We start from the raw sequence: 72,089 nt of genomic DNA, 5'->3' as shown, positions 1-72,089 counted from the left end.
CTTCCAACTCCTGAAGAGACCCCTACATTCCCGGGGAGCAAAGACCCAAATTCTGTGCTATATCCCTAATCAAACTCTGGCTTTCCCTTGGTGCACTTGTGGATGTAACAACTGACCACCAGATGGCAGAACCACATGGAAATAAAGTCCCTCGTCCCCCTCCGCCTACCCCCCTCCCAGTCCTTTGAGCCCCCTTTGCTGCAGTTATGGAGTGAATTTTCCTAGGGTCACAGATCAATCCCAAGGTCAGGATGCTCCCTGGTATGCCCAGGGTCTGGGCCGGGGACCCTGACGTCTGTAATGATGGTTAAGGCAGTGATATCTATGGGCAGGAGTCACAGGCTGGGGCACTCAATCCACCTGTGCATGGTGATGTGGTAGTAGGCTGCACGAGGGGCCAGGCATATCAGTCGGTTTCTCAAGGCAGCCACCTTGGAACACCGAAGGGACATTTGGATAGCAGGGACGCAGGGCACTAGAAAGGCAAAGTCAGCAACAAAAACTTTTGTCGACTGCTGTGGACTGGATTCTGTCCCCCCACAATTTACAGTGTGGCCACAGGAGGTATTTCAAATGCTGGAGGAAAACATGGAATTAATTTTAGTGCAGACAACCCTGAAATCCATGCTGAGGTTTTTTCATAACGGAGGCATTCCATGAAGGTTATGAAGACCCCTCGTATTTAGAGCTGGGGCTTTTGGGAGGCAGTGAAGAGTAAATGAGATCCTAAGGGTGGAGCTCTGATCTGATGGGATTTGTGTCTTTATTAAAGGATACACCAAACAGGTTGGTCTCTTTCTCTCAGCTCACAAGCAACAGGGAAAGGCCAAATGACGATCTAGGGAGAAAGCAGCAAGCCGCTGAGGCGGCCCTCACCACAAACTGTAGCCACCAGCTTCCTGATCTCGGACTTCCCGGCCTTCAGAACCCAAAGGAATTAGATTTCTGTCGCTGATGTCACCCAGTCTGTGTATGTTGTCATGGCAGCCTGAGCAGACTAAGTCACAGATGTTGAGATTTTCCAAGAGACGAGTCCCAAGCTGGTTTGGGTGGCCAGACTGCTCCTGCCCTGGAGCCTCAGGCAGGGTGAAGCTGACGGCCTTGCTCAGCCTGCTGCAACTTTTTCTTCTGAGTCTCCCTCGAGAAAATGAGTGGCCTCTGTGGAACTGCCGTGACAGGACCCCGAGTTGTACAGGGTCAAGGGCGGGCTGTAAGCGAAGGTAACAAGACCCCTCACACTGTGGATGAGAGTCACATCGAGAAGCACTCCCCATGTCAACCCCAGCTGCACAAGGAGCTGACCTGCACAAGAGTGTAGGGCTTCAAGAACCAGTTGAATTTTGCATTTGGAATGAATGCTGCAGGGAGGAGGCCCCTGGACCCTGTCTCTCCTGGGATTCGATGGCATGCATTACAGGTAACTGCATGTGTGAATGCACTTGGTCCATCGGAGGAGCTCAATAAAATTTTGTTTCTCAGAGGCTGCTATGAGAGGGGAAGTGAGTCTTATTTTTGCAAGTAACAGCATTACTTTTTTATTAAAGCCTACCAAATAGGAGTATGTCGCTTACTTTTCTAATGTCTTATTTGCATATGGAATCTTTGTGTACATTCTCACTGCACACCACTCAAAGAACACAGGTGAAACAGTGCTCTTTCTCATTCACCCACTCCATTACCAGCCTCCTTATGATCAGTTTCCTCAATCACCACAGTTATGTTCACATCCATGCCCTCATAGAAACACCTGCTTCTGTTTACTGGGATCCTGAGGAAACATATTGACCAGCTACACCTGTTGTGTGGTACTGGGTTGTTGCATTGTATACTAAGTCTGGGTGAACATTTCCCAAGAGATGGTGGAGAACCGTCTCATCATCTCTAAGTTCTGCATAGTGTTCTATGCGGTGTGCCCCGATTCTTTAACTATTTCCACACACAGTGAACTTCATTTTCTTCCAGTCTTTAAAGGTTTCAAATGTTTCTCCAATATCCTTGCTCACAGAGGTTGTGTCTCCCCAGGGATGAGACACAGAAATGGAATTGGGAGAAAAGACTATATATGAGGGTACTTCAACAAGACCCTGGAAAACCGTGTTGAGAGACATGCTTGTTTTGCTGCAAAATTTTGGAAATCTGCTCATAGCTTTTCATTAATACACATATTCCATTAACTTGTGAATAAACCCTCATGCATTTGAACACTAAATAGCCCTTGATAAGTGGATTTCAAAGAGGAAGCACCAATTGATATCCTCAGGACGAGAGTATTCACTGTTTTCCCAATTGTACCGTTTTCTTAAGATTCATTTTTACTGATTTATTGGCTAGGCTAGCGATGGGGAGGTGGGTAGGAAGAAAGAGGGGGAGAGAAAGAGAGAGCAAGAGAGAGTCATTGAGAGATACAGAGAAAAAGATCTTCCTTCCACTACTTCACTCTCCAAAATGCCTGCAATAGCCAGTACTGGGCCAGTTTAAAGCCAGGTGCTAAAAACTCTATCCAGGTTTCCCACGTGAGTGGCATGGGCCTGCATATTTGGGCCTTTTCCCACTTCCTTCCCAGGTACATTGGCAGCACGCTGGATCAGAGGTGGAACAGCTGGGGTGCACTGGCATTCTGACATGGGATGCCGACATCTCAAACTTCACCACAAGTCTGCCACTGCTCTCAGTCCCTTTTGATGTTACCGTCTCTTAAGGATTTGCCAATTCAATGGCTGATACATAAGAGATGTTGAGAAAAGACCTCCTTTATGTTATTGAACCTAAATCCGGTACTCGTCACAAGAGAATCCAGTAACTCAGAGGACAAGGACTTAGAGACAGAAAAGGAAACAATGAACTCAGTCTTCTGCCAACCTGGGAAGTGGTGGACCAAGGCTGTGGGGAGCAACCCGGACTAGACTGAGTTACTGGAATTAAGACTTATTCTATGCATCTGCTCTCCCACAATATGGCGCTGGGAGAGGAGAAAACAGCTTCTACGCAGCTGCCTCCAGTTCAACCAATAAACTGTAGGACCTACTCCTGATTAGAGGAGAGCAGCGTACTCGGCGTGTGGGCAGCCGAGTTAGGATTGGCGGAGGAGGACTATAAAGGAGGAGAGAGACGGCATTCACCAGGAACATCTACGGGGAACATCTACGGGGAACACCTGTGCAGCCCCCGAGAGAGCCGGCCGGCGGTGTGCTGCTCCCCTGCGGAAGTGGGGAATGTGGCAGGGGGAACCGCCCTTCCACGGAGGTGGAAGGGATAGTAGCCAACCCGGGAAGAACCAGCAGCAAACCCGGGGAGGGCCGAGCAGACGAAAGAACAGTGCAGGGTCCTGTGTCGTTCCTCCACGAAGAGGGGGAGCGACATAATGGTGCCGTGACTCGGATATGAAGCCTAGGCAGGGTCCTGTGCTGCTCCTCCACGAAGAGGGGGAGCGACACAAGGCCTTAACATCCAAGCTGTGGGAAGTGGCAGGCTAACTTTTTGTTAACATCCAAGCTGTCCAGTAAAGGAAAGGGGACCAAAATGTACATGAGCAAATACAGAATGAGCTGCGTGACCAGGGTCAGGTACTGGTATGAAAGGGGAAGAAAGTCCTCCAGTCATTCTGCTGCCCACTGGAGGTCTAATGGTCCCTCTCTCATGGTCATGCTGCTCTAGTTTTGGCTACCAACTGATTTTTAAAAAGATTTATTTATTTGAATGGCAGAGATACAAAGAGGCAGAGGCAAAGAAAAAGAGAGAGAAAGGCCTTTCATCTGCTGGTTTATTCCCTAGATGACTGCAAGGCCTGAAGCTGTTCTGACCCAAAGCTGGGAGCCAGGAGCTTCTTTTGGGTCCTCCAAGTGGGTGCAGGGGCCCAAGCACTTGTACTGCTTTCCCAGGCCATAGCAGAGAGCTGGATCAGAAGTGGAGCAGCCGGGACTTGAACCAGCGCCCATATACACCATCAGAATTTTAAGAGATTCAGAAGGAAACAGAATTATTAATCAATAGCAAGCAGGCACAGCTTCTGGTACACTTACACAAACCCCGAGAGTCCAGGGCAAGGCGTCCCTGGGAGCCTCTGCTCCTCGGGTGTGGCCTCCAGGGACTGTGTGGGGGTGGCCAGCAGAGGGACACGCACAGCAGATGTGAGAGCAGACAGTTTAGGGGTGCACGTGGCAGCTCTGACAAGGTATCCAGCAGTCCTGGGGGGTCGTAGCGGCGTCGGTGAAGGGTTCCAGAACAGATGCCTGAAAGGCGTGCTGACGCACGGTAGATGGGAAAGGGGGAAGGAACAGCAGGCAGCAGAGCTCATGCTGTGGAACAGGAAACAAGCAGGCCCAGGGAACAGCGCCTGTGCGGGAGTCAGGATTGGCCTCAAGGGGGCCACGCAGACGGTACTAATTGTGCCCCATGGAGACCCTGAGTTCCTTTCCTGAAGGCCTCCGGAGTGAGGGTGCTGTCTGGAATGCCCAGGCCCAGCCCCCGCGGAACTTGGTGAGCACCTGCAGACCCTGACCTAGAGGTTCTGAGGTCTGTCCTGGGGTGTCAGGCAGACATGCGTGTCCTCTAAGGACTTGGCCTGGGGGACTGCAGCCAGCTCACCCGTTTTGGAGCACTGGGCTGTGAAAGAGGCCACTTTGGGCAGGATGAGAGGCCAAGGCGCTCACAGCACATATTAGGGGATGGAGTCAGGGGAATGTCTTTGTGGGTGGTGATACAACACGTGCACAGCACAGCCCTGTGACCAGGCAGCTAAGTGGCTGGAGCTATCCAGCTGCACCAAACCCCATCTTGACCATTTGGTTTTCTACTGTTTGGTGCCAGGCTATGCCTGCTGATTACCCACGGGTAGGGTGGAGGGTGACCCCACCTCAGGCAAGGATCCTCCCTGCAAGCCCTGTGCTAATGGTAAGCAGAGAGCAAGTAGCCCACAAAGACTCATCTCTCAGGTTTGGGCCTCAGCAGACGCAGTGGGAGCCCTAGCTGTTGCTGAGCCCCACACAGTCTCACACCCCTTGCTCTCCCTCCTCAGGCAGCCCAGTTTCCATTCTGGAATGCAGAGGGGCCTTGGCATCTACAGGATGATGGCACAATGTCCATATCTGGGAACAAGCAGCTCCCACTGTCAGGGGTGGGGTGGGCGGAGGATGCTCAGGGCTCCAAGCTGCAGGAGATAAAAGGGATACTGCATGCCCTTGTCCCACATCAGAGGAGAGCACAATAGGCCTTAGTGTCCATGACCGTTAAATCATTTTTAAAGTATCAATTTACTGGGACCATGCTGTGTGTTAAGCCACAGGTCAGGCACTGTTGTTCCAGCACAAACCAGAGTTGGGAGAGTTGTGCAAAGGGACCCTCACAGTTGTCACTTTAGTGTGCTCAAGGCTATGATGGAGAAAGTAGATGGTACGTTTCTGTGCACAGCAGAGGGAGTCAGTGACCGAGACTACAGTGATCTGGGAAGAAGGAAGTCAGTGGGAAAATTAGGGGACAAAAGGACAAGTGGAAGGCTGAGTATGGAAATGGTGATTCCAGAGGAGACCCATAAGTTCAAAGGCCCCGTGGCAGGGCAGAATTGAAAGCCTTTCTTTTAGACTGTGGACAAATGGCAGCCATGCTGTGCAGAAAGGAGATGCTGTATGAGAGAAGTAGAGTTGTGATGCCCAGCTGAGGTGTCTGAGGGATGAGAGGCAAGGCCAGAGAGAAAGGGGGGGTTTGTACAGAATCATGCCGTTTGGATCTGTCTGCATGGCTGGCGTGGCTTGTGTCCCGTGATCCTGTCCCCGTGCAGTGTTCTACAGTGCATCCTGGGTCGTCCAAGTGCACCTCCTCCAGAGCATAATGGAGAGCTCAGAGTGAGACCCAGCTGTGGTCTTTCTTAGAAGGCAGTGGCCAGATCCTGTGCTCTGTGTCCTGGGGGATCTGCAGACCAGTGCATTATGAAGACAAGGGTAGAGGATTCTCTAGAATAAAGGCAGGAAAACACAGGGAAGGGCTGTTTCCAGGAGGGTATGAAGGAAGTGAGTGAAAAGAGGCATCATCGGGGGTAGGGTCCTGGAATCAAGCACCAGGGACAGAAGAAGGTGATGGGAACTATGGAGGAAGCAAGGCTGGAGGTGACAGTGAGGAAGGGAAGGAGTGTGAGAGGAAGGGAGGGAGGGACCAGGGCGTGTTATCCTTTGCACGAGGGATATGGGCTCTGAGCTGGCCCACTCTGGGAATGCCTGTGTCCACCAGAAAGTTTAGGACAGTATCTACTCAGATAGGCCTCCCTTCCAGGAGAACACAGGTTTTATTCTCCTTGCAGGGAAAATATTTTGGTGGCAATGGATTTTATTTTTGAGCACTGGAATTGTGGGTCACAGGGATCTTCCCTAGATGAGATTGCAGGGCCCATGTCAAGTAGTATATAGTATATTTTAATAGTATATTAAAATGAGCTGCTTTCACTGAGGGCCTGCTATGTACCACCCACTCTGCCATTGGAATTGTATAAATCAATTTGTCCTATCTGATAGCCCTGTCAGGTGCAGCTCAGTCAGATCTTACAGAAAGGCCTGCTGAGGTCAGAGACTGAAGTGACTTGCTGAAGTCACACAGCTGATTAGTGACTAAGTGGGGACTTGCCCCTGGGTCTGCCTCAAATGTGGACACACCCCACATCACCTGTCTTCTTAGAAGCCCTCCCAGCCAGAGCTGGCCCTCCAGTCCCTTTTACCCGGGCCCAGCCTCTGTGTATTAGTCCTGTTGTATTAAGTATCGCCAATTGCTGAACAAGAAGTCACCTCAAACATTGTGGCTTCCAACTACAAACAATGACTTTTATAGGGTGCTGTGGATCAGGGTCCTGGACATGGTTTAATTGGGTCCTCTATTTCCCAGGCCCTCAAAAGTCTATCAACAAATTGTCAGCCCACGGTCTGTGGTCTCCTCTGTAGACTTGACTGGGGGAGGCTCATCTTCCAAGTCCTCTCTTGTGGCTGCTGGCAGGACCAGTTCCTCAACAGTTGTGGGCTCGAGGGCTTCAGTTTCTGTCTGGTCATAGCCAGAGATGGCCAACTGTTCCTCACCAACTGGTTTGCTCCATCAGGCAAATGGGCTAGATGAGCCTGAGAGTGAGACCATGAACGTGAGCAAGATGTAAGGAAGTCAGGCTCGCTATAGCCCAGCCTCAGAAACAACGTGCACCACATTTGTCCCAGCTCTTGGTTAGCCACAGGTCTGATGGCTGGCATTGTGGCACATCAGGTTAAGCTGATGCTTGCAAGCCAGATAACATATGAGCTTCAGTTCATGTCCTGGCTGCCCCACTTCCAAACTAACTCCCTTCAGTGCACTGGGAAAGCAGTGGAAGATGGTCAAAGTACTTGCCACTGCATGGAGTTCCAGAATCCTGGCTTCTGTCTCAGCCAGCCCTGAGCATTGCAGCCATTTGAGGAGTGAACCAGCATATGGAAAATGCCTCTTTCTCTGCCTCTACTTCTCTATTAATACTCTCCCTCTCTCTGTAACTATGCTCTTCAAATAAGTAAACAAATCTTAAAAAAAAAAAAAACAAGAAGCAAGTCAGTAGGTGCAACCCCCCCAAAGGGGAAGGAATTCCATAGGAACCCTGAGTGCCAGGAGGTACGTATATCTGGGAGGTGTTTTAGAAGGCTGCCTACAGTACATGTTCCTATACCTGACTCAGTACCCCAGCCCCTTAGGGTGTCACACTCTCTGATGGAGCAAAATGTTGATGGACAAGCTTGGATGATGCTGCATGACCTACTGAACCTGCTGATCTTCCAACAGGCTCATAGGATGGGTATGCCAAAGGTTCATATCTTCTGGGTCCTTCCTACCCTATTTCCATCAGCAGTGTAGGGTCACTGGGTCCATGACTGTGAGAGCAGCTGCCAAGAGACCAGCCCCCTTTGTAAATTAGATGCTTGTGACTCTTGGGAAGGGCTGGGACCCAGGGTGGGGCTGCCGGCCTCCCCTGGTGAATTGGAGCTGCAGAATTAAGATTCTCCATGGATACAGGGCACACCCAGTGAGAGCAGGTTATAGGTGGGTGAGGCCTGGTTCCCAGGTCATCTGTAGAGGCAGCTGGGAGGCTCTTGTTTTTGCCCTCTGGGTTGGATTCTGTGTGGAAGTCCCCAGGTCCTCTCGGATGCCTTGTGGGAACATTTCTAAGGCAACATAGGAGCGCTCATGCCAGAGAGGCAGCTACTCTGACACTGCATGGAGACCCAGCAGTGGTCACACACTCAGGGTGGAGGAGCTGCTCTAGGGAGCAGAGAAGGAGTGCAGCTTGGGGGTGTTTTATGTGGATTCACAACAGTTTGCTCAGAAGCATGGGGGGCTCTGAAGCACTTAAAGCAGAGCGTTATGACCTGTGGGTGGTGGCTGCCCTACTATTCTCCCTGATTTTCTGATCCCTTCAAATATTGCAGCAGAAAAACTCTGAAAGTGGGACACAGAACAGAAGGAGGGACTCCCAGGGTCACTGCACCCCTGTTTTTCCAGGTGCCTCTCAGAGCCACGTGCATTCATTTGAGGGTCCTGGTGCAGTCTGGAGTCTCCCAGGAACTGGAAGTTTCCATGAGGTTGTAAGTTCAGGAATGCTCGGGCTGGAGATGCCTGGCAGAACTTTACCAGCAGCAAATCAGTTGCAGAAAAGCCTGGACTTCTCCCAATTCCAGGAAGCCCCCACCTGACTCAGATCTTCCCCTGGGGCTCCTTTGTTGCAAGGTACAGCAAGAGCAGCTTCCGTAGGGACCTAGGATCCTAAGAGAAGGCAAACAGCCCGAGATAATGGATCAGGCCATGTACTGGGGACGTGCCTCGAAGGTGTGGTGCTGGTTAATGTGATCAGATAACTCAACTTCTCCAAAGCCTATTCTGTTGATTCTGCCAAGTCGACCCTCTACCTGGCCCCACCTCACTGCCCCTCAACCCACAACCCACCTTCTGCCCCAGGCCCTCAACTGTCACCCAGTAGCTGCCCATCAAGCTCCCGACATGACGTGTTTTCAGACAGCACAACATCTGCCCTCTGTGAGGGCACAGTGCTATCTCAGCAATGCTGAGAACAAGCAGTTCTGTTCCCAGGCACAGAAGAACCAACCCATGTGGCTACTACTGTTACACTGTGTGTCCCCCAAGCGGCCCTCCCTGCCTCCTCCACCAAAAGGGCTGAAATACAAACCAGAGGAGGGACATGTCAGTTTGGAAAGGGACAACTAAAAGCACTGAACCAACAGAGTTAAGTGTGAATGTATTTATTTCAAGGCCAGCAACAACAGTGGGGAAAGCAGGGCAGCAGGGTAGCAGATCGGGCTTGGTCCCCATTTATGGCTTGGTCTGCGGCTTGACTGTCTGAATTTCATTGTGCCTGGAGCTTGGGAGCCTTGGGGAATTCAATGCAGGCCAGAGGTTCTCAGAGTAGGGCAGAAATGGAGGTATGTGGGCTTAGCTGTAAGCAGTGACAGAGGCAAGGGCTAGCTCTCATCACTCTCATGAAGCATATGGTGAAACCTCTTAGGGCTCTCTGCAGCCAGCTCCTCCAAGACCCTTCTAGAAGAGAAGTGTTCCGGGGCCAGCCTGTGCTAGGCCAAATCAGGAACCAGGAATGCCATCTGCGTCTACAACATGGGTGGCAGGGATCCATGTACTTGGTACATTTTCTGCCCCCTCCCGAGTTTGTGATAATAGAAGATGAATCATAAGCATTCCAGGTAATCTAATAGGAAATGAGGGTGTCCCAAGGGATCACATATCCACATATCATAACATCTGACTTTAGCGGTAGTTCTTGAGACAGGCTACTCAGTCAGTCTCAGCGCAGGCCTGGGAACTCTCCAAAGTCCTGACCTTGAGGCTGCCAAAAGGTGTGTCTTGGACTTCAAATAGGTTCTCAAACCCTGGGGTGGGCCTTGACACTAGGTGCAATGTAGTCTCAGACCCAAGAGCTTTGGACTCCTTCTCGTTTCTTCCCTTGTGGACAACTCTCTTTGGGAGTTTACGCATTGCTTTCATTGTCCAGTCCACTTCACAATGGCATGAGGTTAGTGAAATGCATCCCAGTTTTCAAATGTGGAAGCCACGGCCCAGAGGAGATGTAGGCCCTGGGACCCAGATTCTTTTTTTTTTTTTTTTTTTTTTGACAGGCAGAGTGGACAGTGAGAGAGACAGAGAGAAAGGTCTTCCTTTTGCCATTGGTTCACCCTCCAATGGCCGCCGCGTCCGGCGCATCGTGCTGATCTGAAGCCAGGAGCCAGGTGCTTCTCCTGGTTTCCCATGCGGGTGCAGGGCCCAAGCACTTGGGCCATCCTCCACTGTACTCCCGGGCCATAGCAGAGAGCTGGCCTGGAAGAGTGGCAACCGGGACAGAATCCGGCGCCCCAACCGGGACTAGAACCCGGTGTGCCGGCGCTGCAAGGTGGAGGATTAGCCTATTGAGCCACAGCGCTGGTCAGGACCCAGATTCTAAGGTGAAATCCTAACCCATGTGAGCAAGACTCCAAAGCCATGACCATGCTGGGGCCATAGAATGTTGTAGGTGAAACGTGAGGCCCCTTCACTTCTCCCCAATCCTAGTCATAGAAAGAATAATGTACACAGCAAAAATGAGCCTCCATTTGGCTCCAAGAAGAAGCCCTGTCTCAAATTCCACAAGACATGGTTTTGCAGAAGTAAGGGCAGGATAATGGGCCTGCTGTCCAAACTTGGAAGAACACCAGTATATCTGGTGTCCAGTACCTGAGAGAAGACTAACCGTGACTTTGACTCTCCTTCCCTAGGGGAAAAAATGCTTCTGAGCTCACATTCCAAATACCTTTGTGTTAGGTTGGTTAACCCCAGCTGAGATAAAATGGAAGGAGATGCGATAGACCACCAGTGATCTTTTCAGCCCCTCATAGCCCTCCTCTGTGTAAACTCTCAGCAGCTATTGCCAAAGCCATCATAATTTGCAAGCAATTGGCTGCTGGTGCATGGCCTGAGAGCTAATGGCACCCAGTGCCAACACCAAAGGCCTTTCCTCCGGGCAGCTGCTGAATGTGAGCTGTGGGTTCCCCAAGCATCAGCTACTCTGTGGAGGGTCATGCTACTGGATCTCCACAGCCCTTCTGGGAAGCAGAGGACTCACGCTACACACTGGACTCATGCTCTCAAGTAGGTAGCAAGATATAAGAGCTTCTCAACTGATCAGGGAATCGGTGAACAGTAATAAGCCCCTGGAACAAAGTGAGGACATGGATGGAATTCCAATCTTTTACTCATTCATCCTGTCAATGTCAGAAAGCACAGAGCTGTGAGTGTAATGGACACTGTTACTACTATAATCATCTGCTGCCCACTAGTGATCATTCGCCCAGTTGTTTAAATAAGTTGTGGGATTGAGGGGCGAATGTCTTCAGGTTGCCCAGGATTCACTGGAATATAGCACCTGAGAGCTGAGGGTGGCGGGGGCAGAAAAGCAAACTTACTCTCTTGCACCCTTGCTCACTCTAATGCTCTTTTGTTCTCCACAAGTGCTGAGAGATCCTGGTGGGGGGGGGGACATGACCTCATCCTTGTCCTGAGACACTGTGCGTTCAACTCACCCACATTAGCAATCCTGCAGGTACAGGAATGTTCAAATGATGTGCATAGGTGTGGGGACAGATGTGCAAGCCAAAGAGCAAAGCCTAGAATTTAGGTTCCATCGTGTTTCTGAAACAAACATGCAAAACTGATAACCCATACCATTCGCCACTGCCGACCTATCTTGTCTCCTTCTGGCACAAGTTGCTCTGCATGCTTAGGAAGCCCACAATGCAATACAGAATGGAAGCTGTTCTTGAGATGCCTGAGTTCACACGTTTCCAGCCAGGGATAACAGTAAGAGGAGGCATGTTTGACTCCTTTGGGCTGAATCTCAGACCTCCACAGCCAGAGATGAATTGAACATAAGGTGCTGACAGTCTATTTTTGAATGTGGCGTCAAAAGGAGAGACAACAAAAGAGAAATAAGCAAATAGTGCTACATCAAACTCAAAAGCTTCTGCACACAAAAGGGAGCAATCAGCAAAATGAAAAAGCCACCGATGGAATCAGAGAAAACATTTGTCAACCACATATATAATGAGCAACTAATATCAAAACAACCTCAAATGCTCAATAGCATAAAGACACACAACACAATTTAAAGTGGGCAAAGTACCCTGCATAGAAATTTTATCAAAAAGACACCTGCAAGGTCATGAATTGCGTGCAAATGTGCTTCCCAATGAATCATCAGGGAAATGTAAGTCAATCCCAATAGATTTTAACCCAAACCTGTATAGCTTGGTATTATAAAGGTGATAGATAAGTATTATCAAGAATGTAGGTAACACTTCTCCCACTGCAGATAACACTTGTCCAGCTTTTGGAGTGTGTAAATGGCTACAGCCATTATACAACACAGTATCCAGTTTCCTCCAAAAAACTAAAAACAGAGGTACCATACAAGGGTTCTTCAAGAAGTTGATGGAAAATATGCATTGTGAGAAACGTGGGTGTGGATTTCACACCAAGCCCTAATCAGGATGAGACATCAGTTTGAAAAGAACCCCTGTCAGAGAAACATGAATTCTAAAATTGAAGCAAGAACAAACATCAAATTTTTGGTGTAGTTGCCTGGAAGCATGGTAAGATTTCTGATGCTTCAGGGAATGTTTATCGGGATAATACTTGAAGAAATCAGGAGCACAGACATGGATAACTCACTTTTAGGAGTGATGAGATCATGTTGAAGATGATGCTTGCAGCAGCAGACTGTCTCGACAATTTATGAGGAAAAATTAATTTCATATCACTCATATTGATAAGAACTGGTGATTAATGGCAGAAACAATAGACATTTCAAATGGCTCAGCTTATGGCTGGCAAAACTCTTGTGCCCAGAGCAGCTGGAGACATGACCAGAGTATTCAATGGAAATTTTAAACTAATGGCATCAAGATCCTGAAGACTTGTCAAAGAATTGTAACAGGAAATAAAGCATGGCCTTTCCAATATGATCCTGAAGACAGAGCAGAACCAGTACACTGGCTACCAAGAGTTGAAATGGATCCAGTGAAAGCAAAAGCAGATTCATCAAGAGCAAAGGTCACAGCAACAGTTGTTTTGCAATGCCTTCAGCATTTTGCTTGTTGACCTTCTTGATAGCAAAGTGTTATAGCATCTGCTTAATCTGCTTATTATCAGAACATTTTGAAACAGTCATCCAATGCTGGAGCATAACAATACCTGGGGAATCTTCACCAGAAAGTCACTCTCCACAACAGCACTCCTGCTCAGTCTCCCCATCAAACTAGAGCAAATTTGCAAGAGTTGCAAGGAATAATCGTTAATCATCCACCATCCAGTTGGGATTTCATTCTTTCCGCCTTGTATTTTACTTTTTGTTTCCTAATATTAAAACATCTTATAGAGCACTCATTTTTCTTCAGTAACTTATGTAAAAATGACTGCATGGACGTGGTTAAATTCCTAGGACTCTCAGTTCTTTACAGGTGGACTAAATGTAGCTGTATCATCAACACAAATGCCGTGAACTTGAGAAACAAACTTTATTTTTTATTTTTATCTTTTAATCTCAGTTTTCTAAGATTGTTTGCAGTTTCCTCTAATAATATAGTTATCTCTCTTCTTAGGTACAGATCAGAAGGAGATGAAATCAGTGCCTTCGGTAAGAACACCCAATTTCACTGAAACAATGTTTACAGTAGCCCAAGTTCACTGATACAATGTTCAGAGTAGCCCAAGTTCACTGAAAACAATGTTCACAGTAGCCAGTATATGAAACAACCTTTTATGTGTTTATGGGTAAATTGATAAAGCAGTGTGTGTGTGTGTGTGTGTGTGTGTACATATATAGGTATGTGTGTATGCCTATCCATGTGAATATGTGTACACATGTAAACATACACATGCAGAGGAATATCATTCAGCTATGAAAAATACGAAAATCTTGCAATATTTAATTTGAATGAATCTGGAGGACAGTTTACTTTCTGAAATAAGCCACGCACACAAAAGGCAAACACTATATGATGTCACCTACGTGTTAACTCTAAGAAAGCCCAACCCAAAGAAACAAAGAGTAACCCCTCGGGGTGGGGGAAATGGAGAGATGTTGCTCCAAGGGTCCACCTCTCATTTACAAGATGAATAAGCTCTTGGAAATGAATATACCACACGGTGACTATGATGGACATTGTGTATACATGTATATTTATTTATGCTCAAGTAAATGTGTTATGGATTATCCTATTTGTACCTTTTTTTTACTTTTTTTTTTTTTTGACAGGCAGAGTGGACAGTGAGAGAGAGAGAGAGAGAAAGGTCTTCCTTTGCTGTTGGTTCACCCTCCAATGGCCGCTGCGGCTGGCGCACCACGCTGATCCGATGGCAGGAGCCAGGTACTTCTCCTGGTCTCCCATGGGGTGCAGGGCCCAAGCACTTGGGCCATCCTGCACTGCACTCCCTGGCCACAGCAGAGAGCTGGCCTGGAAGAGGGGCAACCGGGACAGAATCCAGTGCCCCAACCGGGACTAGAACCCGGTGTGCCGGCGCCGCAAGGCGGAGGATTAGCCTAGTGAGCCACGGCGCCGGCCTGTACCTTTATTTTAAAAAAATATTTATTTATTTATTTAAATGAAAGTCAGAGTAACACAGAAAGAGGAAAGGCAGAGAGAGAGAGAGAGAGGTCTTCTGTCTGCTGTTTCACTCTCCAATTGGCCCCAGTGGCTGGAGCTGCGCCGATCCAAAGCCAGGAGCCAAGAGCTTCCTCTGGGTCTCTCACATGGGTGCATGGGCCCAAGGACTTGGGCCATCTTCTACTGCTTTCCCAGGCCATAGCAGAGAGCTGGATGTGAAGTGGAGCAGCTGGGTTTCAAACCAGTGCCCACATAGGATGCTGGCACTTCAGGCCAGGGCATTAACTTGCTGTGCCACAGCGCCAGCGCCTGTACCTTTATTTATTAACATTTTACATAAATATTTTATATTTTCATGGGTATGCAATATATTAAAGAAATTAATTTATACACTAAATTTATGATATTAGTTTATATTTATATAAAAGTAATACATTTGGTATATTGCCATCCTGGTTGAGCATCCATTGTGTGAAATGGAGGGCTGCAGATTTCAGAGCTTTCAGATTTGGGCATGTTTGCACATAAGACTGCGTATTGAGCTGTCTTGAGTAGGGAATCCAAGTTTAAACATGAAATGAAACTCATTTATGTGGCATATACACCTTTGCCCTTAGCCTGAAGGTAATTTTACATAGTATATTTGGTTTACCCACATTTTGACTATGATCTGTCACACGACATCAGGTGCAGAATTGTTCATTTGTAGGATCCCATGAACATTTATCAAGTTTCTGATTTTTGGTTTCTGGATTAGAGTTTCAACCTGTAATACATACATGCATGCTTAAATATATGACGTATAATACATGCGATCCATTATGTAGACTACATTTTAGTATATAACGTATTGAAATGTAGATACATATAATATGTACACACATTTTATATCCATACTGATACATAGTTACTAATGCTATATTTGTTATACATACTTAGAATTTGCCAAGAGAGTAGATCTTAAGTGTCACCAAAAACGGTGACTGTGTGAGTTGATGGATGTGGTAATTGGCTTGATTGTGATAATCACTTCACACTATATATGTAAATCATCTTGTATTTCTTTAATATCTAAGAGTTTTATTTGTCAACCAGATCAAGGGAAGGATGGGAGGAACAAAGGCCAAGACAAAGCCCATAGCTAGGAGAAAGTGACTGACTGGAAACATGTGGGGTGCATGAGCTGAGTCCTAGGAAGGAGAAGCACCTGCTGCAGGTCAGACAGAGAGCTCAGGGTCCCCCCAGAGCTGAGAGAACAGGAATGTCAGTGGGAGGGCACAAGGGCTCCTCTGTGTGTGGGTAGGGAGCTGAAGCAGGAAGCATGTCCTGCTAAGAGGCCACAGAGTCCATGGGGCTGTGTGCAAAGAGGGAGGCTGGGAAGTCTGCATGGCCCATCCAAGAGTGCCTGAGGTGGGCAATGGCAGCCAATAGTCACATCAGCAGCAGAGTTGCTGCTGCCAGAAGATGCTGTGGAGTGCCATGTGGTGTCAGGTTGGCATCTGGTGTGAAGTGGGCGTCTGCTTCGTTCTGGATTGGACAATATTAGGGTCATGTTGGGGAACACTGAACAGGCTGGGATTGTGCTGGAGGAGGGGGCATAGGCGAGGGCTCCTTGTGGCCGAGTCCTGCTCCATGAAATCCCACCTGTGCCACTGGCGTTCAGTGTGTCTGCCCAGTTGTTCCGTTTACCTACGAAATGTCACCATAACATTCTTGGTTTCTACACACACATGCTATGAGCAAGCAAATGCACCCAAGGGCACACACACACACACACACCCTTGCACACAAACAGGCATGCGTGGTCTCCTGCTGACACTCCAGCTGAGTACAGTGACTGAGCTCATGCTATCTGACAGCAGCTACGATGGAGCAAACACCCAAGAGGCTCCCTGGTCCCTGTGATTGTGGAGCTCCTCTGCTCTGCACAGGGCTGTACCTCGTGGTGTGACTTCCCAGCCTCATGGGAGAAGTCATGGAGCTGAGCTTCCCCACTCACGGAGGACACAGCACAGGGGAGCATAGGTTGTGTGAGGAGACGGTGGGTACCTGGGCCATCAAAAAATCCATGGAGACACCAGATCTGAAAGAAAGCCAGCACACTACGACTCACAGCTTCATCCGTCCTGCACCTGTGGCTCCCACCTTGGCTGTCCTCCCAGGATGTAGGAACAGGACTATGGGGCCTCACAATGCCATTGCCTACCTGAGCCTTGTCCCACTTTCTCTACCTTGTGCTTAAAGACCCTGCACATCTGCACAAGTAAGGACAATTAATTCCCACAGCACGCCCTGTTCAAGCAATTCCTTATTTTCTGGTTTTCACTGGGGACTGCCTGAGTGAGTCGGGGAAGATTTGTGTCTTCCTGTGTCCTGGTTAGCTTCATGATAGCAAAAGCACATCCAGTATCCTTCTGCCTTGCTCTGGTGATTATCTGAGAGGGCCTCCTCCAGGTGGCTGAGTGAAAGGAGCAGATGTGCTCCTTACCTCGTCTGCAGATATTATGTCACCGTACACACCAAGGTCACCTTATAAAGGCAAGGGACCCTCTGCTTCTGAAAAGGCAGGAGCTGTGTTGGCCCTGAGATAATCGGTTAGAGGGGATCTTTTGAGTCATGACACGGGGAGGCCTGGGTGCTCTTCTGGAGTGCAAGAGTCTAAAACCTTGGGATCCACAGGTTCTTTGTCCACCAGAACCTCCCCACCTCTATAGAAGCACTGCCTAGTGCTTCCTAGATCGGTAGATTTTGTATTGCTAGAGGAAGGCATGGAATCGAGATTACTTTCTGGTTCCTGCTTATGAGGGGCCCACAGGGGTCAGAGCTGTAAGCTGTGGACACTTCAGTGTTGCTTGGCTGCAGTCCATTGCCAGCTCAGCTCAGGGACAAGCAGATCTGCCCCAAGAAGGGGTGGGCAGATTTACGCGGCACAGGCAGAGGCCAGCTCCTTCCCTCTGATGCCCATTAAATACAAAGCTTACAACCTGAGATCACTTGAGGTCACTGTTGAAGGACACCTCATGTATCACAAAGCAAAAGCAGCCAAGCGTTCCCACACTTATTTCAGGCCCAGTGACAGAGCCATGGGCAATTCAGGGGCCTTGGGTAGCAGAGGGGTGTGCTCACCATTCACAGCTGAGTCTGCAGTTCTCTTGTCTAAGGGTCTGAGAGTTTGGTGTCCTCCCTTAGGAAGGAAAGCTGAGGGACAGGTGGGCCCTTGGCAGCCCTGAGGCATTCAGGGCAGGAGTGGCATGCTCTTGGTGGGATGGGAATTGAGGCAGGTGGACTTGGCTGTGAGCAGTGAGAGAGGGAGGGGTGGCTGTGAGCTCTCACCTGAAGCACTCTGTAAAATCTGCCAGAGATCTCTGGTACCAACTCCTCCGAGACTCTCCAAGGAGAGCAGGCTCCCAGAGCCATCCTGAGCCACTGGATGGGTGCTGCATACTGTCAGACGAGACAAGCACTTTCTCAGGGCCCCTTGTGAGCCTTTGCACTCAGCAAATTATTGTCAACAGCCTCATGCTAAGGGACCCTGCCTTTCCCCAGCACCCACTACCACATCCCACAGCTATTCTGTGCATCCTTGGCACTGCTCATGTGTGGGACATACACCAGCGACCAGCGCAGAACACAACTCAGCCCCCAGAAGACACTTTGGGACAGTGATGGAAATCAGATCACCAGCAGGGGGAACGGATGCTTCTGGGAATGTGTGCTGTGGCAGGAGTGAACATGAGGATCCCCTTCAAGAGACCAGCAAGTCTTCACTGTGTTGAGTGCAAATATGCCTGCCCCAGGTTCCAGCCCCTTCCGCAGCCCCCCTCTTCTCTGTCCCCGCCCCGTCTTCCTCCCTCCTGCAGCCCAGTGCACTGTGCTCACCCAGTGGATACTTTTCTGGCATGTGACCTCCCCTCTGCTCCTGAGTCTCTTACTCCCATCATCCAAACCGTCTTTCTGTTCACCCTCTTGGTCCTTGCAGCAGGCTCCAGCCAGGTTGCTTCTTGCTGCACAGACAAGGCTGAAGTGTTCAGACCGACGGTGAGTTGCCATTTGGTGGAGATGCCACAGACAGGAATGTCCGTGTGGGCACCTCCCCCAATTTGGGTCACAGGTTTATGTCCCTCAAAGGTGTGGGGAGGACTTGGGGTCCTAATGATTCATGAAAGTGAGGAGGGTGAGCGAGGAGGTGGCGTCCAGAGCCCAGACTGACAGCACACCTTTGCATCTCAGAGGGTGGTGTGAGGTCTGTGTGAGGGGCCACATGTGGTGGATGCTGGGCTGGAAGCTTGGGATGTGGAGGTGTGCAGAATGTCGGGGCCAGGGGTGGGAAGGGCCAGGCCTAGGTTTAACTGAGAGCAGAACAGCAGATGTTGAGGGTCCTTGTTTCCCAGCAAGACTCTTTCGAATTCCATCTCGGAAGCTCAGGTTTCAAGCAATGCTGCCAATACGTGACCCTGTGTACCAACCCAATTGTGGGGTCTGCAGCACTGACTTCAAGAAAACTCCCTGTAAACAGCACAGTCCCCTGAAGGGGAAGAGAGGCCGGTGGCCTCGGAGTCTTTTCTTTGGGTTTCAGCTGAGAGTACTGTTGGGAAAGCGTTGCCTGCACAATCCTGAGGACACAGGGCTCATCTCCTCTGTGAGCCCATCCCGCACTCTGCCCTCATGGGGATCCATCGCTACTTCAGCCATTTTGAGGGCAGCAGAAAACACGAGTACAACAGAGAGTGGAGAAGGAAGCTTAGAGGCCTACGGGAGGACTGAGGGCACCTCCCTCCCAGGCTTGGGAGTGGAGCTGGTGAAGACTTGCCAGAGGAGTTAGGCCTGAGGTGAGTGCCGAAAGAAGCCACCGAGAAACGGAGAACAGGGAGAGCATTGCTGCGGAAAGCCCAAGAAGATGCTTTGAGTTTCTGCTTCTGAGAGTGAGGAGGCCAGGTTTTCTGTTCTAGCTGTTAGGAGCAGGACGGCCAGTCGTGAGTTCCTGGGACAGGGTAAGGGAAGTGCCTCCCAGGGATGCTCATCCCGGCTTTTGTGAGAAGGAAAGGTGTATGCTTTTAAAAACATTGATGACAATGCAATGATTATGTTTACGTTGGCTTCATGCTTCTTATGTCCTGCCTTGCTTAAGCTCAAGACAAAAATATTTCCTCCTATGTGTTTTGAAGGCTTTAAACCTCTGCAGTTTATCCTTAGATCTTTTATTTATTTTTGAGTGAGCATTGGCATGTAACGTGAGATACTGAGGTTTGATGGCTTTCTTTCCCTCATAGAGAAGCTCTTTTTCCCAGCACCAATAGCTAATTATCCATTAATTAAATGATCTCAGAGTTTTCCCCCCAAACCAGCTTACGCTATTTGTGTAGGAATGTTCCTGAGCTCTCTGTTTTGGTCTTTGGTTCATATATCTGTTCTTATCGTCACACCACGCTGTCATAGTTACCAGTCAAGGGGCTTGGTGATGTCCATTCTCCATCTTTGTTTTTCTCCAAGTGGCTTTGGCTGTCCTGTGTCTTTTGATTTCTACTTAAATTTGATAAAAGCTTTTCCTTTTAATCATGACTATGATTCTCCTGTAGTCTATAGGAGAATAGACTTCTTGGCCCATCACACATCAGTCTCCACCGTATATCTGCATTTCTTTACTCCTTTAGATTCCCTCAGCAAAGTTTTGTGATTGTCAGCACACATGTAATTCAATATTGCATCTAAATTCTCAATCCATGTTTAGTTATTTTACCCCCATTGTTAAATTACATGAATAATTTTTCAGTTTAACATTATTTGTTCCTAGTGTATTGATACATAGTGGGTTTTTTTAATATTGGCTTACCATCTTGTGCTGTTGTTAAAATGCTTACTAAATCCAAAAGAAAAATATTTTCTATCCTAAATCACTTAGTATATTTCATATAAACTGTTAAGACTTTGCAAATGCAGACAAGTCTTTGCATCCCCCTTTTTCACTTTATCCATTTTCTTGCTTCCTTCCTTTCTTTGTTTTTCTTTCTTTTCTTCCTTCCTTCCTTTCTTTCTTCCTTTCTTTTTTTCCTTCCTTCCTTCATTCCTCCCTCCTTTCCTTCCTTCCTCCCTCCCTCCCCCTCTCCCTTCCTCTAACCTTTCCTCCTTCCTTCCTCCTTCCTTCCTCCTTCCTTCCTTCCTCCCTCCTTCCTCCCTTCCTCCCTCCATTCCTTCCTCTCTCCCTCCCTTCCTCCCTCCATTCCTTCCTCTCTCCCTCCCTTTCTCCCTTCATCCCTCCTTTTCTTCCTTCCTCCCTCCTTCCTTCCTTCCTCCCTTCCTCCTTCCTCCCTTCCTGCCTTTCTCCCTCCCTACCTCCAACCTTCCTTCATCCCTCCTTTCCAACCTTCCTCCATCCCTTCCATCCTTCCTTCCTCACTCCGCCCTCCTTCCTTCCTCCTTCCCTCCTTCCTTTCTTCCTCCTTCCTTCCTCCCTCCATCCCTCCTTCATTCCTCCTTCTTCCCTCCCTTCCATCCTTCCTTCTTCCTTCCTTCCTTCCTTACTCCCTCCCTCTTTCCTTCCTTCCTTCCTCCCTCACTCCCTTCCTCCTTCCCTACTTCCTCCCTTCCTCCCTCCTTTCCATCTTCCTTCTTTCTTTCCTTCCTCCTCCCCTCTTTCCTTCCTCCCTTCCTGCTTCCTCCCTCCCTCTTTCCTTCCTCCCTTCCTCCTTCCTCCCTCCCTCAATGAAATTAAGAAAATGTTTCATGAAATGAAGGGATAATTCAGCAGAGTTAGAGATAATGAATGAGAACCAAAAAGAAATCTTGCAACAGACTACTCAGGCAAATGAAAATTTTTGAACTTGAAGGCAAATGCTATGGAATTTCCATATCAGAGAAGACTTTTTCTCTTTAATTTGCAAAACTAAAGAAAGGTTTCCACATCTACAGGTCACTATTAAGGTAAGAAACATTTCAACTATTGGGATTCGTGAAGAAATGAGTGGAAGACATATAGACAATCTAGTCAATAAAATAATAGATGGAAAATCTCTAATTTTGGCAAAAATATGGACATGCAGGTCCAGGAGATCCAAAGGACCTACCAATAGATTTCACCATTAAAGCTCCTTACTATATGATCTTATAGCCACACTGTAAAGAGAATTTTAAAAATAATACCATATGTTCTCCCTGATCAGTGACAACTGACTGAACACCAAAAAGGAAACTTGTTGAAGTGAAAGGGACACTATGGGAAACGGTGACTTGATCAGCATAGCCCTGACTGTTAATGAACAACTTAATACATTATCCCTCTTAGTAGTTTTTTTGTCTGTTCTACTTAATATGACTGATTTAATTCTGTAATTAATACACAGTTATTCTTAAGTGTTGAAATTTAACTGAAATGTGATCCCTGTTAAACATAAGAGTAGGAATAAGAGAGGGAAGAGATATATAATTTGGGACATGCTCAAGCTGACATGCCCCAAATGGTAGAGTTAGAAACATACCAGGGGACTCCAATTTAATCCCATCAAGGTGGCATGTACCAATGCCATCTCACTAGTCCAAGTGATCAATTTCAGTTCGCAATTGATCATAATGAAAGGACTAAGAGTCAAAGGGAGCACATAAGCAAGTCTAGTACCTGCTAACACTAACCGATAGAATAAATAAAGGGGAGAGTGATCCAACATGGGAAGTGAGATACTCAGCAGACTCATAGAATGGCAGATGTCCTAAATAGCACTCTGGCCTCAGAATCAGCCCTAAAGGCATTCAGATCTGGCTGAAAAGCCCATGAGAGTATTTCAGGCATGGAAAGCCAAGACACTCTGGCAAAAGATCTCTGTGAGTGAGATCTCAGTGGAAAGAACAGGTCTTCAAAGAAGGAGGTACCTTTCTCTGAAGGGAGGAGAGAACCTCCACTTTGACTATGACCTTGTCTAAACAAGATAAGAGTTGGAGAACTCAAGGGGCTTCCATAGCCTTGGAAACTCATGACTGGAGCATAGGGAGATTACTGATGCCATAGACAGGAGTGTCAATTGGTAAAGTCAACAACAGGAGTCACTGTGCACTTACTCCTCATGTAGGATCTCTGTCCTTAATGTGCTGTGCATTGAGATTTAATGCTATAACGAGTACTCAAATAATATATTTCACTTTGTGTTTCTATGGGGGTGCAAACTGTTGAAATCTTTACTTAATGCATACTAAACTGATCCTCTGTAAAAAAAAAAAAAAAAGAAAAGAAAAGAAAAGAAACTATCAACTCCCAACTTGACTCTCACTGGGATTAAACATGACAATAGGTCTGATCTGATTTCATCATCATTAAAAAACATCATCTATTATTTTTCACTTTATGTTTCTGTGTGGGAGCAAACTGTTGAAATCCTTACTTAATGTATACTAAGCTGATCTTCTGTATATTAAGATAATCGAAAATGAATCTTGATGTGAATGGAAGGGGAGAGGGAGTGGGAAAGGGGAGGGTTGTGGGTGGGAGGGACGGTATGGGGGGAAAGCCATAGTAATCCATTATTCGTACTTTGGAAACGTATATTCATTAAATAAAAGTTAAAAAAAAAATAAGAGCCAAAAATAGTAATAGCAAAGCCACATTGAAGGGAAAGTCCTTAGTATAATAGCATATTTCTAAGGAGATTCATTTCAGGCCAGAAGAAAATGAGGTGACATATTCCTCATGCTGAAATAAAAGAACTCTCAATCAAATATATGTACCCCACAATGCTGTCCATCAGAAATCAAGGAAACATGAAGACTTTCCAAGACAAGCAAAAACTTGGACATTTTATCATCACCAGGAAGTCCCTAGAACAGAGACTAACAGGAATTGAAGGAAAAATAACTACATTCATGATCAACTATGAAAATAAAATTTGCAAGTAGGCAGAAATATAAATACAAAAGAAGAAAGAATCAACACTTGGCACTATAGAAAATAGAAACCAAAGAAATTAACACAAATAGAAGCAGAAGCAAGCAAAGAATATGCAATGTAATCAAAGCACTGAGAAAGAACAAGGGTAAGTTCTTTCTAAGAAATAATAAGATTGAAAGTAAATACATTAATTTCCCCAGTTAAAAGATACAGACTGGATTGAAATACTAAAAAACAAACCCACTACTTTTTTTAACTTTTATTTAAAAATATAAATTTCCATAGTACAGCTTTTGGATTACAGTGGCTTTTCCCCCCATAACCTCCCTCCCACCTGCAGCCATCCCATCTCCTGTTCCCTCTCCCATTCCATTCACATCAAATTCATTTTCAATTATCTTTATATACAGAAGATCAATTTAGTATATACTAAGTAAAGATTTCAACCGACTGCACCCACACAGAAACACAAAGTATAAAGTACTATTTGAATAGTAGTTGTACCATTAATTCACATAGTACAACACATTAAGGACAGAGATCCTACATGGGGAGTAAGTGCACAGTGACTCCCATTGTTGATTTAACAATTGACACTCTTACTCATGATGTCAGTAATCACAAGCCAGAATTGACATATATTATAGGCCAAAGCTCTTGTCATGAGCTGCCAAGGCTATGGAAGCCTGTTGAGTTCGCTAACTCCGATCTTATTTAAACAAGGCCGTAGCCAAAGTGAAAGTTTTCTCCTCCCTTCAGAGAATGGTACCTCCTCCTTTGATGGCCCATTCTTTCTGCTGGGATCTCACTCACAGAGATCTTTCACTTAGGTCATTTTTTTTTTTTTTTGCCAGAGTGTCTTGGCTTTCCAAGCCTGAAATACTCTCATGGGCTTTTTAGTCAGATCTGAATGCCTTAAGGGCTGATTCTGAGGCCAGAGTGCAAGCAAGCCCACTTCTGAGCTGCCTACAGGAAACTCCCTTGACCAGCAAAGACACACACACTTCAATAACAAAGGGGAGGCGGGCCCCGCGGCTCACTAGGCTAATCCTCCGCCTAGCGGCGCCAGCACACCGGGTTCTAGTCCCGGTTGGGGCACCGGATTCTGTCCCGGTTGCCCCTCTTCCAGGCCAGCTCTCTGCTGTGGCCAGGGAGTGCAGTGCAGGATGGCCCAAGTGCTTGGGCCCTGCACCCCATGGGAGACCAGGAAAAGCACCTGGCTCCTGGCTCCTGCCATCAGATCAGCGTGGTGCGCCGGCCGCAGCGCGCCAGCCGCAGCGGCCATTGGAGGGTGAACCAACGGCAAAGGAAGACCTTTCTCTCTGTCTCTCTCTCTCACTGTCCACTCTGCCTGTCAACAAAAAAAAAAAAACAAAGGGGAAAAAAATTTCTAACAAATACAAAGCAAAATCAAGCAAGAGAAGCTAAACTGATATCAAGCAAAATGGGTTTTAGGTGAAAATATGTTAAAAAAAAAAAAAAAACCACACACACACAAAGAAGAATCCTCTATTAAGAAAAAGGAGCCATTCCGACAAGAGGAATGGAGCACAACAAATACATTTATTCCCAATGCTGGAGTTTAAATTGCATCAAGATGCAAAGATAGAGACAGGCACTGAGACAGTAACAGTTGGGTCTTCAATATCGCACATCCCTAAGTGAGAAGATTAGCCAAACAACACACAAGCCAGAATTGACATATATTATAGGCCAAAGGGACCTGATGGATATTGACAACACATTTCACTTAGAAAATGCAAAATTCAGACTCTCCTCATCAGCATATGGAACACGGCCCAGTACAGCCCTTGTTTTTACCCCCACAAAGGAAAGCCCCAAAAACTCAAAAAGAAGCAATTCATAGTATTAATCTTCTCTGATCCCGCTAGAAGAAAACAAGAATTCAACAAGATGAATTTTAGAAACTGTAAAAATCCAAAGAAATTAAACTACATGTACTCAAATTACCATTGGCACAATGAAATAAAAAGGGAAAATTTAAAATGTCTTGAGACAACTCAAAATGAAAAAAGCATCACACACCTACAGGGTACAGGAAAAGCAGTACTAAGAGGATTAAAGTAATAAGTAGCTACATCAAAAAAGAAAAATATATATAATAATGATTTTAAATAAACCTCAGCATATCCCATACAACCAGGAAAGTAACAGATCAAACTAAAAATTAGCAGAGGGAAAGAAATGTGACGATCAGAACAGAAACAAACAAAACAGAGATTAGAAAATAATAGAAAAGGCCGGCGCTAAGGCTCACTAGGCTAATTCTCTGCCTGCGGCGCCGGCACCCCAGGTTCTAGTCCCGGTTGGGGCACCAGATTCTGTCCTGGTTGCTCCTCTTCCAGGCCAGCTCTCTGCTGTGGCCCTGCACCCGCATGGGAGACCAGGAGGAGCACCTGGCTCCTGCCTTTGGACCGGCGCAGCGTGCCGAAAGCAACATGCCGGCCGTAGCGGCCACTTGGGGGGTCAACCAATGGAAAATGGAAGACCTTTCTCTCTCTCTCTCTCTCTCTCTCTCTCTCTCTAACTCTGCCTGTCCAAAAAAAAAAAGAATACAAAAGATCAATGAAATAAAAAGTTGGTTTTGTGAAAATATAAACAATCCGATAAACCATTAGCTGGATGAAGCAAGAAAAAGGCCAAAACAAATAAAATCAGAAGTGAATAAACAGACAAATTAACTGATACCATAGAAAAGCAAAGGATGCGGCCGGTGCCGTGGCTCAATAGGCTAATCCTCCCCCTTGCGGCGCTGGCACACCGGGTTCTAGTCCCCGTCGGGGCACAGGATTCTGTCCCAGCTGCCCCTCTTCCAGGCCAGCTCTCTGCTATGGTCCGGGAGTGCAGTGGAGGATGGCCCAAGTGCTTGGGCCCTGCACCCCATGGGAGACCAGGAGGAGCACGTGGCTCCTGGCTTCGGATCAGCGCGATGCGCTGGTCGCAGCGTGCCAGCCACGGCGGCCATTGGAGGGTGAACCAATGACAAAAGGAAGACTTTTCTGTCTCTCTCTCTCTCACTGTCCACTCTGCCTGTCAAAAAAAAAAAAAAAAAAGAAAAGAAAAGGATCATTAGACGCTGTTATGAACAATGCACCAACAAATTGGAAATCACGGACGAAATAGAAAAAAATTTGGACATATAAAACCTACCAAAATAAAGCCACAACAAAGAAAACCTAAACAGAGCAATAATGAGATATGATTGAATTCATAATAAAAAGAGAAAGGAAGAATGCTGAAGCTGTGGGCTTGGTTGTGGGGATGGGTAGAACTGCCCCAAGAAGAAGGGAAAATTTGGCTAGAGAAGCACAGCTTGAAGATTCAGGGTAACCTAAACAGGGAGTTTCTCCTACTTCTTCCCCCTTTCCCTGGCAAGCCTCTCTCTCTCTCACTCTCTCTCTCTCTCTCTCTCTCTCTTCCTCCCTCTTTATGTTTCTCTGTCTCTCTCGTCTGGATCTGCAGTATTGGTACATTCTTCATTCTGACTAGTGTGGAGCACAGCTCCTGTACTCAGGAGTAGTGTTAGGGGCTGCTCAGAGCCCTGTTTCCTGGGTAGACCCATCTGGTGGGGTGAGATAATAAACTTAGTCCTAGTGCAGGGTTAATGCTAGGGGCACAATGTCTCTGTCTTCCTGGGGGCCAGCATTCTGAGATGATCCCTTCTCCCATAGCACAACACAGAATCAGGTTACTCTGGAATTCAGTGGAGGGAAAGATGATTAGACATCCTGGCAGGGAGATGCAAGGCATAAAATAAACAAAAATTCATTAAATAAAGAAAATGAATCAAGGAGCTAAATTTAAGGCCTGCAACTATTAAACTCCTTGAAGAATACCTGTGGACATACTGCAATACATGCCAATTACCAATTTTTATTTTTAGAAAAAAACTCAAATGCACACACCACAAATGTGAAATGAGACAAATGCAATTACATGAAAGTCAGATGCTTTCTGCACAGCCAGGGGAAAAAACTCGATCAAGACACAATCTACAGCCGGCGCCACGGCTCACTAGGCTAATCCTCTGCCTTGCGGCGCCAGCACACCGGGTTCTAGTCCCGGTCGGGGCACCGGATTCTGTCCCGGTTGCCCCTCTTCCAGGCCAACTCTCTGCTGTGGCCCGGGAGTGCAGTGGAGGATGGCCCCAGTGCTTGGGCCCTGCACCCCATGGGAGACCAGGAGAAGCACCTGGCTCCTGCTTTCGGATCAGCGTGGTGCACTGGCCGCAGCGCACCAGCCATGACGGCCATTGGAGGGTGAACCAGCAGCAAAGGAAGACCTTTCTCTCTCTCTCTCTCACTGTCCACTCTGCCTGTCAAAAAAAAAAAAAAAAGACACAATCTACAGAAGGAGAAATTGGTTGCAAACTGTTCAGCTGTCAAGGGATTGTTATTCGAAATAAATAAATAAGGAACTCAAACAACTGAAAATAGCAAATAATCAGACTAAGAAATGATCATGGGCAACTGTAACTCAGTGGGTTAAGCCACCACTTGGGATGCCCACATCCCATAGGGCAGTTTGTCTTCCAAGTCCTGGTTACTCTGCCTCCAATCCAACGTCCTGCCAATATACTCAGGAGGCAGCACATGATGGCTCAAGTTCTAGAGCCCCTGTCACCTTCATAGTAGACCTGGATTGAGGTCCTGGTGCCTGACTTCAGCCTGTCACAATCGTGGCTGCTGTAGGCATTTGGAGGAGTGAAACAGCTAATAAGATCTCTCTGTTTTGCTCCCTCTTTGTATTCTTGTGTGTCTGTGTGTGTGTGTGTCCCCACTATCTCACTTTGACTTTGCCTTAAAAGTAAAATAATATTTAGAAGAATAAATGTTCAATGTTCTTAATGGACATATCCCAAAACAAGATTTATGCGTGGTCAAGAAGTAGATAAAAAAAATGCTCAACATGCATCATCTCCAGGGAAATGCGAATCAAAATCACAATGGCATGTTTTTACTTTATTTTTTTATTTTACTTTTTTTTATTTTTTGACAGGCAGAGTAGACAGTGAGAGAGAGAGACAGAGAGAAAGGTCTTCCTTTTACCGTTGGTTCACCCTCCAATGGCCGCCATGGCTGGCGTGCTGCGGCCAGCGCATCACGCTGATCCGAAGCCAGAAGCCAGGTGCTCCTCCTGGTCTCCCATGGGGTGCAGGGCCCAAGCACTTGGGCCATCCTCCACTGCACTCCCTGGCCACAGCAGAGAGCTGGCCTGGAAGAGGGGCAACTGGGACAGAATCCTGCGCCCCGACCGGAACTAGAACCTGGTGTGCTGGCACCACAGGTGGAGTATTAGCCTATTGAGCTGCGGCACCGGCCCACAATGGCATGTTTTCTCATCCCAGTTAAAAATCATTATTTTCAAAAAGACAAAAACAAAAGTACCAAAGGATGGTAAAGATGCATAGAAAGACACTTACCCACAGTCAATAAGGATGTAAATATGCAGTATGCTTATTTTTACACCATTTTTCACAGTGCATATGCTAATTTCTTTTTGTTTGTATAAATTCCCAAGATTGGAAAGGCTGAGTCATATTGGAGGTCCATATTCAGATTTTTTAAGGTATCTCCACACTGCTTTCCACAACGGCTGCACCAGTTTACAATCTTACCAACAGTGAAATAGGGTACATTTCCCCCCACATCTTTACCAGCATTTTTTGTTTGTTGATTTCTGTATGACAGCCACTCTAACAGGGGTGAGGTGAAACCTCAATGTGGTTTTGATTTGCATTTGCCTGCTGGCTAGTGATCCAGAGCATTTTTTCAAGTGTTTGTTGGCCATTTGAATATCATCTCTTGAAAAATGCCTGTTCAAGTCCTTTTAAAATTTCTTAACTGGATTTTTTGTTTGTTGTTGTTGCTGAATATCTTGAGCTCTTTATAGATTCTGGATATGACTTTTATCAGTTGCATAATTTGCAAATGTTTTCTCCCATTCTGTCAGTTGCCTCCTCACTTTGCTGAGTGTTTCCTTTGACAAACCCTATTTTTAATTTTGGCTTTGATTGCCTGTGTTTCTGGGGTCTTTTCTTTGCCTATGCCAATGTCTTTCAGAATTTCCCTAATGTTCTCTAGTAATTTGCTGGTATCGGGTCATAGATTTAGATCTTTGATCCATTTAGAGTGGATTTTGTGTAAAGTGTAAGGTAGGGGTCGTGTTTCATACTTCTACATGTGGAGATCTAGTTTTCCCAGCACCATTTGTTGAAGAGACTGTCCCTGCACCAAAGACTGATTTTAGCTACTTTGTCAAAGATAAGTTGGTTGTAGATTCATGGACTGATTTTGGGAGTTTTTATTTTGTTACATTGGTCTACACATCTGTTTTTGTGCCAACACAAGAATATTTTGCTGACAACTGTCTTGTAGTATGTCTTGAAATCTGGTATTGTGATGTTTCCAGCTTTGTTTTTGTTGTGTAAGATTGCTTTAGCTATATAGGGTCTCTTGTGCTTCCATATGAATTTTGGCATATTTTTTTCTATGTATGAGAAGAATGTCATTTGTATTTTGATTGGGATCACACTGAATCTATAAATTACTTTCAGTAATATGGACGTTTTGTTCAAAGCTGAAGAAGGGAGCATAGCTTGGGCAATAAAGGAGCCAAAGGAGCTCCTGTAACCACATGGTGGTGAAGGGCACATTCCAGTAGTGTGTGATCAGTGGCTGATCTAGAAGTTCGTTGATCGTCAGCCATTGGGTGAGGTGAGAGACTGGTCAAAGCTAATTGACTTATGTGGGAAGTTTTGGAAGGGGAGCAACAAGGAGCCAGAGGGAGCCAGAGAGAAGGCTAGACAGGAACAGAGGTTTGACTCTGGCTCCTTGTCCCAGCTGACTGATTCTGAGCTGTTGGAGGCCGGGTAACCACAGACTGGCATCTGGAATTTGACCCTCCTTCCCTATGCCTGATCTTCCATGCCTACTTCCTCCTTTACTTCCCCATCCCCTGCTCTGAATCATTAACCCCTTGATCTGTATTCACCTACAAGAGATCTCCCTCTCTGTCCTGCCATCCCTTCCCACCTGTTGCCTTCATGGGAAACCCCTTCTGGGAGGCCCTCTCCCACCGATCTCCTCTCCATAGCCCTGTGTCCCTGGCCATGATTCCCTCCGATATGGAGAGAAGGGAAAGATTGTGTTCCCTGAGGCGATGAGACGGGGCATGCAGCAGGATCCAGGCTGTACAAGCTCCATTGTTTATGTGTAGAAAGTAGAACAGAAGAGAACAGGAAGGCTATGGAGTCAGTACATGGACTTGTGCGATCGCAGATGTATGGGCCCAAGAGGAAAATCTGTGCAGTGAGAAAATAGATGTCTAGTGGCCAGGGCAGGGCCTGACACCTCAGTCAGTGCATGTAATACCTGCTGAGTAAGGAATCCATGGAGTGACTAAAAGGATAAAAGAAAATAATAATGGATAAAAGGCCAGGAATCCTGGAGTACAGTAGAACATTGTGGCATGTGAGAAAATAAGGAGTTTAACGGTGGGGGCCAAGGGAGAAATCAAGATTAAGGTGGAGTGCAAGAAAAAAATCAGGATAGTGTGTGAGGGGAAAACTGAATATAAGGCATACTTGTGGGTGATAATAGAATCTAGCACAAGGGGCATAAATCAATATGTATGGAGTGCATGAATGAAGGAGCTTAAGAAGAGAGTTGCTGACACAGATGCCAGGAAGGGTAATTGGGTTTGGAAGATCACAGGGAAAATCATTAGAAGGTAGGATAGCTATTTTTGAAGGGATCCAGGAGCACATGTGTATTCCTGAAAAGGGATTCATCTAATGTAGAGTTTATGAGAGCAAGGAAGACAACAATCAGATTGCATGTGTATAGGGGACCCATACCAAGAAGTTCAGGAAAGGAGGGTATTCATGAGTGGAGTTCCCTGGGAAGGAGATTATAGAAGCAAGGAAGTTAGAAGGAAGGTTGGACAAAGCCATGGGAAAAGAAGGGAGGGGGCAGTTTGGTAGGAGTGATGAGCAAGATGGAGAAGAATCCAGCCACCTCACATTGGGTTTTCTATGGGCAGTGGAAGATGATGGGGAATAGATCATGTGGCCATTCTAACCTCTGCTCCTGACCCTAGAACCATGGAACCCAAAGAAATATTTGCTGTGCCCAGTGGCCTCTCCAACCTCAAATACACAACAGTGCATGAGACTGGAGCTTCATGGGGGCTTGAACTTGTCCCCAGAAGAGCTGTAGTTCTCTGTAACCGCTGTCACAACCATGGCGTCATTTCCCAAATCATGGGCCAGGAGCATATCTGCCCCTTCCAAACCTGCCAGTGTCACAATTGTGTCTTCTTCTCGTGAGTATGGTATCTGACAAGGGGAAGGGTCAGGTCTCCTCTAAATGTGACTAAACTTTGACCTGTAATCTTTTACCATAGGGAGCACCAGAAGGCCTTTCCTGCAGTGACTACCTCGACTAGGGAGCAGGGGGCACAGCAAAAGAAGCATCCTGCTCTTGGACTGAACAAAAGCATGACTATTGCTCCTGGGGTGCCCGTCTACATCAATAATATGGCCATGGGAGCAGGAATCCACAGTGAGTGTCTGGCAAGGGAGGCGGCCTGAGTTAGGGTGCAGGAAACAGAAGTAGTTTGGTCATAATTCCAGTCACTAAATTATGGTGTGTCCCTGGGCAATTTACTGGTTGGTTTTAGCTTTCCCAAGTATAAAAAGTCATGAATGTAGTCAGCCAAGCATAGAAAGGAAAGATATGAGAAATGGGTGGTGGAGACAGAAGACCCATGGTGAGTTAGATCTCAATTTTTGGGCTGTGGTAGAGAGGCATGAGGTTGATGGGATAAGAGGTGGCATGTGGAGGCTCACCAAAGTGATTCCTGGTCTTACACAGCTGGAAAGGTGAACATCATACCCCAGCCACAGGCCTACCCTTGCTACATCTCCAATCAGGTAAGGAGAGTCTGTTGCCAGTTGGGGAGGCTCCCATCCATCCACTGCCCACACCCTTTCCTCTGTATCCCAAAGACATGGGTTCCCCCTCCACCCACCTGCCATGTGACTTTGGGCAACAACACTTTTTTTTACCCAAGGCTTGATTTCCTCTGTTGCAAAAGACAAGGTCAACTGGCTGGTTTTGAAAGTCTTCAGAGATCTGAAGTCATGGGCTCCTGTATTTATCCCCAAACATGTACATACCTCCTGTCCTGGACAACCTCACACATGACTGCAGCATGTATTCTCTTGACCTACAGGGAGCACTCTCAGGGGTGCTGCTCTTCAGCCAGTCTTCAGAACCTACATTTCTTCCCTGCACTCCAGTGACCACGGAACCACAACTGGTATTTACTATTTCCGGACAGCCCCAAGGGCCCCCTATCCTGCCTGCCACGTGAGTAGAGTACCAGCCATGAACTGGTTGTGTCTTGTGCTATCATTAGCCCAACCTTGTGCTTGATTCCACAAGTTAAGAAAAAGCAGGGGAGGAGGCTCAGAAGGAGGAGGAAAAGGTAAAGGCCATGAAAATGGTGGTATCTTAGACTAATATGCAAGGACAGGGTTCTCGCAGATTTGCTGATACCTATTTGTGAGACCTTGGGACAGAAACTTTGTGTGTCCCACCCTGTTTGCCTATCTGTGATCTGGGGACAATATTGTACACTCATAGCATTGTAAAGGGGACCACATTGTCATCCTTCAGCAAATGGGGGACGTCGTTCCATATGAACCAGATGACAGGCTAGAGGGCCCATGCTGCAAAGCAAGGCCGCGATGGGGAGGGCCATTAGGCCCTTGGGAATGCCCATGGATTCATTAGAGTCAGATTCCTGTGGGTGAACCAAGCTCCTCCTTCAAGACCCATGGGGATCAGGCAACATGGAGGTGCAAAGCAGTCCATGAACAGGGACAGTAATTATGTCTCTCTATGTACTTTGCAAATTAAAATATGGCCACCTGTGCTTTCCCATTATCTTTTGTGTGGTCTAGTGGTAGAAACACCGGTAGGAATTAGTGTCTCAAGATATATATGCAAAATAGTTTTGGAATGAAAAGCAGATGGAACAGGAGGAGAGACTTGTCCAAGCCACTACAATATTGTCCCATGCACCTTTGGATTGCTACATGCAGACAAGAAACTCTGCCCCACCATCTGTCTACTGCTGCTATTTGTCTGCCAGAGGGTTTAATCCCCTGGCCTCTCCTCTCCTTGATTCCAGGTCCTCAAGTTTTATCGTTCAGTCCTGTGCCACTCTTGACCCTCTTCTGCAACCACAGGTTTTTTTGGGGGGAGAGGATTGGGGTCCAGAAACCTGGCAAAGGCTGATCTTAATGTATGGGAAGAGAAGACAGCCTTGGGGGTGGGGGGAGGCATAGTTGGAGGTCACTGGAGGGAATAGAAGGATGAGGGGATGCTTGTCCCATTGGAAGAAGGTGTGATTTTCTAGCACTGTTCTTTGATAACTTTTTTTTTGCAGGTCCCCAAAGCCTCTGAGCAGGCATTGGTTGTTGCCTCTGAGTGGGAGCGAAGGCTGGAGGCTGCTGAAGCACTGCTGGCTCTGAGAGACTCTATCCCAACACCACCTGACCCTAGGCCTTTGGCACAGCCCTGTGGCCTACCAGGTAGTCGGCTCATTGAAAGGGGAACTCTGAGATGGGGATAATTGTGAGAGGGCTGAAGGTGGGATGGAGTCGTCAGCAGCCAGCATGTTCTGAAGGAGAAATCAGGATCATTGGTTGACCTTCCTCATTACTGGGCACTACAGCTCCTCAGTGTGACTCCAGACAAGGAACATTAGGGTTGGCCAGTGAATTTGAGACTCTGAGGCTTTGTGTTCAATGACAAGGGTTCCATGTCCTCATATCAAGAAACAAGGATACTGAGCCTTTGAGAGTGGCAGGGACTAGATCTGTCGCTCCCTTGCCCGCAAAGGAACGACACTGCTCCCAGCTGATCGGTCTTCAGTAGACTTTTATTTTAAACAGGATAGAAAAAGAAACCCTTGAGCAAGGGGAGCTCCGAAAGAAAGGGGAAGCTCCCGTACCATATCACAAACAGCTTATATAGTATATCATTGCAGAAGCATGTAATGCAAGCTTAGTCCATGCTACAGTCCATGCAGCGACGCTCCAATCGGGTGCCTGATCACGCACAGTCCATGCGTTCCTTGTCCAACCATAAAGGTGATCACGCGCCTTCATCCAATCAAGCTCCTGGTCACGTAGCAAGCAACTCGGGTGCTAACAACAAGCTTCCACCTGGTGTTTTCTCAGCCTTGGTCAGTGGGAAAAGAAGTACGGGAAGCCCCAAGGCCATAGTTGTTTTGACTCTAGCCTGGGGTTATGAAACGGTCCCGATATCACAGCTCAACAGAAACCATAAACATCCACACAGCAGTAACTAATGCCAGTGGTCAGCAAGCTAAGCCTTAACATGTGGGCCCATGGCCAGCTCATGGGTCCCCACAAGATCTATGCCATGCATCCTAGAAAATGGGATAACCAGGCTCTTGATCTCAGCATGGTCTGGGATCTCTCCCCAGACCACCGTAATCTGCTGTGGCCTGGGCAGGACATGGGGAGGTCCAAAGGGCTTGGTCTGCACAGGATTATGATCCCAACCTTTAGGGTCTTTCTGTCCAGTCTCCATGTGACGCTTGGGTGCCTTCCTACATTGTGTTGTGCAAACTAATGTCAATGCTGGGTCCAGATAAGATGGGCTTCAGGAGCCATGAGGATGAGAAACATCTGGGGAGGCTGAGGAACAAGGCTGAGTACCCCTTGACAAGCATGTTTGGTGGATCCTGGTGTGTGAATGAAGCAAGAGTTCTGAAGGAACTGCTGTAAAGTAAGGGTGCAAGCTGAACAGGTTACCAGTCACAGAATGAGATCCTTAAGCAGTAACTGCAGGAGGTGTGGAGCCAGGGATTGTTTCTGAGCTAGTGAAGAACATATTCCTAAACCCTGGGTTTGAAAGAGAAGTAGTAGCTGTCCTGGATGGGGTGAGGCAGGAAAGACTGAAATGTGAAAAACAGAGGAGTTCCAGAGCCTGTGTAGTCCTCATGATGACAAATCTATGATGGAGCTGGAAGACAAAGAGAGGAGACCCAGAAGGGGATATGGGTGTGACCTGACTCTGAATCTGTCCTTTCTGTCAGCAGCTCCTGCTGGAGAAAGAACACTCTAGCCTTTTGTTCCCACACTGTGTCCCAGGGTATCCACCTCCAACTCATTGCCTATTGGATATCTTAGAGACATCTCTCTATGAGCTAGGACCCCAGAGGATAAGGCATGCCTAGAACACTGCCTGATTTAAGTGCAGAACATCATTTGTTAGATTTTACATGTATTTTACTAACTTGAAGACCCTTATTAATATGTGGGGCAATTTGTTGTGCCTCCATTCCTTACTCCTTTGGATACTTGGATCTTTTTGTTTGTCTTATTGAAACATAGTTATATACCCTAACCAGATGAATCTTTCGCTGGGGTTCCCAATTAGTTCATATGACAGCCTGTTTATTTTTCTTAGATGGGGAAAATACACTGTACACTCATATCTGTATTCATGCATGCATAAACATGATGTTAGCTTCACTTTTTATCTAGGTTTGTGCATGTGAACAGATAGTAAACTCTTATTTTAAGTTACAGAGATATATGGATATTTGTGAACCATACCAGAACTGAGATGATCCTGACTATAACACACTTGTTCAATCCATAATTCAAAATGAGCATCATCTTTCCCAATAAGTGAGATCTCTTATCAAGGCTAGATAAGACGAGGATAGAGGAAAAAGTTGGGGCATTGATTCACTTTACAATGGAGCACCTGTCCTCTGCTAGCATTGCCTGTTTCCAGTTGTCCACTTGCTAGGAATTGCAATTATCACAGGATCAAGCAAAACATGTTAAAGTAGGCTCTATATGCTATGGACAACTGACAGTGCATGCTATACCTAAAAGGGCAATTGCTGCTTTGTTCAAGCTGTCATGAGGAAATGTGGGCACATTGTTAGCAACTCACAGATTTTACAAGAGAAGATGTAAGTCTAGAGTTCTTTGTTAAGATACTCAGTTTTTAATCATTGGCTGAGATTTCATCATTTAGCACTGTTATGTGAATGAAACCATATGTCAGTATAAGACATCTCCAGCCAATGGCATGCCAGTTTACTTTGGGTCCAAAGTGAATTGCACAGTAGGGGAACTGGGGCCAGTCATGACCACAAGAACCAAAGAGGGGAATTGAGTTCCAACCAGCTCCTACTTTGAGTCACTCATGCAGTATGTGGAACTGTTGCTGTCTTTGATGTAGTCTGTGCCCACTGCATATGAAGTATATACAGCCTCATAGCACCTCTACAAGCCACATCTAATTCTGCCATTTTACCTATAGGGAAGCACACTCAAAAGATGGAAGTCACTTTCACCTAGGGTTTCAGGAAAAAATTTTGGTGAAAGATCTGGAAAAACTCCCTTGTCTTTACCAGTCACTGATGAGTTATTAATTATTTTTGCAAAATAAATCATTGAACAAAAGATTCAAAAATCAAAGGAGCCTAGAGAAGTTAGGAGATTTATTACAAGGTATGTAGATACTTTATTTCCTCTTCAGCATATTGACCTATAGTAATCAATAAGAATTTCCAGACAAGTCCTTGCTTCTCAATCCTCTGCAGGAGTCCTAAACATGCTAAGCATCAGAGATGCCCACCAAATCACAACAGCCAGAAATCACAACTGGACATGCCTGGACATCCACTCATTTCCGCTATTTAACCCCACTTGTTACTTCCTCTCTCTCCTCTATCCCTTTTTTTCCAAGATAATTGATAGTGTTGACTTGCAGTTGCAACTTGTCCTTTCTTTTCTGAGGCAGTGAGCAGTCAGAGGTTTATATCCTCTATCTGATGGCAGAGATTTAAACACACAAATCACTCAGGATGTGGAATAGGCTTAAGTCCATCTCACACCTCTCTTCCTTCCCCGATTATTTACCTGAATACAGGATCCCACAACCGCCCCTCTTCCGTTGACACATGAACAAGTACACATGATCTAAGGGGAAGGAAACAAGGGAATCTGGAAAAGGACTGATGCCCTAATATTCAATTGTGCCCTAGGGCACCATTGTCCCACAACTCACTGGGTGAAAGAGGAAGTGTATTTTGGTGGAAGGACTTGGCATGAGAAGAGGGAACACAGCAGAAACAAATTAATGCAGGTTGGGGGAAGGAGTGAGGCCTTTTTCTCTCTTTCTTTTCATTTATCTGAGGTCCAACACCATTTCCCTGCAGAGCTTTTCAAACCTGCTACTGGCACACCACACACACAAACACGCACACACACACACACACACACAGATGTCACTTTTTATATAGTCCCTTAATGGCATGTTTTGGAGATCTGAGGACATCTTTGTAAATCTTATTCTTTTGCTTATTTCTTTTGGGGTGTACTGCTTACTCTATTTCACTTATTTAAGACCTCACTTTGCAGAGCACTATGAGGCATGTCTTAACTCTCTTATGCTATGGAATGGCATCAGTTCAATCTGAGCATATCCAATAAGCCCATAGGAGAAGTGAATCAATTGCAACCCACAACTAGAAGGAAAAGGTTTTAACAGGCTGTGAGTATGGAGGGGTAGTGGGAAATGCCTAAGTTGCCATATTTGCACTTATAAGACACAAAAGCAATGCCAATGAATGCAGAGATGAGGAGGCCGCATTGTGGTGTAGCTCCCAGATTTTGCTCCTGAGAATGCAGTGACAGATGGCTTGGGTCATTGTGCCCCTGCTATATACATAGGAAACCCAAGTGCTCTGGGATCATTGATTTGGCCTGGTGCAGTCCTGGCCATTGTGGTAATCTGGGAGTGAAGCAGAGAATAGAAGATCTCTCTGTCTCTACCTGTCTCCATCTTTCTCTTTGTCTCTACCTCTTATTCTCTTTGTCACTGCGCCTTTCAAACAAATAGATAAAAGTAAATCATTAAAACAAAATAAATGCAGAAATTGGGAAGTGGTCTATTCCTAACATTCAGCTATGATAAACATAAACTTCAGGAACACAAACATTAGTAAAATGGACTGGCTGTAATGGTCAGAGCTGAGTGAGGCTGAATCCAGGGGACAGGAGCTTCCTTCAGGTTTCCCACTTGGGTTGAGGGTCCCAAACACTTGGACCATCTTCTGCTGCTTTTCAGCAGGGAGCTAGATCAAAATTGGAGCACGTGAGATATGAACCAGCCATATGGGATGCTAGCGACACAGGCAGCAGATTTGCCCACTTTACCACAAAGATGGTACACAGCCACACTCTCAACACAGACACACACATACACAATGGTGGGAATCAGGAAACTAAAAGCTTTGTTTCTTTTCACAAGAATCAGCTTTATTGCACTTTTGTTTCTTTTTTATTCATTATATAAAGGAAACAGATTCCATGTACCTCATATATACAGTTTTAAGAACATAATGATATTTCCCAGTCTCCCTTCTCCATACTTTCTTATTTTTCTTTTAATTTTTGCGATGACATACTTCCAATTTACTTTATAATCATAAACTTAACCCTCAACTAAATAAAAATTTCAGCAAGTACTAAATATAAAGTACTTAGTATAAGTACTAAGTATAAAGACCACTGTTCTTTAGGAGTATAGACAAGGGCTATAAACAATAATCAAATTCAAGATATCAAATTCACTCATATACATAACTTTCTTGTATACATTATATTTTAGTTATCACAAATCAGATAAACAATATGACATTTGTCTTCTTGGGATTGGCTTATTTCACTGAGCATAATGGTCTCCCGTTGCATCCTCTCTGCTGCAAAAAAGAGAGTATTTAATCGTTTTTTTAATGGTGGAATAGTGTTGTATTGTGTGTGTGTATATATATATATATATATATATATATATATACCACAATTTCTTTATCCAGTCATCAGTTGATAGACATCGGGGTTGATTCCATATCTTAGCTATTGTGAATTGAGTTAGTATAAACATAGGGTACAAATACCTCTTTCATATTTCCTTTAGGTAAATTTCCAAAAGAGAGATGGTTGGGTCATATTGTAGATCAATTTTCAGATTTTTGTGGAATCTCCATACTGTGTTCCATAATGGTTATACTAGTTTACATTTCCACCAGCAGTGTTTTAGGGTACCTTTTTCTCCACATCCTCACCAGCATTTTTTTTTAATTTTTTAATTTTTTTTTATTTTTGACAGGCAGAGTGGACAGTAAGAGAGAGAGACAGAGAGAAAGGTCTTCCTTTTCCGTTGGTTCACCCTCCAATGGCCGCTGCGGCCAGCACACTGCGGCTGGCACACCGTGCTGATGCAAGGCATAAAATAAACAAAAATTCATTAACTAGATAAATAAATAGAGGACCTAAATGTAAGCCCTATAACTACTATATTCCTGGAAGTACACCTGGGATGCACACTTCAGCACATTGTGACCAGAAATTATTTTTTGAATAAGACCTCAAACGCACAGGAAACAAAGGTGAAACAAGACAAATGGGATTGTATGAAAGTCAAACGCTTTCTGCACAGCAAGAGAAAAAACTGAATCAAGATACAACCTACAATAAGGGAGAACTTGGTTGCAAACTCTTCAGTTCTCAATGGGTTATTATTCAGAATAAATACGTAACTCAAACAACAGAAAACAACAAAATAGCAAATAGAAATAGAAATGATCATCTGTAGGGGGAGTGTTGTGACTCATTTAGTTGAGGCACTGCTTGGGATGCCCCACATCCCATATATGGAAGTTCCTGTTTCAAGTCCCAGCTATGCCATTTCCAATGCAACTTCCTGCTAATGCACCCAGGAGGTAGCAGATGATGCATCAAATACTTGAGTACCTGTCACACAAAAAATAGACCTGGAATGACATCTTAGCACCTGACTTCAGCCTGTCACAATCCTAGATGTTGTAGGTATTTGAGGGAGTAAACCAGTTGTTCAAAAGATTCCTTTCCTTTTTTTTTTTTTTTTTTTGACAGGCAGAGTGGACAGTGAGAGAGAGAGACAGAGAGAAAGGTCCTCCTTTGCCGTTGGTTCACCCTCCAATGGCCGCCACAGCCGGTGCGCTGCAGCTGGCGCACCGCACCGATCTGAAGGCAGGAGCCAGGTACTCATCCTGGTCTTCCATTGGGTGCAGGGCCCAAGCACCTGGGCCATCCTCCACTGCACTCCCGGGCCACAGCAGAGAGCTGGCCTGGAAGAGGGGCAACCGGGACAGAATCCGGCGCCCCGACCAGGACTAGAACCCGGTGTGCCGGCGCCGCAAGGCGGAGGATTAGCCTAGTGAGCCATGGTGCCGGCTTCCTTCCCTTCCCTTCCCTTCCCTTCCCTTCCCTTCCCTTCCCTTCCCTTCCCTTCCCTTCCCTTCCCTTCCCTTCCCTTCCCTTCCCTTCCCTTCCCTTCCCTTCCCTTCCCTTCCCTTCCCTTCCCTTCCCTTCCCTTCCCTTCCCTTCCCTTTCTTCTTTTATTTCCCCCTCCCTGTCCCTCCCTCCCTCAGTATTTTTTCATGTGTCTCTTGGCCATTTGAATTTCTTCTTTTGAAAAATGTCTGTTTAAGTACTTTGTCCATTTAAGAACTGGATATTTTATTTTTTTGTTGAATTTCTATATATATATTCTGCTTATTAATCATTTATCAGTTGTGTAGTTTACAAATATTTTCTCTCATTTTGTTGATAGCCTCTTCACTTTGTTGAGTGTTTGGTTTGCAGTACAAAAGCTTCTCAATTTGATGCAATCCTATTTGTCAATTTTGGCTTTGATTGACTGTGCCTCTGGCGTCTTTTCCAAGAACGCTTTGTCTATGCCAATGTCTCGCAGTATTTCCTCAATGTTCTCTAATAATTTGATGGTATCTGATTGTACATTTAGGTCTTTAATCCATTTTGAGTGGGTTTTTGTTTAAGGTGTAAGGTCTTGCTTCATACTTCTGCATATGGAGATCCAGTTTTCCCAGCAACGTTTGTTGAAGAGACTGTCCTTGCTCCAGGGATTGGTTTTAGCTCCTTTGACAAAGCTAAGTTGGCTGCAGATGCTTGACTTTCTTTCTGGTATTTCTATTCTGTTCCATTGGTCTATTCATTTGTTTTTGTACGAGTACCAGGCTGTTTTGATTATGACTTCCCTGTAGTATTTCATGAAATCTGGTATTGTGATGCCTACAGGTTTGTTGTATAAGACTGATTTAGCTATTCGGGTTCTCCTTGTTTCCATATGAATTTCAGCATCATTTTTTCTATATCTGAGATGAATGTTCTTGGTATTTTGATTGGTATCACATTGAATCTGTAAATTGCTATAGTATGGATATGTTGATGATATTGATTCTTCCAGTCCATGAACATGGAAAATTTTTCCGTTTTTTGTAGCTTCCTCTATTTCTTTAAATTTTAGTAATTCTCACTGTAGAAATCTTTTATATCCTCAGTTAAATTTTTTTCCATGGTATTTGGTTTTTTTGGTAAGTACTGTGATTGGGATTGATCTTAGTTCTTTCTCAGCCTTGGCATTGTCTGGGTATACAATGGCTGTTGATTTTTGTGTGTTGATTTTATATCCTGCTACTTTACAAAACTCGTCTATGAGTTCCAATAGTCTCTTGGTGGAGTGTTTTTGATTCCCTATATATAGACTCATGTCATCTGCAAATAGGAATAGTTTGACTTCCTCTTTCCCAATTTGTATCCCTTTGATTTCTTTTTCTTACATTATGACTCTGGCTAAAACGTAAAGGACTATATTGAATAGCAATGATTCCAGATCTCAATGGGAGTGCTTCCAACTTTTCCCTACTCAATAGGAGGCTGTCCACAGGTTTGTCATAAATTGCCTTGATTGTGTTGAGCAATCCTTCTATACCCAATTTGCTTAGAGATTTCATCATGAAAGGGTGTTTTATTTTATCAAATGCCTTCTCTGCATCTATTGAGATATTCATATGGCTTTTGTTCTTTAATTTGATAATGTGATGTATCACATTGATTGACTTGCAAATGTTGAGCCATCCTTGCATATCAGGGATGAACCCACTTGGTCCAGGTGAATAAGTTTCTCATATGGTGTTGGATTTGATTGCCTAGTACCTTGCTGAGTATTTTTGCATCTGTGTTCATCAGGGAAATTTGTCTGTAGTTCTCTTCCTCTGTTGCATTTTTTTCAGGTTTAGAAATTAAGGAGATGCTGGATTAATAGAAAGAATTTTGGAGAATTCCTTCCCTTTCAATTGTTTTGAATAATTTGCGAAGAATTGGAGTTAGTTCTTTAAATATCTGGTAGAATTCAGCAGTGAAGCCATCTGGTTCTTGGATTTTTTTTTGGTATTACTGATTCAATTTCTGTCTTGGTTATGGGTCTGTTTAAGTTTTCTATGTCTTCATGGTTCACTTTAGATAGGTTGTATGTGTTAAGGAATTATCTATCTCTTCTAGGTTTTCAGATTTCTTGGCATACAGCTCTTTGTAGTAACTTCTGATGATTATTTTTATTTCTGTGGTGTCTGGTGGAGATCTTTTCTGGTCATGTCTATTGGGAGTTGTATGTGCCTCATGTACTTGGGCTTCCCTTTCTTTCTCCAAATTAGGGAAGTTTTCTGTTATTATTTCACTAATAAGGCCTTCTAGTATATTCTCTCTTTTCCATGCCTTTAGGAACTCCTAAGTCTCGTGTGTTGAGTCATTTTATAGTATCCTGTAGATTTCTAATAGTGCTTTAGCTTTCTAATTTCTTCTTCTTGTTTTTGGTCTGACTTTAAAATTTCCAGAGATTTGCTGCTAGCTCAGATGTTCTTTCCTTTGCCTCATCAACTCTGTTGTTAAGAATTTCCACTGCAATTTTATTTGATCTATAGAATTCTTCATTTTTAGTATTTCATTTTAATTTCTTTTTAGGATCTCAATTTCATGGGGAAGTACTCATTCATATCATATATAGTTTTATTTAGTTTGTGAATTTGCTTCGGATTGCTTCTGAGTAGTCCAATGATTAGTTTTTTGAATTCTGTTTCTGACATTTCCTCAATCTTTTCACCTTCACCTTCTAATACTGAAATGTTGTAGTGTTCCTTTGGGAGGTTCATAGTTTCTCCCCAATTCTTGTTTGTTTGTTTGTTTAACTTTTGCCTCTGTTTATCAGCATTTGTAGAATTCTTTTCTCCCTGGTCAAACAGGCACAAAATACCCCACGCATTGCAGCCTCATTCGCTTCTCATTTGTGCTGCACAGGTTGGAGAGTCCCTCAGGTGGTTCTTCGCCTCTGTAGGGGTGACTTCCCCTCCCCTCTTGTTGCCAAGCAACTGGCATGGTGCAACTGGCACAGGAGTTGGAGCCTCTGTCCTTGCCTATGTCTAACAATGGTGTCAGCTCTCCCCCTGCTGGCCACAGGTCTCCACTGAAGCAGAGATAAGGGGAGAGGCAGAGACACACTGCCTCTTTTTTCTTATTCCTTTTTTCTTTTTTCCCCCCCTATTTGTGAGTGATCAGCGGAACTCCAAAAGCAGTTAACCAAACTCTCCCTCCCATTGTATAAGCAGCAGGCCCATGGAGTCCCCTCTCATCTGGCTTGCCAGAGTGGGCATCCTCCTCCCCAGATATGGGTCTTCTGTTGTGTTGTTGCCCTCTTAGCATGGGTCTGGACCACCTCCACTACTTTGGGAGGGTCTTCCAACACAGCTCTCCCGCAACTGTATCCTGAGAATGTACTCTCTCTCCCTTCTTAAATATTAATTTTGCCCCACCTAAATCAGACCATCCTGTCACTATTACATCTTGGAACCCTCAAAAGTGAAACTCTTACTCCCAGTCCTTAAGGATGTAAGCATGTAATGCTGTTATGGAAAAAAGTATGGAGATTTGTTTAAAAGTAGAACTACCTCATTATTCCACATGGCTATTACTCAGTAAATATCCAAAGGAAATAAAGTCATTATATCAGAGAAATAGATACCTGCATGTCTGTGTTTTTGCAGCATTATTCATAGTAGCAAAGGTAAAAAAAATCAACTCAGATGTGCATGGATGTAGGAACTAAAAAGTGTGGTATATACATGCAATGGAATAATATTTGAGTGTAGGAAATTATGAAATCTAATCTTTCAAGGCAACACGGAACTGGAGAGCATTGTTTTAAGTGAAATAACCAAACAGACATAGACAAATACCATATTTTATCTTTGTATGTGGAAGCTAACAATATTGACCACATAGAAGTAGAAATTAGAGTAAGGGCCACTTGTGGGAAGAGGAGATGGAAGTGGGGAGATTTAGAGGGTATATAATGGGAACCAAAAACCACTTTGAGGCTGGGGAAGTAGTTTTAGTGTTGTATGTCACAGAAGGCATCTAGAGTCTACAATTACAAAATGACTGGAGGAGAAGTGATTGAAGGGTCCCAACAAATAGAAAGGATATTTAAGCACATGGGAGTGCTGTCATGATTTGATCGTCACCCATTGTTTTCTTGCACTGATAACGCTGAACACCATATTTAAAGACTTATGTTATGCATCAATGGAAAATGAACAAAAGGCATTTTTGAAGTGGTTTGATGGATTGAGGTGAGAGGACCCAAAAGAAACCTGAAAACTGAATGCAAAGGATAAAAATAGATTGCATTGTTGCCTCCACCTACCCCATCTAAATTGTCAAAATGATGTTTGTATCTAAGCTGTATTCATCCAAGGAGAACAAATATATTTCAACTTTAGGAAGATAAGGGATGAAAGACTAGTTTGAGAGAAGTATGTGTTTTGCTACAATGTCTGTTGTGTGCTCTACATGCCAATCCCATGGGCATGTTTAAATTTTGAAAACCATGAAACATCCTTGTAATGCATAATTCTTGTACTCTTTTAAGACAGATTTCCTGAAGGTTTTTAAAAATGCTATACATAACAGTCACTTTATGTCGCTCCCCCTCTTCGTGGAGGAACGACACAGGACCCTGCGCTGTTCTTTCGTCTGCTCGGCCCTCCCCGGGTTTGCTGCTGGTTCTTCCCGGGTTGGCTACTGTCCCTTCCACCTCCGTGGAAGGGCGGTTCCCTCTGGCCACATTCCCCACTTCCGCAGGGGAGCGGCACACCGCCGGCCGGCTCTCTGGGGGCTGCACAGGTGTTCCCTTAGATGTTCCCCTTAGATGTTCCTCTTAGATGTTCCCCTTAGATGTTCCTGGTGCATGCAGTCTCTCTCCTCCTTTATAGTCCTCCTCCGCCAATCCTAACTCGGCTGCCCACACGCCGAGCACGCCGCTCTCCTCCAATCAGGAGCAGCTCCTGCAGCTTGTCAAGTTGGTGAGAGGCAGCTGGGTAGAAGCTGTTTACTCCTCTCCCAGCACCATATTGTGGGAGAGCAGATGCATAGAATAAGTCTTAATTCCAGTAACAGTCTAGTCCGAGTTGCTCCCCACAACTGTACCCATAGATTGAATACACAGAATCTTGGATATTTTCACACATGATTTGTGGCAAAAATTTTTGAAACTAGGAATGTAAGGACTGGCTGCTATGCTGCTAAAAAGACAAAAGAAAGGGGGGAGGGAAGGGAAGGGAAGGGAAAGGAAGGGAAGGGAAGGGAAGGGAAGGGAAGGGAAGGGAAGGGAAGGGAAGGGAAAGGAAAGGAAGGGAAAGGAAGGAAAAGGAAGGGAAAGGAAGGAAAGGGAAGGGAAAGGAGGGAGAAAAAAGAAGGAAGATAAGAAAAAAGAGTACACAGGGAAAACATTTTAATATGTACATGTTGCACCATTATATTTAAAATCAGGAATAACCAAGAGAGACCTTTTTTAGTACTTGGTGCAAAGTAAACACAATAAGAAGACCCTCAGTTGAGTTATGTTTTTGTTACTCAAAGTTAGAGAGAAAATGCCAGAAGGCCTATAGACAAATTTTTGACCATATAATAGAGGATATCATGGTGGCTGAGTTGAAGATCATCATGCAATTGAAAAATTCAAGTGCATTCTATTAATCAGATCCACACAATTTGACATTGTAAGCAGATATCAAATACAAGAGCAGCAACACTCTAAGAATCATGGGAAATGCAATAAATGGTATACATGTTGTGAATTTGTAAAAGATTAAAGTTAATCCAAATGGAAAGATTAAGACTGTGAAGACCCACATAAAAGAAGAGACATTGCAATTCGGTGGCTAAGAAGGATGGCTATCTTACAGAGAGCCAATTCTGAGTGTATTCATACAAAGAATGGGAGAACACACATTCACAATTCCTGACAACTGGGCATTAAGGGAACTTTTTTTTCTTTTTTTTTAACTTTTATTTAATGAATATAAATTTCCAAAGTACAGCTTATGGATTACAATGGCTTCCCCCCCCCAATAACTTCCCTCCCACCCACAACCCTCCCCTTTCGCGCTCCCTGTCCCATTCCATTCACATCAAGATTCATTTTCAATTCTCTTTATATACAGAAGATCAGTTTAGCATATATTAAGTAAAGGTTTCAACAGTTTGCACCCACACAGAAACACAAAAAGAAAAATACCGTTTGAGTACTAGTTATAGCATTAAATCACAATGTACAGCATATTAAGGAAAGAGATCCTACATGAGGAGCAAGTGCACAGTGACTCCTGTTGTTGACTTAACAAATTGACACTCTTGGTTATGGAATCAGTAATCACCCTAGGCTCTTGTCATGAGTTACCAAGGCTATGGAAGCCTTTTGAGTTCACCAACTCTGATCATACTTAGACAAGGTCGTAGTCAAAGTGGAAGTTCTCTCCTCCCTTCAGAGAAAGGTACCTCCTTCTCTGATGACATGTTCTTTCCACTGGGATCTCACTCGCAGAGATCTTTCATTTAGGTCAATTTTTTTTTTTGCCAGAGTGTCTTGGCTTTCCATGCCTGAAATACTCTCATGGGCTTTTCAGCCGGATCTGCATGCCTTAATGGCTGATTCTGAGGCCAGAGTGCTGTTTAGGACATCCACCATTCTATAAGTCTGCTGTGTATCTCACTTCCCATGTTGGATCGTTCTCTCCCTTTTTTATTCTATCGGTTAGTATTTTCAGACACCTGTCTTGTTTATATGATCCCTTTGGTTCTTAGTCCTATCATTATGATCAACTGTGAACAGAAATTGATCACTGGGACTAGTGAGATGGCATTAGCACATGCCACCTTGATGGGATTGAATTGGAATCCTCTGGTATGTTTCTAACTCTACCATTTGGGGCAAGTCAGCTTGAGCATGTCCCAAAATGTACATCTCTTCCCTCTCTTATTCCCACTCTTATATTTAACAGTGATCACTTTTCAGTTAAGTTTCAACACTTAAGAATAACTTAGCTAGTCCAAGTGAAAAATTCATGAATGTTGTCAACCAAGTGATTGCAAGAAGGAAAGATCTGGGGAGTGAGTGGCAAAGAAAAAAGGTCCATGGTAAGATAGACCTCATTTTGGATCTGTGGTAAAGAGGCATGGGGTTAATGGGGTGAGAGGCGGCATGAGGAAGCTCACCAAAGTGATTCCTGGTCTTACACAGCTGGAAAGGTGAACATCATACCCCAGCCACAGGCCTACCCTTGCTACATCTCCAATCAGGTAAGGAGAGTCTATTGCCAGTTGGGGAGGCTCCCACCCATCCACTGCCCACACCCTTTCCTCTGTATCCCAAAGACATGGGTTCCCCCTCCACCCACCTGCCATGTGACTTTGGGCAACAACACTTTTTTTACCCAAGACTTGATTTCCTCTGTTGCAAAAGACAAGGTCAACTGGCTGGTTTTGAAAGTCTTCAGAGATCTGAAGTCATGGGCTCCTGTATTTATTCCTAAACATGTATATACATCCTTGTCCTGGCCAACCCAACACATGACTGTAGCATGTATTCTCTGACCCTGCAGGAGACACCCCCAGAGGGACTGCTCTTCATCCAACCCCCAGAACCTACATTTCTGCCCTGCACTCCTGTGACCACTGGGCCACAACTGGTATTTGCTATTTCTGGACAACCCCAAAGGCCTCTCTTGCCTGGCACGTGAGTAGAATGCCAGGGATGAGCTGGTTATGTCTTGTGCTATCATTAGCCCAACCTTGTGCTTGATGCCATGAGTTAGGAAGAATTAGTTGAGAAGGTTCAGAATGAGGAATAAAATGAAGAGTTGTGGGCAATGCAAATGGCAGTATCTTAGACTAATTTGCAAGGACAGGGTTTCCCCAGATTTTTTGTTATCTATTTCTGAGACCTCGACCAGAGACTTTGTTCCATCCTCCTTTTCCCTGCCTGTGTTCTGGGAACAAAATTGTATGTGCATAGCATTGAAATGAGGACTAGCAGTAGGTCTGTCACATCATTCACTTTCAGAAAATGGCAGATATTATTCAAAATGAACAAAATGGGCCTGAATGTCCATTATGCAAAGCAGGACCCTGATAGGGAGGGCCATCATGCTCCTTAGGAAATCCCAGGGGCCCATTTTAGCAAAATTCCTATGGATAATCCAAGCTCCTCCTTCAAGTTTCATGGGGATTGGACAACATGGATTAGTGAACCAGTTATTGAATAGTGATGGTAATCACAGCTCTCTAGGAGCTATGCAAATTAAACATGACCAACTGTGTTTTCTCATCATCCTTCATTAAGTCTAGAGGGAGACAAAATGGCTGGGGTTAATGCCTCATGTAGATATGCAAAATAAGTATGTTATGAAAACAAATGAAACAGGGAGAGATTTCCCCAAACTAAGACAATATTGTCCCATGGACCTTTGGATTGCCACATGTAGACAACAAAAAACCCTGCCCTACTTCTGTTTACTTGTGCTCTATCTGTCAAAGGGCTTAATCCACTGGCTTTTCCTTTGCTTTTTTCCAGATGCTCCAATCTGATCCTTCAGCCCTGTGCCACCGTTGACACTCTTCAACTGCAGCCACAGGTCTTGGGGAAGGAAAGGGGTCCATAAATCTGTCAGGGGATGAGTTTAAAGAAACAGAAGAGAAGACATCATCGGGGAAGGCATAGCAGGGGATAACTGGAAGTAATATGGAGCTGAAGGGACATTTGTTCCATTGGGCATAGATGTGACTTTCCAGCACTGTCCTTTCCTTTGCAGGTCCCCAAAGCCTCTGAACAGGCATTGGTTGCTGCCTCTGAGTGGCAGCAAAAACTGGAAGCTGCTAAGGCGCTGCTGGCTCTGAGAAACTCGCGCCCAACATCAACTGACAACTTGCCTTAGGCCCAGCCCTGAGGCCTATCAGGTAGCTAACTTATTGAAAGGTGAACCCAGATGTGGGGAAAACTGGGAAAAGGGCTGCAGGTGGAATGGGGTCACCAACAGTCAGCAGATCCAAACCGGGAATTCAGGATTAATGGCTTGACGTTCTTTGTGGTTGGGTATTGTAGCTCTTCAGTGTGACTCCTCACATGGTACTTGAGGGTTGCCCAGGGAACTTTGAAATTATGAAGCTTTGTGTTCAGTGACAAGGGACCCTTGTCCTCATTTCAAGCAACAAGGAAATCGAGCCTCTAGGTAATAAGAACACACATCATAGCAAGTAGGAGACCCAGTTTCTTGATCTCAGCGTGGGGCTCTCTCCCCAGAACACTGTGGTCTGCTGTGGTCTGAGCAGGATACAGAGAGGTGCAAGGCACTTTGTGCAGAAAGGATCTGGACCTGCCTCTAGGGTCTCTCTGTCCAGTTTCCGTGTGGAGCTTGGCTGTCTTCCCTTATTGTGTTATGTAGCCAAATGATGACCTATAGAAGCTCTGGGAGGAAGAAACATCTGGAGGGTTGAAGGGCAGGGCTGGACACCTTCAGGTGAGCATGGTAGATGGTGTCTTGTGTGGGAGTGAAGCAACAGGTCTAAAGGAACTTCAGGAAAAAAGGGTGCATGGTGCACAGATTATGAATCACAGAGTTGGATGCTTGACAAGCAACTACAGGTGGTCATTTCTGAGATAGGGTGTGCATATTCCAAGAGCCAGGGCTTGACAAAAAGGTGAGTGGTGGCTGTTGTGGATGGATTCAGGCAGGCAAGATTGAGATGGAGAAAACAGAGGAGTTTCAAAGCAGGTGCAGTTGTCACCATGAAAGTTTATGATGGTGCTGGAAATCAGAGAGGAGACCTGGCAGAGGATGTGGCTGTGATCTGACTCTGAATATATCCTTTTTGTCTACAGCTCCTGCTGGAGATAGAACACTCCAGCTATCTGTTCCTTCTCTGTGCCCCAGGCCTGCAACCTCCAACTCAATGTCTTTTGGACATCTGGCCTGCATCTCTCTATGAGTAGGACCCCAGAGGATTAGGCAAGTCTAGAGCACTGCCTACTGGATATCCTGTTTTTAATTGCACAATGGCCAGTGCTACTCATGCTGAACATTAATAGTTAGAACATTCAGATATTTTATAAACTTGCAGATCATTATTAATATGTGGAATATTCTTTGATTGAGGTTGGATACCATTGTACCATCCCTACTGCTATGGATACTTGGATCCTTTGTATATCTTTGATTAAAAACAGAATTATATGCCCTAACCAGATGGATCTGTCATTGGGGTTTGCAATTAGTTAATATGCCAGTTTGTTTATTTTTCTTGAAACTGGAGACATACTCTGTACACTCACATCTGTATTCAAGCGTGTGTAAACATGATGCTGGCTTACTTTGTGTCTAGGTTTGTGTGCATGAACAGGTAATAAACTTATGTTGTAAGGCATGGAGATGTATGGATCTTTGTTAACCACACCAGAACCAAGATGATCTTGACTGTAACACACTTGTTCAACCCACAATTCAAAATATTTATAATATTTCCTAATAAATGGGATATTTTTAGCAAGGCTAGATAAGAAGAGGGTAGAGGAAAAAGATGGGACATTGATTCACTGTATAATCAAGTTCCTTTCCTTCTCTGTCATAGCCTGTTTTCAGTTATTCAGAAGGCTAGGAATGATGATGACCACAGGATCAAGCAGATCACGTTAAAGCAGGCCCTACTGGGTATGGACAACTGGCAGTGCATGCTCTCCCTAAAAAGGCAGTCGCTTCTTGGTTCAAGAAATTTATTGTCATGCAATTATGTGGGCACATTGTTAGTAATGCTGTTTTTTTAAAAGATTTATTTTATTTATTTGAGACAGAGTTACAGAGAGAGGTAGAGACAGAGAGAGAGGTCCTCCATCCACTGGCCCACTCCCCAAATGGCCGCAACGGCTGGAGCTGTGCCGATCGGAAGCCAGGAGCCAGGAGATTCTTCCAGGTCTCCCATGTGGGTACAGGGGCCCACGTACTTGGGCCATCCTCCACTACTCTTCCAGGCCATAGCAGAGAGCTGGATTGGAAGAGGAGCAGCCAGGACCAGAACTGAAGCCCAAATGGGATGCCAGCACTTCAGGCCAAGGCTTTAACCCGCTGCACCACAGCGCCAGCCCCAGTAATGCTGTTTTACAAGACAATCTGGATTCTGGATTTCCACATAAATTTACTCTATTTTTCATTGTTGGTTGAACTGTTTACATTCAGCACTCTTTGTGAGTGAAACCAAACATCAAAGTAAGATATCTCTGGCAAACAGCATGCCAATTCACTTTGGGTCTAAAGTGAATTGCATGGTTAGGGAAGCTGGGACCAGTAAAGATCAGAAAAATCAAAGAGGGGTAATGAGTCCCACCAGCTCCTACTTTGAAGCACTCATGCAGTATGAGGAAGGGTTGCTGTTTTTTGTGTAGTTGTACTCCCTCTATGCTAAGCACATAGATGGAACCTCTCCTAGTAAAGTGTCATTCTTACCATCTTATCTATGGGGAAGCACACTCAAGGAATGAGAAACACTTTTACCCATGGTTTCAGGAGAATTTATGGTTAAGGATCAGGAAAAACTCCATTTTCTTTGCTAGCAACTAAACAGCTAGTAATTATTTGCATAATAGATCATTGAACAAAGCTTCAAAAATCACGACAGCAGACAGAAGTCAGCAGATTTTTGTGGCGGTATGTAGGTCCTTCATTTCCACTTCATTGTATCTATCTGTAGTAATCAACCAGATATTCCAGGCTAGTCCTTGCTTCTTAGTCTTTAGCAGGAGTTATAAACATGCAAAGCACCAGAAATACCCACCAGACAGCCAGAAAGTCAACTGGACATGTCTGGATAGATGTTTATCCCCACACTGTAACCCTCGTTCTTCCTTCTTTCTCTTTTTATCCAAGATGATGGTAGTGCTGACATTCAATGTCACTTTGTACTTACTTTTCTGAGATATTGAGCCATCAGAGTTCTCAAACTTCTCTCTGATAGCAGAGAAGTCGACATTGACAGAGCCCACTGCCTGTGGGTGCTTCACCAGGCAGTTTGAGTCCCAGAGCCTGTGGTATGTTGGGAAGCCAGGGGCACCTGATGGGTGCCCAGTACCCTGTCAATCCTGCTATCAAGACTCAAAGTCAGTGGGGACCATGGATTTTTCCCTCTGGTAGAATCTGTGGATCACATATGTACACAAAAGCCTCTGGTCGATTGTTGCCTTCTCCCTGTCAGTTGCACCAGAGCTACTGCCACCATTACTGCTGAGAAGATGCCATCTTGTCTCAGCCAGATGCTGTGCACACACAAAAGTGCTTCAGCAGCTGCTGCTTATGCCCAAAATGGCATGACACCTGCCCTCTTTCAGCCGGTTGTTGGGCATTGTTATGAGGGGATGGTGAGAGAAACATGCCCCCCTTTTTTGACTGGCTCCATGGATACCCTCTCCCACTTAAGGCTCCAGGCTGGACTCACGACACACTCTCCCAGTGACTATATCAGCAGTGGCAGGGGTTGCTGCAGTCTAATCTCACCTCAGTCTCTGAGGCTGGTGTTTTCTTGGGCTTTTGGCTGCTGAAGTCATGTGTGATGTCTGTGTATATCTGCACCTTGCACACAGATCCATGATGTTCCCCTTCCTTCCATAGAATTTCCATTGTGGTTTTCTCTCTAACTCTGCCCCTGAGAATGTACTTCCTACAAGTTTTTAAACTACTTATCCCTAGCCTAGCAAAGTACACCATTCCCTATTCTACCATCTTGGAAAATCGAAGGAGACTTCTTTCAAAATAGGTCTCACTAACTGTTCCTGGTTATGTAGAACTACTACTGATGATGTCTGTCCAAGAATAGCCTATAGTGTATGACAATGTATAAATTATTAATACAAATGTAATGATCTGTACAAATATTGAGCAGAAGGAAAGTCAAAGGTATTTAAAAATCTCCAGTGAAGGAAAAAAATACAGGGCAGGTATTCTCACCTATGAAGTTAATATGAATGACAACTTTGCAACTGTAAATTATAAATATACATTAATGGGTGTACAATACATAAGGACATAAACTGTGACATTGATAAGATTTATGCAGATGGAGCTGCTAATTTGTAGACTTTTGCTATGCAAAGAAAATGTTTGTTATTAGTTTCAAAGAGAAGGCCACAAAAAGTGTTATATGCAATGGCTATCTTTGTGCCAGTGGAAATAGCTGCAGATTACACACAAATGAAAGTGATGAAGGAAACAATTCTGATTACTGGAAACACTGGTCATGGAAAGTGCAGGTACAGAGGGATGAACACAAGGTGAGCCATGAAGCAGAGAGAAAACTAGGCCAAACTTGATCTCAAACAATCATCAACCCTGCGATGAGTGCTCCTTCAGCAGATATCTAGAGGTGTGTGTTGGGTGGATCCAAGGGGCTCTATCCAGGGCTTGAGGGTGGGACAAGAGTCCAGAATGACAGCCCAGTTGTACATGGCAGATCTCTAATCAGCATGGGGGAGGGTATGATGACTGGGCCACTAGAGTGCCCTCATCCTGATGCAGCCCTAGGAGATAGATTGGCTCTGTGACACTGCTACCAAACATGATGTACTCAAGCCATCTGGTGAATCTGCAGTTCTTTCTCTGATGGTGCAAGTATTCTGGCCACAGACTAATCAGGACAGATCAGGGAGTAAGTACATAGTTTATGTGGTGCATTGTCCAGCAGGACATGCCCACAGTGAAACCTTACCCTTACACGGCCAATACAGCAAAGGACATGAATCCACTGTCACATTGTAGTTTCCATTGTGCCACTTATGGTGCTCTTTTCCTTTAATCTGCAAAACCAAAGATAGTCTCCAACACTTATGAACCACCATCAGATAAAACCTCTAGACACAGAACTACTGGCCTGCCACCTAAAAGTTGTACCCAACCTTGCCCCTATGAAAGCTCTGTACATCCCCAGGCCCCAGTTTTCCTCCAGTGAATACTAATGGATTCTCTGGATAAGAAGAAGCTGAGTTAAGATGTCTTCTCATGGGGGAGCACCAGATGGAAGTGCTGATCAAAAAGGTAGACAGAGCGAAGTAAGTGCTCAAAACAATGGGGTCTTGTTCCCTGAGATTCTCAGAGGTATCTGGTATCATGCATGGCATCTGGGGATGCTCTGTGAGGGATGAGACTCTGCATGGTCATATTCCAGTCTGACTGGGTGACTTAGATACTTCACTTGCTGGGAAATGATACCAGGGTTAAACACAGATATTGATCCTGGTGGCTAACTCAAATGTGATCCCAAAGAGGCCATATACAAGGTGCTGCACATGTTGCAGGTTCCCCCCACCCCACCAGGTAGCCACACTTATCCTCCAGGCAGCTGCAGGCCCTCACCAATAGGTGTTTTGTGCAGAAGTACCTAAAATAATTGAGTGCTATTGAAACTCTATTCACAGTTTCTTTACGGTCAGTTAACCTGTAAGCAAGGGTTATCCTGTGTTTTCCCACAGAATTGATGGAAATGGGATGTTTGGGCCATCTGCATCTGGGACCACTGCTGGTGCTGGAGAAATGCTCAGTGTGAGTGAATGTGTCAGCAGCAAAACTATCAACAGCAGAACTGTGTCCTGTCCCTGAAATGAAACAGCAAGGTGTGTCAGCCTATGTGTTTAGAGGGCTGCGAAAAGGGACCTAAATAAATGGACTCTTGGGTGCTGATTTCTGAGCAGTGAAGAGGATGGGGCACATATTTCCTGTTGTGTCATAATCCATTTCCACATCTGTTACCTAGTGGAGTAGATTTCCAAATGACTACTTGGAATGTGTTACCTTAGATGCTGCTACACTGTTCTGTAACATCTAATAAACTGTTGAGTTGTGTTTGTAGTGTAGGTTGACGAGAGGAATCAATCCAATGAAATTCAATGGCTGCGCCACAGCACCTGCCCGGCTTCCATAGCCTAGGCAACTCATGACTAGAGCCTAGGGAGATTACTGACGCCATAAACAAGAGTGTCAAATTGTTAAGTCAACAACAGGAGTCACTGTGTACTTACTTATCATGTGGGATCTGTCCTTAGTGTGTTGTCCAATGTGAAGTAATGCTATAACTAGTACTGAAACAGTATTTTACACTTTGTGTTTCTGTGTGGGTGCAAACTGATGAAATCTTTACTTAGTATATACTGAATTGATCTTCTGTACATTAAGATAATTGAAAATGAATCTTGATGTGAATGGAATGGGAGAGGGAGCGGGAGATGGGAGGAGTGTGAGTGGGAGGGAAATTATGGGGGGGGGAGCCATTGCAATCCATTAACTGTACTTTGAAAATTTATATTTACTAAATAAAAAAAATTTTTAAATTAAAAAAAATTCAATGGCTGCCTCTGTACCATTAAGGATAAGGAGATTGGCTGGTATTTGAAAGGCAATGGGGAACTATGTACTTATGCATAATTGGTAAATTCTTGTGTTTTATGGCAACTGGTTGTTGTTTGAAAGATTCCTGGCAAAAAACTTGAAGGGTGGAGGTGGAGATGAAGAGAGGAAGAAGAATTGCTGAGCTCCCTTGTGTGCTAAGTTTAAAATTCTGGTGTTCACCTGGATTGTCCTGATTATCTGAAAAGGTTTAGACAGGAACACCCATGGAAATCCAAGGCAAGATTGTCAGCTTATTCACTGCATACTAACAAAACAACTATAATTTGTCGTGGTACATGAGGGTAGGGGCATGAACAACACACACAATGTCTGTTCCAAGAATGGGGGTGACAATAGACTGGCACACTGGAAAGAGTCTTGAGTGCTAATCAAACAGCATTATCCATATAGTGTCCTGGAGGTGAGGCTGCCTGGGGAAAAAAGAGAGATCCTTTGCAGTAAAATGTGTCAGTGCTATGGAAGACATGTGCAAAGGACAGTGAAGCTGCCATGGGCTCAACAAAATGAAAGTATCTGCAAGTGTCCTATGGCAAGACTGTGGTTAAATCTTGACCCACTGGGGCTGGTCTTGTGGTATAGTGAGTTAATTTACTGCCTGCAGTGCTCACATCCCATGTGAGTGCTGGTGTGAGTCCTAGCTCCTCCACTTTCAATACAGCTCCCTGCTAATGCACCTGAGAAAATAACAGAAAATGACCCAAGTCCTTGAGCTCCTGCAACCACGTGGTAGACCCAGATGAAGCTCCTGGTTCCTGATTTTGACCTGCTCAGCTCTGGCCATTGTGGCCATTTCAGAGTTAAACAACAGATAGAAGATTTCTCTCGATCTCCATCTCTTTGTGTATTACTCTACTTTTCAAGTAAATAAAATAAATATTCTAAAGAAATCTTGTATTTTCTCTTTTGGATCTGGGATGGGAGGGGACAATGCAGTGAATTGGGAAGTGGTGGGAAGGAAGAGCCATAGCCATATTTTCAAGCTATAGGTCTAAGGACAGAAAGTTCATTGCCTGAAAAAGGTGAAAAGAGCCAAGATTTTACCCAGAAGTCCTTTCTACAGGCAGCACAGAAAGGGCTGTGTGTTGGGTTAACCACACCCTCACCCCCTTCGCTTGGGTGCAAACATTCCCCAGCTTCATGAGGTGGTGAGTTGGCTGCATTAGAAGTATGTGTGCGCACCGCGCTGATCCGATGGCAGGAGCCAGGTACTTATCCTCACCCTGACTGTTGATGAGCAACTTAATATGTTATCCCTCTTAGTATTTTTTGTTTGTTTGTTCTACTTAATACTTTTTGTGGAATACTGTAATCAATACACAATTATTCTTAAGTGATGAAACTTAACTGAAAAGTGATCGCTGTTAAATATAAGAGTGGGTCACCAAAGGAGGTACCTTTCTCTGAAGGGAGGAGAGAACTTCCACTTTGACCATGGCCTTGTCTGAATATGATCAGAGTCAGTGAACTCAGGGGGCTTCCATAGCCTTGGCAGCTCATGACAAGAGCCTAGGGTGATTACTGATGCCATAAACAAGAGTGTCAATTTGTTAAGGCAACAACAGGAGTCACTGTGCACTTACTCCTCATGTAGGATCTCTGTCCTTAGTGTGCTGTACATTGAGATTTAATGCTATAACTAGTACTCAACCAGTATTTTTCACTTTATGTTTCTGTGTGGGAGCAAACTGTTGAAATCTTTACTTAATGTATGCTAAACTGATCTTCTGTATATAAAGAGAATCGAAAATGAATCTTGATGTGAATGGAAGGGGAGAGGGAGTGGATAAGGGGAGGGTTGCGGGTTGGAGGGACGTTATGGGGGGGAAGCCATTGTAATCCATAAGTCGAACTTTGGAAATTTATATTCATTAAATAAAAGTTTTAAAAAAATAAATAAATATAAGAGTGGGAATAAGAGAGGGAAGAGATGTGCAATTCGGGACATGCTCAAGCTGACTTACCTCAAACGGTAGAGTTAGAAACATACCAGGGGATTCCAACTCAATCCCATCAAAGTGGCATGTACCAATGCCATCTCACTAGTCCCAGTGATCAATTTCTGTTCACAATTGATCATAATGATAGGACTAAGAACCAAAGGGATCATATAAAGAAGACTAGTGTCTGCAAATACTAGCTGATAGAATAAAAAAGGGAGAGAATGATCCAACATGGGAAGTGAGATACACAGCAGACCCATAGAATGGCAGATGTCCTAAACAGCACTCTGGCTTCAGAATCAGCCATTAAGGCATGCAGATCCGGCTGAAAAGCCCATGAGAGTATTTCAGGCATGGAAAGCCAAGAAACTCTGGGGAAAAAAAAACCTAAATGAAAGATTTCCGCGAGTGAGATCCCAGTGGAAAGAACGGGTCATCAAAGAAGGAGGTACCTTTCTCTGAAGGGAGGAGAGAACTTCCACTTTGACCATGGCCTTGTCTAAATATGATCAGAGTCAGTGAACTCAGGGGGCTTCCATAGCCTTGGCAGCTCATGACAAGAGCCTAGGGTGATTACTGATGCCATAAACAAGAGTGTCAATTTGTTAAGTCAACAACAGGAGTCACTGTGCACTTACTCCTCATGTAGGATCTCTGTCCTTAGTGTGCTGTACATTGAGATTTAATGCTATAACTAGCACTCAACCAGTATTTTTCACTTTATGTTTCTGTGTGGGAGCAAACTGTTGAAATCTTTACTTAATGTATGCTAAACTGATCTTCTGTATATAAAGAGAGTCGAAAATGAATCTTGATGTGAATGGAAGGGGAGAGGGAGTGGGAAAGGGGAGGGTTGAGGGCGGGAGGGAAGTTATTGGGGGGGGGAAGCCATTGTAATCCATAAGCTGTACTTTGGAAATTTATATTCATTAAATAAAAGTTAAAAAAAATAAAAAATAAATAAATAAAAAAAGAAGTATGTGTGCAACTAGGGATGCAGCAACTAGAGGGCACTATCAGTCCCTCCTAACACTGGAGGACGCCAGGCCTTTTTGCAAGCTGCAAGTGCTTCTGTGAAGGAAGCCCACTGGCACATAGGATGTCCAGATTGGGCTGGTCTTGCCAAATTCTCAGAAACTTGCCTAATAAGGAAATGGTAAGAGCCCATTGTCGTTTTCTGAGCACCAATCATGCAATTAGCTCTTTCATTCACATCTGCTTTCTCAACTTGTCTTAATGACACTAATAGCCACTGTACATATTCTCAATGAAAAATATTATGACATGTAGTTCAAATGCAGCCCTCCCTTGACCACCCCACTGCCTAACAACCCATGAGCCAGGGGGTAAGCACAATCACCAGTTTGTTGTGTTTTCTTTGTCAAGTTGTTTGTACACATACATTTGTAACTACCAAAACATGTGTCAGTGTCAGATTTGAGAGAATTTCATAGCATATATATATACTATTTAGATTCATGGTAAAATGGCCTCTACACTCAGTGCCTTTGAAGGTTACTAGGGACAACGAGAAAAGATACACTGAAAATAGTTGTAAAGTTCTTTTATTTAAACAAAATGTGGGTGGTTTCTGAATCTCAGTGACAAAAGCAGCAACTATGGTGGTGGTATTGTGGTGCAGCTGATTACACTGCCAATTGCAAAAGTGGCATCCCATTCCTACTACTCTACTTCCCATCAGACTTCCTGCTAATGTGTCTGGGAAGCAGCAGATGATGACTGAAGCATTTGAGTTCCTGCAACCCATGTGGGAGACCCAGATGGAGTTACTGGCTCCTGGCTTGGGCCAGCACAATCCCAGCTATTGTGGCCATTTGGAGAGGGAACAATGGATGGAAGATTCTCTCTCTCTCTCTCTCTCTCTCTCTCTCTCTCTCCTGACTTTCAAATAAGTAAGTAAATAAATATTTTTAAAAGGGGTAAGTATTTACTGCAAAAAAACAAAAACCAAGGCTTTTTACATCCACAATGGGGACCTTTCTGCACACATCATGGGGCAATTTGACATTTGTGATTCAAATATGCCTGTGATAACTGTGACATTGCAGTGTTGAGGTGTTGCAAGGCAAAATAATCAGCCACTTGCTGCTTGCCACCACACAACCAATTCATCAATGTCCAGAGTTGGTACAAAAAGACGGTTTAGTTTTAGAAGCTGGCAGTCAAGGAAAGAGTGATCACTGAATCCAAATTATGCTCTCTTATGCTCTGCAAGCCAGCAGAAATGGTTTGTAAAGGGAAAGTGTAGCTACAGGTGGAGGTTAGTAAAAACAATTAGGCCAGTCAACTAATAATTAAGCAGATTTTCAGGTTTTATTCTGATGGTGGTCCATCTGGGATATCCAGGGCATCAGCCAACTGGAAGTTTCTTGATAATAGTGCTCAGTTGTTTACAGTTAATGGTTGCATACTTTCTCCTTAGCTGGATTTGAAATCTATCGTTTGAAGTTTTCTGCTTTCAGTAGGATCCTGGAATTCTTACGCAAACATTATTCCCACCAGCTAGTCAGAGATAAGTTACAATTTCTGTAATTGGTTTTTTGTTGTTCAAATATGAAAAAGAGAAGAGAAGATATCTTCATTAAGGTTATAGAAATATCTACCACATTCTTTCTTTTTTAAAAAGAATTTCTTTTTTTAAAAGAATTTCAGACCCATCAAAAGATGTCAAATATAGTACAGCCGGCACCAAGGCTCACTAGGCTAATCCTCCACCTGTGGTGCCAGCACCCCAGGGTTCTAGTCCCAGTCGGGGTGCAGGATTCTGTCCCAGTTGCTCCTCTTCCAGTCCAGCTCTCTGCTGTGGCCCGGGAAGGCAGTGGAGGATGACCCAAGTGCTTGGGCCCTGCACCTGCATGGGAGACCAGGAGAAGCACCTGGCTCCTGGCTTCTGATCAGCTCGGTGCACCGGCCACAGCGGCCATTGGGGAGTGAACCAACGGAAAAAAAGGAAGCCCTTTCTCTCTGTCTCTCTCTCTCACTGTCCACTCTGCCTGTCAAAAAAAAAAAAAAAGATAGTACAGAGACTTCCCATATGGCTCTCACCCAGCTTCCCTCATGTTTGCATCTCATACCTCCATACTACATTTGCACAAATAAAGAAATTAACATCTCTACACTACTACTAGCTAAACCGAGATCTTTATTCACATTTCTCCAACTTTTCTGCTACTGGCTTATCAGGTCCAGGATTCAAGATAAGGCACCATGTTGTATTGACAATTTTAGGTTCCCAATCTGGGACAGCTCCTTCATGTTTCCATCTTTGTAAGGCATCATATTTTTAACAAGTTCATAGTGCTTTACAGATTCTGTAAGAAACAGCACTTCAAAACGTTGCCCTATGGATTGATAGTTAGGTTGTTTGATTTATTTTTATATTCCATACAGTGATGGAATACCCTCAGGCATGCCATTTTCTTCATGGTGCCTCCAATGCACCTCCAATGCACACCCATTCACAAAGGACAGGAGCTTGTCCATTTACCATAACTTCAGGATCATTCATTGTTACTACTCCTGATACTTTTGGCTAATCTGGTGTGTAATCAATGTTTCTCTGTTGTAATTTTGTTGAGCTCATACTGGGAGATTGAGCACATTCTTCATTGACCTTTAATATTTCCATTAACTTCCACTTGTAATCATTACCGATTTCCTATTTTAACATTTGGCCTTGTAAATAGAGCACATAGGCAGAAGAGATTCTCAAACAAGAGTGTTTATCTCAATGTCTTGTTCCTAAGTGAAATGGTAGTTTTACCACCATCTACAGTTAAGCTTACTCCTTCAGTCCATCAGAAGACCCCTGGCCCCATATACAGCCCTATTTCACCTCTAGATCTCAAAGCACCAATGTCAATCACTTCTCTGACCTTTTGGAAATAATTTCCTTGACCTTCTTTCCAGTTTGACCTTCCAAATATGCATCCCTAAGCATCAAAATTATCTGGTACTCCTGCCTCCCTGTTTTGACTTTATTTAAATAACATACTACACTATGCACTCTTTTGTTATCAGGCTTCTTTTACTAGATAGTATGCTTGTGAGATTCATCCGTGTTGCTGGATGTCAGCATAATTGGTGCCTGTCCATTACCTGATATTATTCTCCTTTGTGAACGTGTCGCATTTTATCTCTTATTCTGCCTAATTTTTCTGCTTAGGGGCTGTTATAAGTCATCCAAGTACAATTGTACTTGTGCATGTATCTTTGTACATGTGCACATATTCTTTAAAGATTTATTTATCTATTTATTCATTCATTTGAAAGTTAGAGTTACACAGGGATGAGGAGGGAGAGAGAGAGAGAGAGAGAGAGAGAGAGAGAATCTTTCATCCTCTGGGTCATTCCCAGGATGGCTACAACAGCCAGTGATGGGCCAAGATGAAGCCAGAAGTAAGAAGCTTTATTCAGGTCTCACACAGGGTGGGAGGACCCAAACGTTTGGATCATTTACACTGTTTTTCCCATGGGGTCATCAGGGAGATAGATCAGAATTATAGCAGCTGGGACATGAACTAGTGCCCATATGATGCCAATGACACATGTTTCAGCTTTACCCACTATGCCTCAATGTTTGCCCCTTGTGCACCTATTCTTGATGGTTATATATATAGGGATTTCAAGGCTGTTTGCTATGAGTGTCTTCACCTGTAATAGCTCCTTGAAAACTATTCTTCAAACTGTTTTTGCCAAATAACTTCCCATCAGCAGTGTCTGGTGTTTCCATTGATCCATATCCTATCCAACAATTGTCAGCCTATTTACTTTTTGCTATTGACTATTTGCGCTGTAGTATCACCTAATGATTTAACTTTGTCTTACTTTCTTTGACTACTAATGAAGCTGAACTACTTTTCCTATATTCCACTTCCCTTTTGGTGTACCCTTTGTGGAGTTCTTGCTCAACTTATTGGTAGTTTTTTATAAGAGGATTGCTTGTGCCCTCCACACTGATACATAATGGTTGCTATGTTTGAAGCCTAGAGGCTCCTGTTATCTCTAAGATGAATATGTGCCTTGGATGGTCTGCTGAATTCAGACAGGAGTGCTCTTCCTGACTCTGGTCTTGGGTATCTGCTGTACCAAGGTTCACATTCTGGAAAGACCCCTCAATAAGCATTCATGCAAGGAACATTTGATGAGCATATACAATAACAATGGGAATGCAAAGCATGCTACTAAATTATCCCTGTATTCAAGGTCCTTCCTTTTAAGACAAAGAGAAGAGATACTGAAAGAGAGAGAAAGCTGTTGACTATAGGTTTGGAATGTTTGGACCTCCTATCTGGATTGTCCTGGTCTGCTGCTTGTCACAGATTTCACAAGAGTCATATTTGTTTAAAACAGATAACTACAGTTCTGTAGTTAAGTACTCTTTTACTGTTGGAAATTCTCACACTGAAAATTCCTTGTCTAGTCTCTTTAAATGTCCATTATGATTTACTTTGTTGGTGGCAACCCTTTTAATTTTCATTCATAACAGCATTTTTAATTTTATTTTTAAAGAGTTCTATGTTACTTATTTTAATAATAGTGTTACATAGAGAGAGGAAAAGAAAGAGAGAGAAAGAGATCTTCCATCTGCTGATTCACTCCCTTATTGGCCTTACTTGCTGGGGCCGGTCTAGGCCAATGTCAGGAGCCAAAAACTCCATGCTTGTTTCCTACGTGGGTGGCAGAGCTTCAAGTACTTGGATCACTGTCCACTGCCTTCTCAGGCACATTAGCAGAGCTGCATAGGAAGAAGGGTGGTTGGGACTTGAAGAAGTTCAGCCATATGGGATACTGGTGTTGCAAGAAGTGGTTTAACCTGCTGTACTACAACACTTGCCCCCATCTCCCTATTTTATGCAGAGTAGATGTGTTTGTTCTCCTACATGACTGATTTTTTTCATGCTTGCACCTGTATGTTACATTGAGTTAATGCATGTTTTTGAGGATAACATAGTGAACACAAAGATGGTACACAGTCAGACATGCAACACATATATACAGATGCACACACAGCGGGAATCAGGTAACAGTTTTGTTTCTTTTCACAAAGATCAGCTTTATAAGATTTTTGTTTCTCTTTAAATTTATAGAAAAGGTACAGGTTTTATATAGTTCATATATACAGTTTTATCAACATAATGATACTTCCCACTCTGCCTACCTCCTCCACCAACCACCCTTCTAATTATATTCTTATTTCTCTTTTAATTTTTGTGATGAAATATTTTCAATTTACTTTATATTCATAAGCTTAATCCTCCAGTAAATAAAGAATTTAACAAGTAGTAAGTAGAAAGATCATGCTTCTTCAGCATAGACAAGGCCTACAAACAATAATCAAATATGAAGATGTAAATTTCACTAGTAAATTTTACTTTCTTATATCCCTTATTTTACTTACCCCCAAATTGTTTTAAGAAATTATATTTTTTTCTTTTGGATACTAGCTTAGTTCACTTAGCATAATAGTCTCCAATTACATTCTTCTTGCTCTGAAAGACAGGATTTCTTTATTTTAAAACTTTTATTTAGTAAATATAAATTTCCAAAGTACAGCTTATGGATTACAATGGCTTCCCCCCCATAACTTCCCTCCCACCCGCACCCCTCCCATCTCCCGCTCCCTCTCCCATCCCATTCACATCAAGATTCATTTTCAATTCTCTTTATATACAGAAGATCAATTTAGTATATATTAAGTAAAGATTTCATCAGTTTGCACCCACACAGAACACAAAGTGTAAAATACTGTTTGAGCACTAGTTATAGCATTAATTCACATTGAACAACACATTAAGGACAGAGATCCCACATGCGGAGTAAGTACACAGTGTCTCCAGGATTTCATTCTTTTTAATGCTGAGTAGTATTACATCATACATATTATATATAATTTTCTTTATCCAGTCATCAGTTGATATGTATCTAGTTTGGCTCCATATCTTAGCTACTGTGAATTAAGCTGCTATAAACATGGAAGTACAGATACCTCTTTCAAATGCTCATTTCCTTGCCTTTGTGCAAATGTCCAAGATTGGGAAGGCTGGGTCATATGCTAGATCAACTTTCAGATTTCTAAGGAATTTCCATATTGTCTTTCATAATAGCTGTACTAGTTTTACATTCCCACCAATAGTGTAGTTATGCATCCTTTATTCTCCATATCTTCACCAGCATTTGTTATTTATTGATTTTTGGATGAGAGCCATTTGAACTGGTATGAGGTGAATCCTCATTATGTTTTCTATTTGCATTTCCCTGATAGCCAAAGATTGTGAGCATCTTTTCATGTTTCTATTGGCCATTTGTATTTGATACTTTGAAAAATGCATTTTCATATCCCTTGCCAATTTTTTAATTGGAATTTTTTTTGTTTTGTTGTTGTTGAGTTTCTTGGACTTCTTATATATTCCGGACATTAATCTTTTATCAGATGTATAACTTGCTAGGCTTATCATTTGGTTTGTGTACATTTACTTTAGTCACATCTTCTGTTGAATTGATCTCTCAAACATTATATAATGCCCTTGTCTCTTTTAACAGTTTTTGGCTTAAAGTCAATTTTGTGTTGTATTATTATATCTACTCCTGCCCATTTCTTATTTCAATTTACATGAAATAACTTTTTACATTCTTTCACTTTCCAGATGTGTGTATCTTTGTTAGAGAGATGTGTTTCTTATACACAGCACACAGATGAGTGTCTTTTTTTTTATCTAATCAGCCAATATGTATATTTTAATTCTAGATTTTAGGCCATTTACATTCAAGGTTATTGTGGTAAGTAATGAATTGTCCCTGCCATTTTTCATAAATATTTCTATTGTTTGTTTCATATATCCTTTTTACTTTTATCATGTTTTCTGTCTCACATTCTTTCATGATGCTGATTATCTTTCCCTGTTTCTCTGTGTAGAGCATTGTTAAGTATAATTTGTAAGACTGATCAGGTGGTGAAAAATTCTTTCAATTTCTGTTTATTTTGGAAGATCTTTATTTCACCTTCATTTATAAATGAGAGCTTCACTGGGTACAGTATCCTGGATTCAACATTATTTTCCTTTTGGTACTTTTACTATGTCTATCTATTCTCTCCTTGCCTGTAGGATTTCTAATAAGAAATCGGCTGTCAATATAATTGGAGTTCCTTTAAATGTAAAGTGGCATTTCTCTATTGCATGTTTCAGGATCACTTGTATATGTGTTGTTTTGTTTTGGTTTGGTTTGGTTTGGTTTTTTTTTTTTTTTTTTGCAAATTTGACTATAATGTGTTGCTGTGAATATAATTTCTGATCATGTCTAATAGGGGTTCTATGCACTACCCGTCCTTGGATGTCCATATCATTCCCCATATTGGGACATTTTCTGGTAGTATTTCATTGAATAAATCTTCTAAGATATCCTATTTTTCCATACTTCCAGGAATATATTTGGTCATTTGTGTGTATCCCATCTATATTAAACACTGTATTTGGTTTTTGCAATTTTCCCCCTTATTTCATATATTTCCAAAGGTTTGCCTTCTAGCTTTGCACGGTATATTTTATTTGACATATGGAATTATTTATTTTTAACATTTAATTTTGATTTTTCTTTAATGTCACTATGTCCTAGCAAAATTTCTCATCTGTCATGTAGAGATTTAACTCTGAATTTGCTTCTCTGTATTTTTGAGTAATCTTAAAAATATCACTCTTTTGAATTCCTTTTCAGGAATTTCATCTCCTTGTCTTCACAATATAATATTTAAGCATGTTTATATCCCTTTTTATAAGTCATATTTTCTTCCTTGTAGATATTTCTTGTGTTTCCATATTGTTTTCATGCATCTGGGGAAATATAGTTTATATCTCCTCTGAAAGGTTTATTTTTTGAAATGTGCCTTTATGGCTTAGTGGAATGCTTCCTTCTTCAGCAGATATCCCAAAGTGTGAATTGGATGGGGTCAGTGAGGTCCTACAGGAGCGTGAGGGTGGGGCAATATCCAGAGTGACACCCAAGTTGAGCATGGTTTATCTCCTCTTTCTTCACCGTAGAAGAGAGTATGATGGCATTGGCTGGTGTGTTCGCTATCCCAGCCCCTCTTGGCCAAGGTGAACAAACTGCCCAAGGTGAGCACTCAGTGCCTGCACACCCCACACACTCAGGCACAAGAACCACACAAAGGAGCCATGTGCTCCATAGTGTGAGTGCAGAACCCTCCACACGACAATCTCTAGCACTCAAGGAGCTCCAAGCATATGGAGTTCGACCCAGTGAATGCTCATAGACCTAGCCACACCACATGCCCTTCTCAGTTTCCTGGTCTATCACAGTCACAGGATTCCCACAGTCACAGGGTGTGGGGAGCCCACAGTCATAAGGCACAGGGCATCCACACTTTGCTATGTAAGTTTCTCCATCAATGGAGAGAGCCGCCCTGTTCCCGGAGCAACCTGCTTGTCTGACAAGATTAAGTTAGGGAGGGATGGGGAGAAATGTTCCCTCCCTAAAAGGAACTAAGTGGGTTCCCTCTAACCCAACCAACTCTACAGATTGTACTCAAAGTCAGTAGACCATGGATTTCTCCTTCAGACAAAATCCACCAGTGGCACAGACTGCAACAGACTTCATTCACGTTATTCTGGAAAGATGGCAATTGCAACCCACTGAGTCCCTGGGCACCTTGGTTTATGGAGGAGAGGAAATCAATGTGGTCCCCTCTGCATGGTTAGGTGGGCACCCTGCACTCTTTCTGCTCTTCTGGGTGGACTCAAAGTCAGTGGGGACTGCAAGGTTCTAACTCAGACAAGATCACCAGTTTTTTTGCACGCAGACTTTTGCAGGTTATTCTCACCTCGGTCTGAAAAGATTGTGTCTAAACCAGTCACAGGAGTTGCTGGTGGCATCCTGCTAGCTGCTGCATTTCTGTACAGACTGCACTGCTCAGTAGTCTCTCTTCTTTTGTAGGCTTCCAATGGAAACTTCTCTCAAACTTCTTTCAACACAATGAAGAAAAATCTTTTCCTCTTTGCTAGAGCAGACATGACATCAACAAAAAAAAGAAGATGTGTGTGTGTTGGGGGGTGGGAATGGAATGCCTTCCTTTACAGTAAAGTACCTGCCAATGAAAGTAGGAATGAGTGAAAGCATTAGAAAATGAAGAATTTTTGGAGCCAGCATTGTGTCATAGTGGGTAAAGATGCCACCTGTGACACTGGTTCTTGTCACAGCTGATCCACTTCCAATCCACCTCCATGATAATGGACTGGGAAAGCAGCAGAAGGTAGTCCAAGTGCTCGGGAACCTGCCACTCACATGGGAGATTGGAGAGCATTCCTAGTTACTGGCTTCAGCTTGGCCATTGTGGACATCTGAAGGGTGAACCAGTGAATGGAAGATCTTTCTCTCTCTCTTTCTCTCTCTGTCAATCTCTCTTACTCTAACTCCGAGTTTAAAGAATAAATAAAATAGTCTTTAAAAAATAACCAATTTTAGACAACTAACAGAGCACCTAAAAGGAAACCTATTGAAGTGAAATGGACACTATGAGAAAAAATGGCTTGATCAGCCCTTGTCCTGACTGTCGAGGAACAACTTACTATTTTATTCCTTTTAGTATCTTTTTGTTCTACTTAACACCATTGGTTGAACTCTTTAATTAACACACAATTATTCTTAGGCGTTTAAATTTAACTGAAAAGCGACCCCTGTTAAATATGAGTGGGAATAAGAGAGGGAGGAGATGTACAGTTTGGCACATGCTCACGTGGGCTTACCCCTAATGGTAGAGTTAGAAACGTGCCAGGGGGTTCCAATTCAATCCCATCAAAGTGGCATGTACCAATGCCATCTCAGTAGTGAAAGTGATCAGTTTCAGTTCATAATTGATCATAATTATAGGATTAAGTGTCAAAGGGATCACATAAACAAGACTAGTGTCTGCTAATAATAACAGATAGAATTAAAAAGGAGAGAACAATCATGGGAAGTGGGATATACAGCAGACTCATAGAATGGCAGATGTCCTAAACAGCACTCTGGCCTCAGAATCAGCCATTAAGGCATTTGGATCTGACTAAAAAGCCCATGAGAGTATTTCAGTCTTGGAAAGCCAAGACACTCAGGCAAAAAATAAAAATGACCTAAATGAAAGATCTCTGTGAGTGAGATCCCAGCGGAAAGAACGGGCCATCAAAGATCAAAGAAGGAGGTACCTTTCTCTGAAGGGAGAAGAGAACTTCCACTTTGACTATGGCCTTGTCTAAATAAAATCAGAGTTGGTGAACTCAAGAGACTTCTATAGCCTTGGCAGCTCATGACAAGAGCCTGGAGTGATTACTGACGTCATAAGTAAGAGTGTCAATTGTTAAATCAACAATGGGAGTCACCGAGCACTTACTCTCCATGTAGGATCTCTGTCCTTAATGTCTTGTACTATGTGAATTAACGGTATAACTAGTACTCAAACAGTACTTTATACTTTGTGTTTCTGTGTGGGTGCAAACTGCTGAAATCTTTACTTAGTATATACTAAATTGATCTTCTGTATATAAAGATAATTGAAAATGAATCTTGATGAAGAATGGGATGGGAGAGGGAGTGGAAGATGGGTTGGTTGTAGGTGGGAGGGAGGTTATGGGGGGGAAGAAGCTGCTATAATCCAAAAGTTGTACTATGGAAATTTATATTTATTAAATAAAGGTTAAAAAATAACCAATTTTCAACCAGTTAAGAAATTACAAACTAGGCAAGAACTCTGAATGAAGAATAAGGACAAGTGTTGAAATTTTGGGAGAAACTGATCCGACTATCCCAAAATATCATGAGGCAGAGTACTTATTAATCACAGTGAGAAGATGATATCTTCACAATGTAGAGATATTCCTGAGAAACACCTGAAAATGCACCTCATTTAAATAGACAGACTTTAGTTGTAACATAATATGAACTACTCATCACTTCCTCAATATTCTAACCTAAAATATCACACATGAATATCAAAAGAAATAAATCTCAGGCAAACTGATATTATGGTACACCTTACAAGGCAACAGGAAAAATAACAATCTCACAGAAAAAAAATTAGTTATGGCATTGGGCCTCAGGGCATTGCCAAACACATCACCATAACTTACGGGGCCTAAGGACATGTCCACCATGGCCCATGGCCCATGGTCCATGGCCCATTGACATACTCATGCGGTTGTCCATGATCCATACTATCAGCACTGCTCATCTCAGTAGGGTAAAGTAAAACATAAGTAAATGATAAGTAAAACAAAGTCCACAACCCCAGTGTCACTACTGTCATTGCTGGAAGCCCCAACTACCAGAGGTACTCAACTTGGGGACAGGTCCATTGCAGTCCACAGTCCTAGGGCCACTACTGCAATTACTGGGAACACTAGCCACCAGTGGCTGCCTTCTTGGTCCTGAATGTGAGTTTCACATGGTTCATGCCTTCAGTGACAGTGCTGCTGATATCAGAGTCCTGGACACACACCACCACAACCCCAATAGTACCTGAGTTAGTGTCCTGCATTCTCCATGTCCCAACTGCCACCATTCTCATAGTTTGAGGAGCCATCCAGAGCATGTCACAACCACACTACTATACATACCGCACTATCGTGGGTTGCTAGAGTGCCCTCACCTCTGTGCAACCATTGGAGATGGATAGGCTCCCTGACCCTCCCACCAAACCTGCTGTATCCACAATGATTGCAGTTCAAGAAGCTGTAGGGAGAGTACACAAAGGTGCCCAATTGGAAATGAAGACAGCATAGGCTATCACACCATCACCCACAGACACATTAGGATGTATCTTTTTTACTTTAAAAGTAACTTAAAAATTAGCAGGGACAACTAATCACCATATGAGCAAACATCAGCAAGTGATGAACTACCACAGTAACATCAGCCCTTCCAAAGGACACCATATTCCTTTAGCAGGAGAAAACAAGAAGGATATTGATAAAATACTGGATAATTAATTTAAAATAATGATTATAAGAAAACTTAATGAGATATAGGAGAACTCAGGAAGACAATTTAATAAAATTAAGAAGGCAGTTGGGGTTGGCACCATGGCGCAGTAGGTTAATCCTCCGCCTGTGGTACCGGCATCCCATATGAGTGCCGGTTCTAGTCCCGGCTGCTCCTCTTCCCATCCAGATATCTGCTATGGCCTGGGAAAGCAGTAAAAGATGGCTCAAGTCCTTGGGCCCCTCCACCAGCGTGGGAGACAAGGAAGAAGCTCCTGGTTCCTGGTTTCGGATTGGCGCAGCTCCTGCTGTTGCAGATATTTGGGGAGTGAACCAACAGACAGAAGACTTTTCTCTCTGTCTCTTCCTCTCACTGTCTGTAACCCTACCTCTCAAATAATTAAATAAAAATCTTTTTTTAAAGAGAAGGCAATTAATGATGTGAAGGCAAATTCAGCAAAATTATAGAGATAATGGATAAGAATCAGAAAGAAATCTTGCAATAGAAGACCTCAATAGATCAAATACAAAAATACAGTTGAGAGACAAAGACAGACTAAACAAGCAAATAAGAATTTCTGAACTTGAAAAGAGATGTTATGGAAAATCTGTGTTAGAAAAAAAACATTTGTTCCTTTAATTTGCAAAACTAAAGAAAGTCTACAAAAATTATGGACCACCATGAAAGGAAGCAATATTTCAACTGAGTGTCCATGGAAGTGAAATGAATGGAAAATGTACAGACAATATATTCATTAAAATAATAGGTACCAGATGAAGACCACTGCTCAAAGATGGAAGCATACAGAGGGAGCTTACTGCTTTAGTACAGGGGAGGACAGTTTTTAAAAAAGTGGATAGAGTGCAATCTCAGGGCAGGATT

The 72,089-nt window shown here is 43.9% G+C and overlaps 1 protein-coding gene across 1 annotated transcript; it reads left to right on the top strand.

The window, feature by feature from the left end:
* The first annotated feature begins 18,554 nt into the window (after positions 1 to 18,554).
* LOC103351879 (doublesex- and mab-3-related transcription factor C1) lies at positions 18,555 to 55,335 on the top strand. Its single transcript, XM_008272811.4, has 12 exons — positions 18,555 to 18,692; positions 31,645 to 31,869; positions 31,951 to 32,108; positions 32,421 to 32,479; positions 32,782 to 32,918; positions 33,745 to 33,802; positions 34,003 to 34,147; positions 48,084 to 48,142; positions 48,445 to 48,578; positions 49,416 to 49,476; positions 49,654 to 49,798; positions 50,721 to 55,335. Exons 2-11 carry the CDS (start codon positions 31,649 to 31,651, stop codon positions 49,774 to 49,776), a joined length of 1,155 nt encoding a protein of 384 aa, XP_008271033.1. The 5' UTR covers positions 18,555 to 18,692; positions 31,645 to 31,648; the 3' UTR covers positions 49,777 to 49,798; positions 50,721 to 55,335.
* The last annotated feature ends 16,754 nt before the right edge of the window (positions 55,336 to 72,089 follow it).

The sequence above is a fragment of the Oryctolagus cuniculus genome, chromosome X (assembly GCF_964237555.1).
Source record: "Oryctolagus cuniculus chromosome X, mOryCun1.1, whole genome shotgun sequence".
Classification (NCBI taxonomy): Eukaryota; Metazoa; Chordata; class Mammalia; order Lagomorpha; family Leporidae; genus Oryctolagus; species Oryctolagus cuniculus.
Note: the sequence above shows the minus strand (reverse complement) of the source record. Positions and strands in the feature narration are given on the sequence as shown.

Coding starts and splice junctions, on each gene's coding strand:
- LOC103351879 (XM_008272811.4), top strand. CDS start 31,649: ATGGAACCCAAAGAAATATTTGCTGTGCCCAGTGGCCTCTCCAACCTC. Junction 32,480..32,781: donor CTTGCTACATCTCCAATCAG/GTAAGGAGAGTC, acceptor CTTGACCTACAG/GGAGCACTCTCAGGGGTGCT. Junction 33,803..34,002: donor ACCCTCTTCTGCAACCACAG/GTTTTTTTGGGG, acceptor TTTTTTTTGCAG/GTCCCCAAAGCCTCTGAGCA.